Genomic DNA, 72,089 nt, shown 5'->3' with positions numbered 1-72,089 from the left:
CACTCCACAAATCTCCTAGTGAGCCTATGTTCCAGGCCCAGGACAACCAATACTACCCCCCGGAGCCCACTTTCAAAGCTTCCGAAACCCATTCATTTACTCCCCGTTTTGACCTCCCAACAGAAATTGACAAGCCAGTCAAAAATACCGAACAAGAAGAGATGTTCAAGAAGGTCAAAAGCTTAGAACAATCGTTCTGAGACATGCGAGGGTTAGGAGGGCAGGTCAGTGTGGCCTACAAGGACTTATGTTTGTTCCCAAATGTGCAATTACCAGTTGGTTTCAAGATGCCCAAATTCGACCTATGCAACGGGCACGGCGATCTAGTAGCCCACTTGCGGGGTTTCTGCAGAAAAATGCGGGGAGCTGGGGGAAGAGACGAATTATTAATGGCTTACTTCAGTCAAAGTTTGAGCGGATCAGCTTTAGAGTGGTATACCCGCCAAGACCATGGGAGATGGTACACCTGGGATGACCTGGCACAGGCATTTGCTTGTCACTTCCAATATAATCTGGAAATCATCCCAGATCGACTATCCTTGACAAAATTTGAGAAAAAGCACAGTGAAAGCTTTAGAGAGTATGGTTTCTGGTGGAGGGAACAGGCAGCAAGGGTGGATCCCCCAATGAAGGAAAGTGAGATGGTAGATTACTTCCTACAAGCCTTGGAACCTACTTACTATGCCCATTTGGTTTCAGCGATGGGAAAATCATTCAACGAAGTAGTGAAAATGGGAGGTATGGTGGAAGAAGGCCTCAAGACGAATAAAATCACGAGTTATTCGGCTATTAAAGCAACTACTCAAGCTATTCAAGGCGGAGTAGGAGGGATTGGAAAGAAGAAAAGAGAGGAAGTGGCAATGGTTGATTCATGAACTTGGTCGGGATCCAGAGATTCACCTCATTACTACAATCAACGTCGATCCCACCAACCAACTTATCACCACAATTCACCCCAACACCACTATCACCCGCCGGAACCCCATTTTTTCGTCAACCATGCGCAAGCATACAATCAGCCACCTGCCCACGCTCATTGGCGTGCTCCTGTCATACCAAATACCTACCCTTATCCGCGAACCTATCCCGGACCAAGTTTTAGGCCTAATCAAGCACTCAGGGGTGAAAGGTTACAGAAAAAGAAAACCTTTACTCCATTGGGAGAATCCTACACTAGTATGTTCCACAGGCTAAGACAGCTAGATATTCTAAGGCCGATACAATCCAAGCTACCAAATCCTCCTCCAAAGAATTTGGACTACACCGTTAGCTGTGAGTATTGTTCTGGTACACTAGGCCATGATACAGAAAAGTGCTGGCATTTAAAAAATGCAATACAAGAGCTGATTGATACTAATAAAATTGAAGTTCAAACCCCCGAAGCTCCCAATATCAACAGAAATCCAATGCCAGCCCATCAGGAGGCCAATATGATAGAAATAGTACGGGCTGATGGGGAAACAAAGAAGCCGTCACAAACCGTCATGATGATTCGGTCTCATGAAGCCAAGCCAGATGAACAGTTAGCAAAGGAGAAGTCGGTACCTAAGCAGAACAAAAAGGGTGATGAGCCATCTGTGGTAGTTGAGAAGGGATCTTCGAGCAAAGTTGCCACGAAGCAGGAAGGGTCAAAGGTGATTGTACTAGGGGTGGCCAACAAACCCATCATAGTCGTGGAAGGAGCCCGTGTAGATCGGGTTTTTATCAAGCCAGTAACCCAGTTACCAGTGATCAACAACAAGGCTATTCCATGGAACTACGAACGGGTGACAGTAATGTACAAAGGAAAAGAAGTCAAGGAAGAAGTCTGTGAAGTGCAAGGCTTGACTCGCTCGGGAAGATGTTTTACTCCTGAAGAGTTAAGAAAAACTAAAAATAATCCAACACCAATGAAGAAAGCTGTGACTGAAGAAGAAGCGGAAGAATTCTTGAGAAAGATGAAGCTGCATGACTATTCTATCGTGGAACAATTGAAAAAGACGCCCGCTCAAATTTCATTATTGTCATTGCTGATCCATTCGGACGAGCACCATCAAGCTTTAATGAAGATTTTGAATGAGGCACATGTTCCTGATAAGATCTCCGTGAATCACTTGGAAAAAATAGCCAACAAATTCTTTGAGGCAAACAGAATCACATTTTCTGATGATGAATTGCCTGTGGAAGGTACTGAGCATAACAAATCTCTTTACCTCACATTGAAATGTGAAAACTTCGTAGTGACCTGGGTATTGATTGACAACGGGTCAAGCGCAAATATCTGCCCTCTCTCCACTCTAAGCAAGTTAAAAATAAAAGAGGAGAGAATCCACAAGAATAGTATTTGCGTACGGGGATTTGACGGTGGAAGCAGAGATTCATTTGGCGACATAGTGCTGGAGCTGACAATAGGGCCAGTTGAATTCACAATGGAGTTTCAGGTGTTGGATATAGTTGTTTCCTATAATTTACTGTTGGGTCGACCATGGATCCATGCTGCTAAAGTAGTCCCATCAACACTACCCCAGGTGGTCAAGTTTGAATGGGATAAACAAGAAATAGTTGTGCATGGGGAAGACAGTTTAAATGCTCACAACAGTGCCATTGTACCGGTCGAGGGGATAAAAAATGACCAGGGACCATGGGTTTACCAGGTTTCCGACACAATGTTGGTAGAGAAAATTCCGGAGGGGAAATACATTTCGAATCCAAAGATAACCGCTACATCAGTCATGGTAGCCTATGAAATGTTGAAGAATGGTTTTGTACTCGGCAAAGGTTTGGGCTCATCTTTGCAAGGCATTATACAACCAGTATCTCTTCCCGAGAACTGGGGAACATTTGGTTTGGGATTCATACCCACTGTCACAGACGTGAGAAAGGCCAAAAAGCCAAAACAGAAGGCATGGGTCCTTCCAAAGCCAGTCCCACATCTATCAAAGTCTTTTGTCAAGTCCGGTACCAGAAATCACCCGATAACAACAATTCCTAAATCCATGATTAATCCTGAGGAGGAATTAATTGAAAGATTTGAAAAGCTGTTTGACGATGTGAACATGGTGGAAAGCGGTGAAGGTTCTAGCGACGCAGAAGTTCAATTCGTTGGGCCAGAGACAAAGCTTAATAACTGGAAAGCCACTCCTCTCCCCATTCGAAAGGAGTCTTGGTAATTTATTTTGATTTTCCTTCAGTTTGTTTGGGTTACTTCAGGGTTGTAATCCAAATTTTTATCTTACAGTTTGTTTGAAGTGTGCAAACCTTGTTATCTTTCATCATCCAATGAAATACAGTTTCCTTTTCATTATCATTCCTGATAGTTTTCTTTTATTTTTCTTCTCTTTTTGTACAGTCCTTTTTACGCTGGCTCTAGTGATATGGCATGCATAAGGAATCCTCAGCCCAGTCTTAAAAATCAATTTGATTCCGAAACAATAATTCAAGAAGTATATTGTGATTATGAATCAGAATATGATGAGGCTGAGGCTTTCAAAGAGATTAGTAAAGAGTTAATCCATTTTGAAGAAAAAACCAAACCTAACCTTAGTGATACCGAAGACATCAATTTAGGAGACACAAATAATATCCGAGAAACTAAAATAAGTGTCCACCTCGAACCAAAGATCCGGGAAGAGTTAATTAAAGCACTCATCGAATTCAAAGATGTTTTTGCATGGTCATATGATGACATGCCAGGCTTGAGCACTGATTTAGTGGTTCACAAATTGCCCACTGATCCAATGGTGCCTCCTGTCAAGCAAAAATTGAGGAAGTTCAAGACTGATATGAGTGTGAAAATTAAAGAAGAAATCACCAAACAGTTGGATGCAAAGGTCATTCGGGTCACTCGATATCCTGTTTGGTTGGCTAATGTCGTTCCTGTGCCAAAGAAAGACGGCAAGATTAGAGTATGCGTCGATTACCGCAATCTCAACAAAGCAAGTCCAAAGGATAACTTCCCATTACCCAATATCCATATTTTAATCGATAATTGTGCCAAGCATGAAATAGTATCTTTTGTGGATTGTTATGCCAGGTATCATCAAATTTTAATGGATGAAGAAGATGCAGAAAAAACGGCATTCATCACACCATAGGGAACTTATTGCTACCGGGTAATGCCATTTGGTTTGAAGAACGCCGGGGCAACTTACATGGGAGCAATGACTACGGTGTTTCATGATATGATATATAAGGAGATTGAGGTATACATGGACGATGTGATCATAAAATCAAAGCATCAGGCCGACCACGTTGGGGATTTAAGGAAATTCTTCCTGAGACTTCGCAGGTACAATCTCAAGCTTAACCCTGCCAAGTGCGCATTTGGTGTTCCATCTGGAAAACTGTTGGGATTATAGTCAGTCGGCGAGGCATCGAGTTAGACCCATCAAAAATCAAAGCCATCCAATAATTGCCACCTCCAAGGAACAAGACTGAAGTAATGAGTTTGTTAGGGAGGTTGAATTACATCAGCAGGTTTATTGCTCAGCTCACGACAACTTGTGATCCTATTTTCAAATTGTTGAAGAAGGATGCTGCGGTCAAATGGACTGATGAGTGTCAAGAAGCGTTCGATAAGATAAAAGGATACTTGTCAAACCCACCCATGCTGGTTCCACCAGAACCAGGAAGACCTTTGATTCTTTACTTAACAGTCTTGGAAAATTCATTTGGTTGTGTACTGGGGCAATATGACATCACCGGCAGAAAGGAGCAGGCCATCTATTACCTTAGCAAAAAGTTCACAGCTTATGAGGTTAAGTACACTTATCTGGAAAGGACATGTTGCGCCCTAACTTGAGTAGCTCAAAAATTGAAACACTATTTGTCATCCTACACTACTTACCTCATTTCGCGTCTGGATCTGTTGAAATATATTTTTCAAAAACCTATGCCAACAGGGAGACTTGCAAAGTGGCAGATATTGCTAACAGAATTTGACATCATCTATGTGACTCGGACTGCAATAAAAGCCCAAGCATTGGCCGATCATTTAGCCGAAAACCCAGTCGACGAAAAGTACGAGCCATTGAGAACTTATTTTCCCGATGAAGAAGTAATGCATATCGGTGAGATGGAGCAAATTGAAAAACCTGGCTGGAAACTTTTCTTTGATGGGCTGCTAACATGAAAGGAGTCGGGATAGGAGTTGTAATTATTTCTGAAACCGGGCATCACTATCCTATTACGGCTCAACTTCGGTTTTATTGCACAAATAATATGGCTGAGTATGAAGCTTGTATTTTGGGGTTAAGGCTAGCTGCAGACATGGATATCCAGGAAATCTTGGTCTTAGGATATTCGGATCTTCTGGTACATCAAATTCAAGGAGAATGGGAAACACGAGACCTGAAGCTCATACCATACCGATAATGTTTACATGATCTTTGTCAGCGGTTTCAGTTAGTGGAGTTCAAGCGTATTCCAATGATCCATAATGAAGTTGCCGATGCATTGGCTACCCTGGCATCAATGTTGCACCATCCGAACAAAGCTTATATGGATCCACTGCATATTCAAGTCCACGATCAGCACGCTTACTGCAACATGGTTGAAGAAGAATTTGATGGTGAACCATGGTTCCACGACATCAAGGAGTACATCAGAATGGGGATATATCCAGCACAAGCCACATGGGATCAAAAGAGAACCATTAGACGGTTGGCAAGTGGATTCTTCTTAAGTGGAGGAGTTTTGTATAAAAGAACACCAGACCTTGGATTATTAAGATGCATAGATGCTAGACAAGCTACGACTGTCATGTCTGAAGTATATTCAGGAGTTTGCGGACCCCACATGAGCGGATATGTTTTGGCAAAGAAAATTCTCCGAGCTGGTTACTATTGGCTTACCATGGAGCGAGATTGCATCAGTTTTGTGCGCAAATATCATCAATGCCAAATACATGGAGATTTGATTCATTCTCCACCATCCGAGTTGCACACAATGTCGGCACCATGGCGCTTCGTCGCTTGGGGCATGGATATTATTGGACTAATTGAGTCGGCCAATGGGCACATGTTCATTCTGGTAGCCATTGATTATTTCACCAAATGGGTTGAGGCCAAAACATTCAAATCGGTGACCAAGAAAGCTGTGGTCGATTTTGTTCACTCCAATATCATATGTCGATTCGGAATCCCAAAGGTGATCATCACAGATAACGGTGCTAATCTTAACAGTAACTTAATGAGAGAAGTATGTCAACAGTTTAAGATTATACATCGCAATTCTACCCCATATCGGCCCAAGGCGAATGGAGCAGTCGAGGCAGCCAACAAAAACATAAAGAAGATACTTCGAAAAATGGTAGAAGGTTCAAGACAATGGCACGAAAAATTACCATTTGCGTTGTTGGGATATCGTACTACTGTTCGCACTTCAGTAGGAGCAACTCCTTATTTGTTGGTATATGTCACTGAGGCAGTAATTCCTGCAGAAGTTGAAATTCCTTCCCTTCGGATCATCGCTAAAGCTAAGATTGATGATGATGAATGGGTCAAAACCCGTTTGGAGCAGTTGAACTTGATTGATGAAAAATGATTGGCAGCAGTATGTCATGGCCAATTGTATCAAAGAAGAATAGCAAGAGCATACAACAAAAAGGTGTGTCCCCGAAAGTTTGAAGTGGGTCAACAGGTGCTGAAACGTATTCTTCCACATCAGGTTGAAGCAAAGGGCAAGTTTGCCCCGAATTGGCAATGACCATTCATTGTGACCAGAGTATTGTCCAATGGTGCATTATGTTTAACAGATATTGAAGGAAAATGCATGGACATGGCTATCAACTCTAATGCAGTAAAGAGGTATTATGCGTGATTTTTCTTTGGTATAGTTATTGAATGTTTGTATTTGGCATTATTTCGAAGATTGGAATGACGAAGGCAATTTATTCTGCTATCCAAATACTGTACCCTTTGTTCCCCCTTTGAGCCATATTTGTTTCTTTCCTATCCTCTTTTGGAATCAATAATAATAAATAAATAAATAAAAAAAAAAAATTATAGGAGTGAACTACGTTTGACCTGATTCCTCAAAGAGGATACGTAGGCGCCTCACGGCTCGGTCATAGGGTGCATAATATGCATAATGTGCCTAAAATAAAACATAAAAGACCCCAAGCAAAAAAACTGGGGCAGGAATTGTGCTAGCAATAAGAAAAATGATTCCAAGAGTTGTAATTTTAAACCCATATCAAATTGTTTTGGCTTTTGATACCTTTTCATTCCAGCCACATCCCAAAAGACCTTTCGATCAATCTTAGAAAAATGCCTAGTCGAGCAAATGGAGGTGATTCATAACACTCTGGTCCAAACAGGAAAAAGCGATGAAAATGAGAGAGTCTTATAGGTGAAAACCCTCACGGGCACCATGAGACGACGGAAGCTGAGAGAAAGTAAAATGAGAGAGTCTTATTGGTGAAAATCTTCGCAGGCACCATAAGGCGAGAAGGAATTAAGAAATAAACAAATGAGGGAGGTTTGTCGGTGAAAACTCTTTAGGACACTGCAAGTTGAATAAGGTACGTAAATTGGCAAAAAGTAAAATTGGGTTGTGGAAATTTTGGAAAGCAAAGTGAAACAATTGAAAAAAGATTGGTTAATAGACTGAGCTGATTAATCCAAAATGCATACCCTGATCATTGGTGCCAGTGACTCCAATCAGATAATTTCCTTATTCCTATCTCCAACAGTCATCCAAATTTGGATTTTTCTTTTCATTCTTAATTGTCAAAATCGTCATGTTTCGTCACTAATAATCTTACTCTTCTAAAAGCTTTTGAGGTAAGTTTTGTTCCAAGCAAATAAAAAGGAATGTCAAGGTATACTACCAAGATTCAAAATTGCACAATGCAAAATACGGCCATGATAGACGGGAGGTAATAGAATGAAAATGAGATATGGGTATGAGAAAAGTTGAATCAGAGAAGTGGTTCAGTAATATCATGAGAGACATATGGTTACGATTGAAAGGGTTTGAAGTGAAAACAATAGTTGGGGATCCTACAGTTAAGGATCAATTATGAGGACAAAACAGTCTTTTCAACCGCTTCAAGGCAGTAAAACAGGACAAAGAGAAACCCACCCCCAACAAGAATGCCACAACTAACCACCATGCCTTAAACTAACAAGATTTTCCTTGATTTGAAACAGGGGCAAAAACAATATTTGTTTCAGGAAACACCCGGTGAGGGAAGCAAGCAGGCGTCCACCTGGAGAACAAGGAAGAACAGTTGAAGTAGCAAGCAGGCGTCCACCTGGAGAACAAGGAAGAACAGTTGAAGTAGCAAGCAGGCGTCCACCTGGAGAACAAGGAAGAACAGTTGAAGTAGCAAGCAGGCGTCCACCTGGGGAGCAAGGAAGAACAATTGAAGTAGCAAGCAGGCATCCACCTGGAGAACAAGGAAGAACAGTTGAAATATCAGCAAGCAGGCGTCCACCTGGAGAACAAGGAAGAACAGTTGAAGTATCAGCAAGCAGGCGTCCACCTGGAGAACAAGGAAGAACAGTGAAAATATCAGCAAGCAGGCATCCACCTGGAGAACAAGGAAGATCAATGGAAGTATCAGCAAGCAAGCGTCCACCTGGAGAACAAGGAAGAACAATGAAGTATCGGCGAGCAGGCGTCCACCTGGAGAACAAGGAAGAACAGTTGAAATGTCAGCAAGCAGGCGTCCACCTGGAGAACAAGGAAGAGCAATGAAGTATCGGCAAGCAGGCATCCACCTGGAGAACAAGGAAGAACAGTTGAAATATCAGCAAGCAGGCGTCCACCTGGAGAACAAGGAAGAGCAATGAAGTATCGGAAAGAAGGCGTCCACCTGGAGAACAAGGAAGAACAGTTGAAATTTCAGCAAGCAGGCGTCCACCTGGAGAACAAGGAAGAACAGTTGAAGTATCAGCAATCAGGCGTCCACTTAGAGAACAAGGGAATATAATTCAAATTTCAAGAAGTCAGGAGCACCCCCGAAGAAAGGAATTATTTTCAAGTTGTGGTTGAGGTCAGGAGCTCGCCTGAAGAGAGGAATGACAATTTATTTTCAAAAGATGTTTTCGAGGTCAGGAGCCCCCCTGAAGAACAGAATGACGATTTATTTTTTTGGTTGAAGTCAGAAGCCCACCCATATAATGGAGAAATACACTTAGAATCAATAAGGCAGAGGAAGCCGATCGGAATCCCTAGCGGGAAACAACAAAGAATCCCAAGTAGAGGAAGGAAGTACAAGACTCGATGAAAAACAATACAAAAAGGAAACAAGCAGTTCAAGATCGGTAGTCCGAAGAGAATACAAGACAAATCGGAAGCAAAAGATACCAAAGGAGTCACCAAGACATCAAAGCAACAAGAGACACAAGAGCGTGATCTAGATAATATTTTGTAATTCATATACCATGGTCTAGTCTAGCTTTTTGTTTTTCTTTAAGAAGGATGTAATAAGGAGGTTAGCAAGCCGTAAAAGCAGTATGCAACAGCAGTAACATTGCAGTCCCATGGTAGTCCCAGCTACCGAAACTTCCCAAACTACATTGACCTGATTCCCTTTTAGCTAGGGATATGTAGGAAACCTTTGAAGCAAGGTTCGGTCAAAAATCTTTCAAAAATGCTTCCCACGGAGTATTCAAACAGGCAAAAATCGCTCGTATCCGCTCACTTTATCTTTGCACGAAAACTCTTCGTGTTTCCGGACAAAGAGGGGCAGCTGTGAGCACGTGATTTTTGCCTCATATGAATTACTCCAAAATAACTCCCGAAATTAGGTCTTTTCTTTAATTATGTGGAAATATTGTACGGTTTTCCAGTTTGTTTGCATGGGCATATGTGCATGTGTAATTTTATTAATGCATTTAAAAATACAAAAAAATAATATAATGTAATATGTGTTACATGTGCATTTAGGATTTAGTTTTTCAATTTAGGAATTAACAGGTTTGTTTTACAAAAAAGGAAAATCACAAAAAATATGTAATTGTTGTAATTTTGTCATTTAAATGTGTCATGGTGTGATTAATGTTTTGTCTTGTGTGTTAATGGTTGTTAAGGGGTACTTAATATTTTTGTAAGGATAATTTTGATTTTTATAAAATTAGGAATTTAGTAATTAGGAATTAAAGGAAAATGAAAAAAAGGGAAGTAAATAAGAAGAAAAACTGAACTGGGCCATTTTTAATTGACAAAAATCAGGCTCAATGTGTGTAATAACCCAGTTCAGGACCAAGTCTCTCAACCGTCTCCCAAACGACGTCGTTTGAATGCTTTCAATCTGGACCATTGATCAGTCAGATCTAACGGTCCAGTTCAATTCTTTCATTAATCCAAACGACGCCGTATGATTACAATCAATCAGGGTCGTCTTTTCCCTTTAATCCAACGGTCCTGATCAGTCCTCTATACCCGACCCACCTGCATCTGAGACCGACCCAATCCCCATTAAAACCAAACGGCACCGTTTGGTTAAATGAATTGATCCCGACCGTAGATCTTACCTGATCCAACAGACGATATCAGACTACCCCTCCCCTATATAAGTTAAATTCGTACCCCAGCCCCCTAACCAAACACCCCCTCCCTCTCCTGTTCATCATCGTCCCTAAGACGATGCCCCCAAACCCTAGCCGCCCTAGCTCCCCCTCGCCTGAAACCCGGCGGCAACTACGCTGCCGGTCACCAAACCAACACCCTAAGACCACCTGACCATCCTCTATCCAAATCTGGTAACCACTGAGCTCGAATCTTCCTGGAGTTTCTCGAATCTTCATTTGAAGATTCGAGCCAAACTCAGATCCAAACCAACCAGTCCCTAATTAACAACATAGCGCCCCTAACCGCCCTCGTTACAGATCTGTTAGTTGTTCACCTCGAATCACCCTATATCGTCTCGAATATTCAATCGAAGATTCGAGCATAACCTAAACCTACCCCAATGTACCCCAAACCCACACCAGTCACTCTCCTAACCTCACTCGTAACCAAACCAAACTTGGTTTGGTTCGAATCTGACCAGAAGCGGTTGAGCCCTAAATCAGACCCTCAAGAACCCTAAAATCCCAAATCTCAGAATCTGCCCAAATTAAGTAAAAGGTTGAGATTAATCGAAGTATTTTCTATTGAGAATACTTCGACTAAGGTCTTTTCGATTTCAAAGTGTCTGAATCAGAGTTTTGAAGACTGGGACCGTATAATTCTGTTATTATGAGGTATTTTATTTATTTCCTTCGTGTTTGTTTTCATTATTTACATATCTGTTTATTTACCATGTTGATTTTGGTTGTTATTAAGTCACATTGACTTTATTCATTTTCAAATGACCTTTTATTCGGTCCGATTTTGTCTGTTATTTATAGTCGCCTTAACTGTATGCGTTATAAATTGTGAAATCGAGTACTCAATTGCATCGCTTAATTAATTCCCTGTTAGTCTATAAGTTCATCAATAACACTGTTTGATAGCTGCTTTGTCACTGATTTATTTAAAGTGTCAATTGTAATATGTAATCGATTAATTGAATAGGTCGTTCAAATAATTTGAGTCACTTGGCATCCTGTTGATATTAGTGTCCGAGTGGTCTCATGTGTGTTGTGTTTGATCCTTTTTCTCTTAATTAGTCATCATCTTGCTGCATATATTTCTGTTTAATGTGTTTACAATGTTCTGTATTTATGAATTGGGTTAGTTTACTCCCTGTATATATATGCCATTTGTTATTCTAGTTAATTCAATATGATTATTTCCTGATTCATTGATCCCTATCCTGATACTACTTGATCTGATTTGGTTATAGCTGTTCAATCAGAAACTAGTGTTGATAACAGATTGTAAAATCTGTTTTGTATTGGATTCTTATTTTGTATTAGGGTTAGTATTTTTGAGATTTTTCAGGAGTAGTTTAGGGTTAATTTGGGGAAAATAAACTACATGAATACTTGTTTAAGGGCTGCTGAATATTTAAACATGTTAGTGGATTGATTTGAGACATTCCTAAGTGAGTTTGTGTAAAGATAATAGACAACTAATGGTAGGGTTCAATATGGTATTTGTTTAAAGGATACTGGGGAACAAAAGAAGATGGGGGGGGGGTGAAATTAAGGGAAAAGGTGTCCTTAGTGGCTGATTAAATAAAAATTTAGACTTAGTGCTATTGGAGTGGAAAAAACTGATTTGAAAAGAAAAAGGGGGGTCCGGGCAGTAGGCTGGAAGATGGGGAAACAAGTTATATAAAAGGGTGTGTTGGTATTGATTTGAGAACACACACAGAGAAGGAGATATACTGAAAAAAAACAGAAGAGAGAAGACAGAGAGATACAAAAGACAGAACACAGAAAAATAGAAAAGAAAGAGAGAAAAGTCAAAAAAAAAAACTTATAACCTTACATTATAAGTTAGAGTGTTAAGGTTGATTTTGAAATTGAGAGTTTTTAGGTTATATCTTCCTGAGTTTTAAAAATCAGACATATTGTTTCTTCGTATCTGTCCGGGTTTGTTTGGTGATATTGTTTGGATTGAATCTGGAGTTTCTTGAGGTTACTGCTTTGTTTGGGTTTTTTTCTTTAACGGATTTTTGGGGCTGTTCAATCTGCTGAATTGTTGTATGCATGCTGCTGTAAATTTTGCTGACTTTCATATTTCTCTACTGCTGGTTTTTTGCTGCCGCTACTGCTGAGCTTTACCTCTTTTACCCTCATTTCCAGGTATATATATCTAGACTCATGTTATTGCAAAGTTGCTACGTTGCAAAGAAATGAAATCTGGAATTCTAAATATGTCCCCTATCCATTTAAATTCATTAGTTGAGTTTCAATTTTTAGTCAACTAATATAGCTTATGCTCGGTATGGGAGCTATTAGTCCATCAGACCTCTTTTGCTGTTAGTATAAGCTTTGCAATAATTCTACTTATTTCAGAATCTCATTAAGTATAGTTATATTTGAAATGTCGAGACAGGGGACTTGGTATAAAGTTGGCTATTCTTTAAACTTTGTATTTAGACCATGATTAACTAAGCGCTTGGTAACATGAAAATATCGAGGAACCACGCTAGTAAACTCCCTCAAGCCTGATACTGTTTAATTCTAGTTGACATAAGTATTCTCGTTTATACAAAATGGGGCCTAATAATGGGGGATAACTATAAGTGAGAGGTGAATCGATATAATTCGTTACAATTAAGATATTGGAATATTTCGGATGGTTCAAATGTGTATTTGCGGTATATGTAATGTCATTTTATCAAATTAATTTGTAGATTAGTTCGCTTTCTTAACAACAAATGGCCCATTTGTTTTAGGAATGCGATTAACTCATTTCTTATAAAAATAGTATATAAAAATAATGTCAATAATTTTACAAAGTACAGATTTAGTATTTGTAAATAGCTTGTATAAGCCGAGGTAAAAATTGGTTTGATTTTATCTATCCCAAACTCAATCATCGTAAGCAAATTAACCTAATAATTAGAACTTTGGACTAAAAACAAGTTGTGTAGAAGAAGGTCGGATTTATAAATACTAATTGCAACATTTTAAGTCAAAGATATACAAAGTAGAGTTCGCTCCGAATAGAATAATGGAAATTCTTCGAAAACTATTAGTTTGCTTATCAATTAAACTTTTCTAGTTTTACACGTAATTCGCTTTTGGTAAGTTTTCAAACATATACGCTTAGTCTTAAGCCTAGGAAAATAATAAATAACTTGTGCATATAATTATCAAGTACTAAAAATGCATAAACAAAATACGGATACTGTATTCACGATAAAAATGGTAGTTTTAGTTGCACGTTATTTATTTTTCATCTCATTAATTCTTTTAACTTGAATAGTTTTGAGGTATATAATTCACACGTTTAAAATATAACCTGTGGTCAATACCTAATAAATTTTGATTTTTTTTCAAGAAATCTTGAGGCATCCCATTCGGTGATTTCCCATGGCTTTCATATTTAAAAATAGATGGACATAATAAACATTTGTAGAAAATTTATATTTCCATCAAGAATATTTTGTGTAATTGAGGACACGTTCGCGTGACATGATTACATTTCTAAAGACAATTGGAGTATGCGTTCGCGCAACTTCGAGCAAACTTTCTTAATAAAAGGGGTTTTTCGGAGGTTATTAAATTAATTTATTTCATATAACCCGAGATGTGTAGTTCACTATTTAATCATACAAGAGTGACGAATGTGCGTAATTTTATTTTAAGCACGCGCAATTTCGGCCATAAATTCATTTTTTATAATAAAAAAATATAAAAAATACTATCAATCTTATTGTGTACACGTATGCGTGACACGATTCTTTACATTTATAAAAAAATAATAATACGAATATACGTATGCGTGATTCGTTTCAAGGTAGGTCTATAATTGTAAATAATCTAACCAAAAGCGGTAACAAAATCATGCAACAAGAAAAAATGTATTTAGTAAATCAAGATAATTAGGCCAAGTATAAAAAATAGTTAAGCGACCGTGCTAGAACCACGGAATTCGGGAATGCCTAACACCTTCTCCCGGATTAACAGAATTCCTTACACGGATTTCTGGTTCGTAGAATGACAAACAGAGTCATATTTTCCTCGATTCGGGATTAAAACCGGTGACTTGGGACGCCATAAAATTCCCAGGTGGCGACTCTGAAATTAATAAAGAATCCCGTTTCGATTGTCCTTTAATCGGAAAAACTCCCTTTACACAACGCCCTCCTCCGGAATGTTGTGTAAAGAAAGAGGTGTGACAATCTTCTATCGTAATTGAGTCCTTAAAGATCTCAAACTCGAACACTATCTTTATCCTGGATTGTGTTCTCTTCATATAAGGAGACTTTCTCCTCTTATCCAATATGCAAACTTTTCGATCATATCAGGAGATATTGTTGCTTGATCAGTATGACTTATCTCATTCACATGCACCTCACATGTATAGGTTGATCATGACTGTGCTTCACAAGATGGACCTGGTCCATGACTGAGTTCATTTGTCATTCTTCAAAACTTCACTTGTTCTTGGGCCAACACATATGCTCAGCATCTTCGCCCCTCAACTTATCCGCAGTATGATGATTCACATACGTCCTCGAGGGTCGAGGAGTCTGGTGGTGAGGATGGACGACAGGACCCACCATCATTTCTACGAGAATTATTTTTACGTACGGACTGAGCACATTGTGGCGAACCCAACGGGATTCCCTGAGAAGTGGAACTTTGCGCATAAATTTTTGTATCTTCAGTCGGTGAGATACCCGACCATTTCCTTTTATGGTGCTAAACTTTATCATGTCTTTGTAGTTGATAAATTGCCCCCTCCGCTTGTCGAAGGTATTCACGACTGGGTGGGTGTCCTCCTTCCCCATACATTGGGGATTCACACATGGTCGGCCTTTCATGATAGGTTTGGATGCAGGCTTCTTACAGGTGAGATGACGTTTCTGTTTGCTATTCTTCCTCTCTTTTTGCTCGGCTTCTTATGTGTTGTTTATCTATGTCAGGGAGAGTACGGAGAGCAAGGGCCCCTCCGTTAGCTCACTACTAGAAAATGAGCCTATGGAAACAGCTGGAAAACCGTTGTAACAGACAGGTGAACCGTTGCCATAGAGTTATTGGAACGGTTTGGAAAACGTTACATACGTTGCTGTGCCAATAGATCTAGAGTAACGGTTCTTGCAACGGTTATCTAAACTGTTGCTGGAGGGCAATCTATCGCAACGGTTTTTCCTCCACCTGAAGCAACGAGTATTTCTTTCGAGTTGCAACGGTTAGAAACCGTTACCATAGCATTTACAACAACGGTTGGAAGCCGTTACCATACAATTTATTGCAACAGTTATGTAAGTTATTGCAACGTTTATTTACTGATATCCTAACGGTTTCATTACGCTACTGTAACGGTTTTATTTCTTTTGCAACAATTTTAACTACCTATTGTATCAGCTTTTTGCACATTTTGGAACGATTTGTAAGACCTATTGGAACGGTTTGCAAGACCTATTGGAACGGTTCTAACTACCTATTGTATCAGTTTGTCGTACATTTTGGAACGATTTGTAAGACCTATTGGAACGGTTTGCAAGACCTATTGGAACGGTTCTAACTACCTATTGTATCAGTTTGTCGATGAATATTATATATATATATATATATATATATATATATATATATATATATATATATATATATATATATATATAATAATTTGTAATAACCTGGAATTTATATAAATAAAAAAATAAAATACTTCATAATCTATATTATCTCCATAAAACCAAAATGTTTTAACCCAAATCACATAAGTCTTACATTTCAACATCAAGAGTTAGAGTAAGTTTCAAATGTTGATAACAAAAGATTCCTAGAACATGGACAATAATTTAAAATTCTTAAGTAAGGTCTAGATATTGGCAATCTCCATCTTCCCTTTCTTTAATTGATCCACCTACAAAAGAGGATAAATACATTCATTATCCTCCAAGGTTTGGTTTATCATTATAAGAATGAGTCTGGTCCATAAATAATGCATAAAGCACAAAGTTGAACAACTAAAGCAAGGAAATCAAGCGAAGAAAGATATATTGGGAACTTTGTACAACAAATTAATCATTCTACTATTGTTTCACATATATGATAGGAATATTTTCTTACGGAACCAATCAAGTGGACTTATTTATCAAAGTTCAGTAACAAATTACACAAAATAACAGTAAGAATCTCAAAGACAAGGAAAAAAAAGAAGACAAAATGCATAAAAGTCCTAGTCTAAATTGCAAAACACATAGTACGCACAGAACTAAGATCAACACGATATTTCACAAACCACTGATAGTAATCACTTTCCAATTCAAGAACCTTAAAACTCATTAAACTAAACCCCTGTACCTCAATAAGATGCAAATGTCCACTTGACTGCCGAAAATACCTTATATTCCTTTTTAACATGCCATTTGGAATCACAGTGCTAGGCATAGTTTTAAAGCATAGTGAATCCAAATTGAATCTTAAAAAGGATCCATTTTCACTAACCCAATGCATACACCCATTCAAGAAAACACCCTGAGCTAAAAAACATTCCTGCTTTATATTCAATATCTCCTTAGAATCTCTCCAAATTATAGTTTCTGATGAGTATACAGAAAATTCATAAACCCCATTTGATTTAATGACACATACAAGTCTATAACTATCATACAACATTGGGTCAAAATCCAAATTTATTACAATAACTTGACGAAGCTCTGTACCAGCTGGAAGTTATGTTACATTGGTGGGTACATATGAGTTCCATTTCTTAGGGCAATAGCAGATCTACATATGATAGGACATTAGTCAAAACTAACCAAATAACAAGTAAATTGGACTACCATATAGTTGTAGACAAATTGAGATTTATAAACAAGCAATAAAAATAAGAAAACAAACCAACATGTCTTGTGTATACGCACGCAGTAAATAAAAACCAAAAGCAAAGAGAAGAATTGAGAAAGGAGCAGAAGTAATCCGAATACATAAGCCTTGACAATGTAAGTTGTAATAACTTACTGCCAGAAAATACATAAGCCTTGACAATGTAAGCCTTGCAGCTATAATAACCTCATACTCAGGATTCTTGAATAACTACTCTCCCTTAACATTGAAACCCAAACACAAGACCAAGCAACCCACCATATCCTATTTTAAGGGGCCAACATACTAGACCAATCAATGACAAGAACAAACATACTAGATCAAACATACTGGACCAAACAACCCATCGTGTTGAACTAACTAAATTATCATTTTCTCCATGTCTCATCACAATCCAAAAGTAAGGTTGCAGAGCCAAGATAGACGTACTGACCTTGATTATTACTCCCAGTAGATAGACGATTGATTAGTTGCACAACAGCTTGTTGTGCAGAGGAAACTTCTCCAGGTGAACGAGCATTGAAAGCTAGCATGCTGGGATCAACCCGTAAATCTGGATTCAGATGCTTAAGTTGTGAAATGATGTTAACTGCAACTTGTAGTTCGATGGCATCTTTTTGTGCATTGAACTTTTCCTACAATCTTTCCTTTCTTCCATTTCCTCCAATTTTTGCTCCATCACCTTATCAGTAGAACTTAAAGAGGTTCCAAAATCTCCCACTTTTCTTTTTAAGGAAGCCTTGGTAACCCTACGTCCATACAATCTTAGGCGACCTGGATGCTCAGGTCCCTTGACATAGCTAGCAAAAGAATAGATCCTCTTTTTTGTATATGGAGAAAAGGTAGGCATGAGATCACTATTGGGATATAATATTACAAAGTGTAGGTAGGAAGCATGCTTCACCACTCATATCTCCTAGGCTTAGAAATATTAACAGACCTACATTATGCAGAGGGAGTTTAAGCACATGTTCTGTTGGTTTCACTATAGGTCTAATGCTCACAGTTCTCTTAGGCAAGTTTATATTGAAAGAGTAGGTCTCTAATACTTCTATGACACCAATAGAGCTAAGAGCAGGCAGACATCTCACTGAGACATGATCACCTTAATAGTTAAACTAACAACTCACAGTACATTAACACACAAATATGCAAATAGGTCCACTTAGTATATGAGTTAGTATATGGTCCATTATAACACATTGGCTTAGTTTAATAGATAAAATTATTTGAACAAGGACAGATCATTAGGGTAAGTTCTTTACAAGATCACTTACACTAACCATTTCCTTTATCACATAAGATTAGGAACTACTAGAAGTGAACAAAGGGATGTAAAGATAAAATTTTTCAAGCTACTGTCATGAAATTCCCTATGGGTATATAAATTATTAAAATTATATAAAAAGAGTAATTATAAAATATTAATAAAAAATATTATTACTCACTCTAAATAGAATATATTTAAAAGAATATAAGAAGTTTCTTCTTTAATCATCTGATTTCATCCCGTCCCAATCAGTATCATCAAACTCATTCTCCTCTTCCGAGGTTTCTATAATTGTATCATGTGAATGTTGTGCATTAGATGGAATATCAACGACGTCAACGGGTACATCGTTTCTTGAGCATCCAAACTCAACATCAACTAATCCACTTAAGGAACCAACGTCATCATTAGGCTCTCTCCAAAATGCATCTTCAATATTGGGGCAATTTTCTTCCTCTAAATCATATAAATCAACAGGGACTTTATTCCTTGCATAATGAACATCTTTATCAATAGGATCCTCCACATAAAAAACTTGATAAATTTGTGATGCTAATAAAAAAGGGTCATTTGTACTACATAATTTCTTAAAGTACACACGGGTTAACCCATATTCATCTATTTCATTACGAAACCAGTCGCATCTAAATAGTAAAACACTAAAACAAGCCCAATAATTAATCTCAATGATATCCTAAATAGCTCCATAATAGATAACCTCACCATCGATGAGATTTTGGTCCCTAGATCTAGCAAAGCTATTGGTTGTTGCCGATAAAGTCACTTCATTATTTTGAGTCTTGCATCGGGAATCCCGTTCTATGGTATGAAATCAGTATCCATTAATGAAATATGCAGTATATTTTTTGGCGATCGCATTAGGCCCTTTAGCTAGCCATCTTACATAATTGGGCACTTCAATATTTTTAACTTTCTCAGCAAACCAATTGTTGAATTCCCGACTATGATTTCTTGCCCTTTCCCATGCATTTGATCTACTGCGATTACCAATTAAATTCTTATGTTCCCTGCAATCATGAATATTGTACTAATCTTAAGTCTCAATCTAAGGCAGATATAGGGAACAAGTTAAGACTGTTAGTTGGATAATTAGAATCTCTTTTTATGTTTAAAGTATCATGTAGACTCTTCTCTTTTTGGTTCTCTTCTCTTTTTATCTTCCGATACTTGTTCACCTTAGGCATTGAAAATGAATCTGTGGAGATATCATCACATTCGAGAAACAGAATTTTTCTCACCGTGAGTCATACATAATCACTCGTGATGGTTGCATCTTAACTAATTTTACTCTTTAATTTCTATGCTGAGTTGCTAAAATTCTAAGCTCTTAAAAACAATAGAAGCAACATACTGGATTAATCTTTTGCTCTGTTTCAAATGTTTTCTATTCCTACGTTCTTATGTTTCTCTATTAGAAACTCACCGGATTCAATGCTTTTTGGTACTCACGTCACTTATTTGTAATAGTCTATGTCCTATTCCGTTGTTTATTCATGAATTGTTTATTCATGGATACTTCCTCTATCTCTTCAAGAAATGGTAGAGAATATCCTTTAAACCAGCACTAAGGCATCTATTCTGTTTTACTAATTACTTTTTAATTCTAAACTAACTAGAGATATCTAAATTTTATATATTCATCTATTCTGTTTCACTATTAGTTCAAGAATGTTAAATTCTTGCATTAATATTAGGTGTAGTTGATAGAGTTTTTTCATTAGCTATCCAAAGTGAAAGACACTACTATGAATCCTTATTCATGGGTTACAGTTGAAGTCTTTTTTCTGTAATTTCTCCTATTTAATGAAATCCATGAAGTGATATTACGTCCAACTATAAGTTGTCCCTATATCATTTACACTATAACTATTTCTTTCCTATAAGTAGTCCCTTTCCATGAAGTGATATTATGAAATCCATTGTACAAAATGAAGACGAAACCAATCAATAAAAATAGTTGTCTATTGGTTACTCATTCCTCCACAACTCCATGTGATATACCTAATGCCTGCTATTTCATTACATCTATCTTGAAAAGCAATAATTAAATTACAAGAACATGATCAAACAAAATCTCAATAATCAAGTATGACAAAGAAAACTAAAGAAACATGTTTTGGTGGTAAGAATACCAAGATTGTCACAATACAAATCAAATTCTATAACAGAAAACATTATTTAAAAGGACTTTATCTGCTCTACAAGCAAGAATTTCGGGCAGCAAACAAGTGGTCCAAGGTCATAGTTCACCAATATGAAAGCAGCTGTAGCACTAGATATATCCCTATCATCCACTGGGTTAAAAAGCTAATAATACAAGTGAAAAAAACTACCTGACATAGCAAAAAGAGGAGGACAAACTGTCATGTTACAGAAGCTGGATTCAGTCTTTACAAGCAACTGTCACATGTTATAACATCATGTCTCAACTTTTGAGGCAACCCCTTTTTTTGCATACTGGCAGAGAAAGGCAAACAAACACTAACTGAAAGTGTTTTTTGTTTCAAAAAAGGTTGAAAAGCTTTTGCACTAAAAAGTTTTTCAAATTTTCCTAAAAGTGAATCACTTCTTTCTAATAGAGTTGGCCTTTTCCTACTTTGGTGACTCGAATCCACAATCTTATGGTTGAAGGTGGAGGATCTTTATAATTCAGTTGTCCCTCCCCTGTTGAGAATGCAAATCTAAACAGTCATTGTTAGGCAAGTAAACAAGAAAAGGAAGAAAGCACAGAGATAAGAACAGTGGTCTGACAAATCTTTAGCTTTAATATAGCCCAAGAATTGACACACTAAAACTACATTAGTTCGAGGTGAGTGCTTAAGCATAATATGAGTTATATAAGTTCCCATATAGCAGTAGATACTCTTGGATATTTTAAGAATGAGACGGTTGAACTATCAGTTTGATAAAAACATAAAGAGAAGCCAACATCGACATCAAATGCTTAAGCACTTTAGATCAGAACTGCTTTTATGCGCTGGAAAATAGCTGACTTTTTCAGAGTCATTGGCCATAAATTTAGACAGAGCCAATAAGTTTAAAAAGTACACAAGGAAACTAAACACAGTTCGCCTCAAAATTGACTGTTATTTTGTACAAGTTCAACACTGGAAAGATTCATTGAAGCATGAAGCAGAAGCCAAAAACAGCTTCAAGGAAAACATGGGATGCTAAAGAATTTCAACGAGTAGAAAAGAATACCCAGGTGAAGAAAAAGAATGAGATTAACATACCTCTCAGAATAATCAGAAGACATGCAACAAAAATCTCTCTTTTTTAAGAACCTCTACAATCAAGAATCGCGCTTGTTTCATGAAAACCTAGCTTCATTTGGACAGCTTCTTCGACTCGCCCATAAAATTGATTTTCGAATTTGGGGATTTTGGTCTATCCTTGAGATGAATCTATAAGGAGATGAATCTACAGGGAAAGGGAGGATTTTGAGATGAATCTATTTCTGAATTTGAATTTTAGGAGTTAAAGAGAGGATTTTGAGGAATGAATTTTGAGAGGAAAAAACGGTGGAGATGGGTCTCGTTCTGAAAATCGAGTGCAGGTGAGTTTGCTGGGAAAAGGGGAAATAAAGATTAGTTTTAAGTTTTATATTATTAAAATTAATCATAAATAAAAAAATAAAAAAATGGGGTTCATTTGGCGGGTTTACCAAATTATTGGGTGGGTTTTGGGTGGGGGAGGAGGAAAGTTAAGCACGGTGTAACAAGGAGATCGGTAAGCAGTAGTAATAGCATGCAACAACAGTAACATTGCAGTCCAACGGTAGTCCCAGCTACCAAAATTTCTCGAACTACATTAACCTGATTCCTGTTTAGCCCAGGATATGTAGGAAACCTTTGAAGCAAAGGTTCGGTCAAATCTTTTTCAAAAAAATGCTTCAACGGAGTACTCGGATGGGCAAAAATCGCTCGCTTTATCTTTGCACGAAAACCCTTCGTGTCTCCGGGCAAAGAGGGGCAGCTGTAAGCACGTGATTTTTGCCCTATATGAGAATTACTCCCAAAAAATTCAAAAATAAAATGATTTTTCTTTGGTGTGCAATTTTGTGATATTTTGTGATATTTTGAATAATTGTTTGTATTTGCCTGTGCATGTTTATTTGCTAAATTAATAAAAAATACAAAAAATATGTCGCATTTTGCATGTAGGATTTAATTCTACAATTGTTAGTAATTAAATTTGTTTACAAAAATAATAAATTACAAAAATAGACATCTTTTGCATTTTTAGCATTTAATATCCAAATATACAATTTTATGCTTAATTATTACTTAATTATGCGTTAATTGTTATTGGGAGTTAATTTGCGCTTTTATAACTTAATTTAGTTCTTAATAATAAGTTAAGTATTTTTATAATTTAGTTTTAGAGAAATAAAAGAAGAAAAGAGAGCGAAAATATAAAGAAAGCCGGAATTGGGCCTCTTCTTCAATTTCAAGCCACAGGCCCAAAAATGGCCCAATCTTCCCTACGACCCAGTCCATAACTCAAAAGACCCAAACCCCCTTTTTCTTTCATTTTTTACAAAACAAAAACAAAACAAAACAAAAATAAGAGAAGAAAACCCTAAAAATCTAAACCATCCCCCCCCCCCCCCTCTTCTATCTTCTTCTTCTTCCTCAAGCTCACATCCCTTCCAACCATGGCTGCCCCTCTCCCATTCCCTTCATCCCCACATCACACTCACACACACACTCACCAAACACCTCCAAGCTGACCTCCCATGAACGACCTCAAAAACTATGAACAACCCAACGCGAAGCTCGCTTCAGCTCCGTCGTGCTGCTGCGTCGCTGCGTCTTCAGCTTCACCATTGCTGCTGCTGGTCACGTTTCTGCTTCAGCTGCTTGTCTCCGTGTCTGCCTTCGTCCTCTTCGTCGAGCTCAAGCTCGAGCTCGACATCCATGGTCGCCACTGCTTCATTCCGCTTCATCTTCCTCGTCATGATGCTCATCGCCTTCACTGTTTCCACTATGGTTGCTGTCCGCTCACGCAGCTGCTACTGCTGCTAAGCAGCTGCTATTGCTTCAATTTTCTTTGTCGCGTCCAGCTACTACGAGCAGCCATGGCTGCTCCAAAAAACGTTGATGCATCTCCATTCGCAGGTTGTTTCAGCTGCGTCCAGCTGCTGATTTTGGTTCATTGTCCGTCGACCTCCCCTACTGCTTCATGCTGCTTCTTCTTCCTCACTCGATGGACTGTTGCTGCTGCTCGTCGCAGCAGTTGCTTCGTGTTTCTGCTTCACGTTGCTTCATCTTCTTCGGCTCGTCAAAGTTCGAAGGTTTATTTTTTTTATTTGAGTCGAAACCAGGACAGATTTGTTTACGATCAAGTTCGTCGTTGATTCATCTCCGGTTAGTTGTTTTGGAGTTTTATTTTTGTCCATATTTAGTTTTTATATTTCTCAAAGTTAAAATCGTTAAATATTTGATTCTTGTTTTGTTCGTTGTTCATCGTTGAATTAATTTTTAGTTTGTTCATGTGTTTTGATTGAATTAATTTTCAGATTTCAAATGGAAAGTTAATTAGTGGTTTTTCATGTTTATTTCGTATTTGTTTTATTGTTTAGGTAAAAGTTGTTAGTTTAATGTTGGTGAGATACAAATTGAAGTTTAATTAATTGTTTCTTCAATTTGTTTCATGTGTTTTATGTATTTTTAGAAATTATTAATATTGTTAAGTTCAAGTTTAAATTCATAATTGTTTCTTCGTCGATCTTGTTATTTGTCTAAAAGAATTTAGTTGTGTTAGAGAAATATGTTGGTTTAATCGTTTGAATCCGTCATGTTTATTGTTTAAAATAGATTTAATTCATGTTCATACTTTGTTTGATTATTCTTGAATCCGAAATTTGTATAGCTTGATTTCTTGTTTACCATTTATGATTATTTCTTGAATTTGTCTCATAATCTTGTTTAAAGTTTAATATAGGAATTGTTTGTTGTAATGTTGTTAGAGTTAATATTGAAGTTAGAAATCTAAATATACTTGTTTGATTGTTGTTGTTGTTGAATCCGAAAATAGGCTTGTTGTTGCTAAAAGTATTGTTCAATCAAATTTTAGTTGTTCTTTTGTTGTTAAAATCGTGTTCATGTGATATTGTTGTTATGATGTTCATCCGTGTTCATATTGTTGTTTGAACATTGTTAGAAATTAATCATATTGTCTATATTTTGGTTAAGTTTGATTAATTGATGTGTTATAGCTGATGGGTAGTTTGGTAATTTGTAGTACGTTCAGGGGTAGTTTGGTAATTTTTAGTAAGGTCGGAGGGGTAGTTTAGGAATTGTACATTTTGTAATTGTTTATATGAAGCATGGGGGACAAAATGAAATGGGGTGGGTTGTGATATAGTTATTTAATATAAAGGGGGGACAAGACAAAATTTAGTGGGGGAATCTTGTATTATTTTAAGTGAAGCATGGGGGACAAAATATAATGGGGTGGTGTGATATGTTTATTTAATGTAATGGGGATGAGTGAGAAGATAATTGGTTGGGTAGAGAAAAAGTATTGATTTTAATTAATTGAACGGTTTATAGGATGAGTTATATATATGAAGTCTTGAAATCAGATTTAGGGGAGAGAAGAAAAAATACACATACAGATAGAGAGAAAAAACGGACAGAGAATAGAAGAGAGAAAAAAGGGTTGAAATTAGTATTAATGGACAGAGAATAAAAAATCTTCTGCTTTCTTTCTTTGTTTGAAATTAGTATTAATGGTTGTTGTTTCATTCAAAGCTTAAAGCTTTTGTTTTTGGGATTACTACTCCAACGGTCTGTTACTGGGTTGTTACTGTTGCTGGGCAGTTGTTGCTGTTGTACTGTTATTACTGCTGCTGATTCTCATCTTCATTTTCTTTTACTTCCAATATCAGGTACATATCTGTAAATTCATGTCATGAAAAGCTTCAACATGGCAAGTAAATGAAGTTTTGAATTATAAGGATGTCTTCTACTCATTTAAATTTTATTAGTTTAAGTTTCGGTTTTGTTTTAGTTGGTTAATATAGTATTATACTTGACATGATAAACTGTTAACTAATTAACCTTCTGGAGTAGTAAATTCCACGATAATCTTATATGTTTTGAGGACTAGTGATGACATTTACTGTTTGAATTGTTGAGATAGGGAACATTGCAGGAAATTGGCCATTAATTAAATCTTGTGATATTGTTAGCTAAGTAAAGAATAGTACGGAAATACCCAGAAATTACATTACTAGCTTATTTTGTCAAATATCCAATTTTGTTTAAGGCTAGATGATGTCAGTCGTACTTTGTTCGTATATGGCGTAATAACGGTTATGTGTATAACCTATAGTGGAAAGGTGAATTAATATAATCCATTACTATTACAATGTTGGAATATTGCGAACAGGTCATGATGTATGTTTACGTTATATGTGATGTCGTCTTATTAAATCAATTGGTAGATTAGTTCTCTTTCTTAATAACAAATGGCATAGTTATTTTAGGAACGCGATCAACTCATTTCTTTTAATGTATGAAATAATGTCGATGATTTTTTACAAAATATAGAGTTAGTGTTTGCAAATATTCGCATAGGCAGAGAATAAGAATTGGTGTATTTATCTCAAACTCAATCTTCGTAATCAAAAATCAACTAAATAATTATAACCTGGGACTAAAAACAAGTGGTGTAAAAGAAGGATGAGATTTATAAATTGTAACATTTTAAGTCAAAAATGTGTAAATAGCGTTTGCTACAAATAGAATAATGAAAATTCTTCGAAAACATCACTTCCTTTTGTAAATCATTTTTTAGTTTTATACGCCATTCACTTTTTGGGTATACACATATTGTATTTATGAGAAAAATGGTAATATTAATCACACGTTGTTTATTTTTACTCTTTAAATTTGAATGGCTTGGAGGAATATAATTCATATGCGTAAAATAAGACTTGCGGTGAACACATAATAACTTTTGAATGCTTTTCAAGAAAATATAGAGACGTCTAAATCAATGTTTCTCTATGACTTTCATATAAAAAATAAGTGGATGCAATAAACAATTTGTAGAGAATTTTATCAAGAATATTTTGTGAAATTAGGGATACGTTCGCGTGGCCTAAATTACATTTTTAAAGGCAGTTCGGATTATGCGTTCGCGCAACTTTGAGCCAAAATTTTAATTCGTCGGGGGATATTAAATTAATTTTATAAAACCCGAGATGTGTGGTTCACTATTTAAGAAAGGCGAATGTTCTTAATTTTATTTTTAAACACAATTTCGAAAAAATAATTATTTTTATAATAAATATATTATCAATATCATTGTGTACACGTACGCGTGACACGATTTTTCACGTTAAAAAAAAATATAATATATAAAACGAATACACGTACGCGTGATTCGATTCGAAGAAGGGTCTTTAATTATAAACAATCTAAACAAAAGCGGTAACAAAATCATGCAATAAAAATGTAAAATCGAGATAATTAAGCCAAGAATAAAAACAGTTAAGCGATCATGCTAGAACCACGGAATTCGGAAATGCCTAACACCTTCTTCCGGATTAACAGAATTCCTTACTCAGGATTTCTGGTTCGCAGAATAATAAACAAAGTCATATTCTCCTCGATTCAGGGATTAAAATTGGTGACTTGGGACACCCTAAATCTCCCAAGTGGCGACTCTAAAAATAAATAAACAAATCCCGTTTCGATTGTCCTTTAATTGGAAAAACTCCCTACGCCCCTGCGGGGGCGGAAAAAGGAGGTGCGACAGCTCTGGCGACTCTGCTGGGGATATAAGCCCAGAACCACTAGTTCAGGGTTCAAGAATTCGAGCTTAAAATAACTGTTATATTTGGCTTTATTTATTATCTGATTTTTACATGATATATGCTTAATGTGCTAAATGATGCTTTTACTGCTTTAATATTATCTGAATTGTGTATATAAAACTGCTACAAAACCCTTCTTCTTTCTGAGTCTTCTAAATTTATGGTGTACACGTGCGCGTGGCCCACCTTTCTGTTAGAAGTCATACCAAATAAGACGAAGTTGGGACAAGTAACTAGGCCAGGCAAACTTTCGTGCTCCCGGTACATTGCCCCCACTTCGGCTCAAGCTGTCCACTTGGGTGAGCCAGGGCTAGAACAATATGCCTCAGGTTCTTTTCACTTAGAATAACTCAGTTTCATGCCGGATCCCTAGTAGGAACGTTTGTTTGCATCACGTGCATTTGACTTTGGAGGCACAACACAGGGGTTGGGTCTGTCTAGGACAGGTGTACCCAAAAATGAAAATGACCATCCTGATGCATCTTACTTGCTGCTACGTGCGTATTTATTTGATACGGATTTGTATGTTGACTGACTTTTGAATATCAGGAATAATATTTTGATTTTGAAAAAAAAATAGCGGTTAGGAAATTGATTTTTTATTTTTGAAAAAAAAAACCAATGCCCAAATACTGTTAAAACTCTGCCGAAATTTTGAAAAAAAAATGTCTTATTAGTTTGTTTTATTAAAAGCAAAGAAAAAATAGAAAGAAAAAAAATCGTTGTTCTGTCTTATTTTTCAAAAAAAAAATAAAATATATATATATATATATATATATATATATATATATATATATATATATATATATATATATATATATATATATATATATAAAGGAAAATAGTTTGTCTTCCCCTGAAAATGACAATGAAAAAGAGTCTTACTTTTAAAATAGTTTTTTTTATTCGTTTCTGAAAAATTCAAAATGAAAATGAAAAGAGTCGTGCTTTGAAAGTGGTTTTGTTATTTGTTGCTGAAAAAGAAAAAAAATTCTGTTTTAAAATAGTTCGGTTAATTGGCCCGAATTACGCGGGTTTGATTCTCACCGGATGTGAGATACGTAGGCAACCCTCATCGGGTCCAACCCCCTTTTTGCTAAAATAGCCAAAAACCAATAAATAAACAAAAAAAATATGTCAAATTTTAATTTTGTCATAAAGATGTCGGGTGATGCTGTTTTGACAAGACATAGCTGAATGTTCCCGAAAGGGACGCCGGAAGCCTGACTTTGCAAAAACAGCCACTTTTTGGGTCATGTTTAGGATTTTTGGTCTAGTTGACCCACACAGCCTTAAAAATCTTCGTCCCCGAGGCGCTGAAGGGCCGTGTTTGCAACACCACGATTTCATTGTAATTTGAAAAAAAAACAAAGAGTCAGCGGTCAGGTGAATATCGTTTGGATTTTTGGTCAAAATAAGCCGAGCCAGCTTCGACCGCGTCTTAAACCGTTCTTGCCGAAATAGCCTTAGAGTATCTTTCAGTTGTCGAAAGGCTATTTTCGTAAAAGAATGAACAAGTTTGTAAAGTATCATAAAATAATCCTCTCCGGCCTCAAAATTTGGAAGGGGCCACATTTGCAAAAATAGCCGTTTGGTTGCATTTGTCAAACGGGGAAAGGAAGCTGGCCTTTTTATTTCGAGGTTATAAATCTTTAATTAGAATATGTGGGTTGTTTGATTTTCGAGTTTGTAGGTCATCTTCAAACCTTTGAAACCCAGTTTGTTTTAAATTGAAAAAAAAATGTTTAGTATTGTTTATATTTTATTGGTCCGAACTACGCAGGGTCTGATTCATGCGGGGTCATGATACGTAGGCAATCTCCATAAGATTCGACTAGAACAAAAAATGAGAAAAAAAATGAATAAAAAAAATCGAAAAAAAGAAAAGAAAAAATGAAGAAAAAAAAATCGAAAAAAAAATGAAAAAAGAAAATGAATAAAAAAGAGAGGAAAAGATGTTATTAATAATGGGGACCGACGGAGTCCATTCTAACCTGTTTCGCTTTGAATCACAAAGAAAGTTAAGGTGGTTGGTTTGTGGTAAGCTGGAAATACAAGACCCAGAAGCACACTTTGCGGGGATCAGGCCTGATAACAGAAGCACTCGAATCCTATTGGGACTTGTTGACTAAAGTTGATGATATCGAAGTTGGCAATGGTCTGGACAATATTAATGCAAAGCTCAGTGGCTAAGATGCCAGTCTTGATAAAATGAGAGGACGCTCCGTTCCTTGGTTAGCAGGAGAGAAGTTTTTGGTGGCTTATTTTGTTGTCATTTATGTTGTCCGGATTATTCTTAGGGTTGTAATCCGAATATTGTCTTGTGTCAAACCTTCTTACCTTTCCAGTTTGTCAGATCAGTTTGTTTAAGTTTTGTCGAGGTTGTGTTAGGATTTTATTCTGGTTATTTTGTTTGTTTTATTATTCAAACCATTTCGCCGGTAGTCTAATACAAAATCCGGTCTTTTATTATTTTCAGTCATCTTTTGTTTAGTCCTTTTGTCATTTTATTCAGCGCCGATTCCAGTGACATGACATGCGCACACAATTTGGGCCTAGTCTTTAAAGCTAATCATAAAAACCTGGAGAGGTTATCAAAGCATTTAAGGGAAATAAGAATAGTTTGAGATTATTTGAAGCCCGAGTCATATGGAACTGGGGCAAGTAAAGCTTAAAGAAAACCGTTAAATGCAAGATTCGCCAAATTGGCATGAGGGTCGTTCATGAGAGTGAGAGTGTCGCCCAGCAGTGCTTTAGAAATGACAAATGAAAAGCAAGTGTTTAACATAATTGTCAAGCCCAGCACCATCGGAAGAGACTAGAAGTCTATGTTCAATTATGTTGTTTGCACTTGGCATGTTTTGAAGACTGGAATGACGAAGGCATTTTATTCTGCTACCTAAACACTTTATCCTTCGTTAGCCCTTTTGAGCCTTATGTATTTTCTTTCATACCCCTCATTCGGAATCAATAGCAACGACTAGGAAATACGAGCCTGGAAGGTAAAGAAAAAAAATCAAAAAAAAAAACGAAAAAAGGAAAAGAAAAGAAAAATGAAAAAGAACAAACAAAGGAAAGTCAAATGAAAAAAAAAGAGGAATTGGGAACTACGTTTGACCTGATTCCTCAAAGAGGATACGTAGGCGCTTCACGGCTCGGTCATAGGGTACATAGTGCGCATAATGTGCGTAATATGCATAGTGTAACAAAAAAAAAATTTAAAAAATATATATAATAAATAAATAATCCCCAAGCAAGAAACTGGGGCAAGGGTTGCGCTTGTTGTAAACAAATATGATTTCGAAGGTTGTAATTTTGAACCCCAAATTTGATTTGTTTTTGAGCCTTTAATACCCTTTCTTTCTAAGCCTATCCAAAAAAACCACATTACGGTCCAAAGAAAGACCTTCTGACCAGTTTGCAAAAGATGTCAAGTCAGACAAATGAGAGTCTTACCGGTGAACATAACACTCTGTTCCACAACAGAAAGGACTCTAATCTCCAGCAGAGAGAGTCATACCAACAACACTCCAAATCCCCAGCTGGAAAGTGATATAAATGAGAGAGTCTTATCGGTGAAAACCTTCACAGGCACCATAAGGCGATGAAAGCTGAGACAAAAACCAAAATGAGAGAGACTTGATAGTGAAAACCTTTTAGGCACTACAAGTCGAATAAGATTGAGAATCAAATGGGGAATTGCCAATTGAAGGTCTTGAAAAATGATTGATGGCAGAGGATAGGCCACATGTGCATGTCATGACCATTAGAGTCGGTATTTGCGTTTGATAGGTTTTTATTTATAGTTTCTTTTATTAAAGAGTCATCTTTTTCCGTTGTCTTTTATTCTGTTTCCTTTTATCTTTTCCTTTCATAGAAATTTCCCCAGTAGAGTCTGTTTGGTCAGAACCAGTGGGAAATGACTTCAAAATAGGCCATCAGCTTTCCAAGATAAGATCTGGCTAGTACATCCAAGTGGTATAGTCAGCAAGGAACAAGCACAAGGCCAGTGTCAAGAAAGATATCCCCAGCAAAAGGGAATTGACAAAAGGATTGACGAGTGTCAAGAGGGATATCCTTGCCGAAATCAAAGGTTATTAAACCTCAAGGCCAAAGCCCGTGGACAAATCAAGGAGAGCAATGAGCATGATTTGGGAAATTCATATGAGACTAAAAGGTCAGGGAAATGCCAGTTACCGAGCTGTGCCACAAAAGAAGAGGGATATCCCCAGCAAAAGGGATCATTCCCAGCAAATAATATCATCCCCAACAAGTTGTGGAACGCAGAGCAAGGAAGGATAAAGGGAAAGTCATCCCCAGTAGGAGTATCACAACCAACCACCGTGTTTTAAACTAACAAATTTTGTTTAATTTGAAACAGATAAAGGAAATGGCATTGATTACAGAAATGCATGCCATAAGGGAGACTGTCAAACTGGGGCAGAAAATTTTCCTTTCATTTGGAAAATTTTCTGGAAGTCAGATACCCATTCGGGGTAGAATGAATATAGCACCAGTCTCAAGGGAAGTGGTCTTTGAACCAGTTTTACCCCCAATATAATAAGTTTCAATGGAGAAGTTGTTCCCCAGTAGACATAACAAAGGGATGACACTTGTGCTCAGAAAAACAAAAGCCATTATCATCCCCAGCAGCTTCCAGAAGAATGAAGCATCGATTTGAAGGGATAAAATTCCCCAGCAGCGTTATCCTCAACAACGTTATCCCAAGAAGATAACACTTTTATCCCCAGCAGTGTTGAGAGAAAATAAATTCTGAAAAAAAAAATTGAATTTGAAGGAGGGGAAGAAAGGAGACTCCCACAGTAGTATTATCCCCAGCAAGCAAGAACAAAGCAGAGCGAAGGAAAGAGAAAAGAAAAGAAGAAATTACGAAGGTAAGTTTCTCAAATCATTGATCTTTATATTTTCCTCCTAGGATAAAAGTCCTAATCTGATGAATTTCTTTCCCGAAACAATCTTGGTCCGATGAAATTTTTCTCCCAAGATAAGAATAAAATCTTAGTCGGATGAATCTTTCTCCTAAGATCATAACAAAATGGACCTAGTCTGACGATTTATCTCCTAGAGTCAAAATCTTGGTCTGATGAAATTTTTCTCCCAAGATAATATAATAAAATCTTAGTCGGATAAATCTTTCTCCTAAGATCACAACAAAATGGACCTAGTCTGACGATTTATCTCCTAGAGTCAAAATCTTGATCTGATGAAATTTTTCTCCCAAGATAATATAATAAAATCTTAGTCGGATGAATCTTTCTCCTAAGATAACAACAAAATGGACCTAGTCTGACGATTTATCTCCTAGAGTCAAAATCTTGGTCTGATGAAATTTTTCTCCCAAGATAATATAATAAAATCTTAGTCGGATGAATCTTTCTCCTAAGATCACAACAAAATGGACCTAGTCTGACGATTTATCTCCTAGAGTCAAAATCTTGGTCTGATGAAATTTTTCTCCCAAGATAATATAATAAAATCTTAGTCGGATGAATCTTTCTCCTAAGATCACAACAAAATGGACCTAGTCTGACGATTTATCTCCTAGAGTCAAAATCTTGGTCTGATGAAATTTTTCTCCCAAGATAAGATACCAAATCTTAGTCCGATGAATCTTTCTCCTAAGATCACAACAAAATGGACCTAGTCTGACGATTTATCTCCTAGAGTCACAATCTTGGTCCGATGAAATTTTTCTCCCAAGATAAGATATCAAATCTTAGTCCGATGAATCTTTCTCCTAAGATAAGATATCAAATCCTAGTCTGATGAATTTTCTCCTAGGATAATTTGAAAAGAAGAAGAAGTTTGAATTGAAAAAAAATGGTTGAAGTCTGGAGCCCCCCTGAAGAATAGAATGGCGATTTATTGGTTGAAGTCAGGAGCTCCCCTGAAGAATAGAATGACGATTTATCGGTTGAAGTCAGGAGCCCGCCTGAAGAGAGGAAAGGCGTTTTTAAAAGTTGTTGAAATTTTGCCAACCTAAAGAAAGGAATGGCGATGTATTGGTTGAAGTCAGGAGCCCGCCTGAAGAGAGGAATGGCGATTATTTTCAAAGTTGTTGTTGAAGTCAGGAGCCCGCCTGAAGAGAGGAAAGGCGTTTTTAAAAGTTGTTGAAATCTTGCCAACCTAAAGAAAGGAATGACGATGTATTGGTTGAAGTCAGGAGCCCGCCTGAAGAGAGGAATGACGATTATTTTCAAAGTTGTTGTTGAAGTCAGGAGCCCGCCTGAAGAGAGGAAAGGCGTTTTTAAAAGTTGTTGAAATCTTGCCAACCTAAAGAAAGGAATGGCGATGTATTGGTTGAAGTCAGGAGCCCGCCTGAAGAGAGGAATGACGATTATTTTCAAAGTTGTTGTTGAAGTCAGGAGCCCGCCTGAAGAGAGGAAAGGCGTTTTTAAAAGTTGTTGAAATCTTGCCAACCTAAAGAAAGGAATGGCGATGTATTGGTTGAAGTCAGGAGCCCGCCTGAAGAGAGGAATGACGATTATTTTCAAAGTTGTTGTTGAAGTCAGGAGCCCGCCTGAAGAGAGGAAAGACGTTTTTAAAAGTTGTTGAAATCTTGCCAACCTAAAGAAAGGAATGGCGATGTATTGGTTGAAGTCAGGAGCCCGCCTGAAGAGAGGAATGGCAATTTATTTTCAAAGTTGTTGTTGAAGTCAGGAGCCCGCCTGAAGAGAGGAAAGGCGTTTATTTTAAAAGTTGTGTATTTGAAGTCAGGAGCCCGCCTGAAGAGAGGAATGACCCTTATTTTTAAAAGTTGTTGTTGATATTGGGAGCCCGCCTAGATAACAGAGGCATACATTTCAGTCTTTACATTTCAGTTGTTGAAGTTGGGAGCCCGCTCATAGAACAGAGGCATACATTCAGTCTTTACATTTCAAGCATTGAACTTGGGAGCCCGCCCAGATAACAGAGGCATACATTTCAAGTCTTTAATTTTCAAGTATTGAAGTTGGGAGCCCGCCCAGATAACAGAGGCATACATTTCAAGATCAAGTCAGAGGACAATAAAACAGAGGGTTACAATAGGAATCCCCAGCAGAAAACAATAAAATTCCCCGGCATCGGGAAATAGAAGGTTGCAACAAGAGGTCACAGTACAAACTCAAGTACATGTGTCAAAAGAAGAAAAGCACCGGAAGAAATGCAAGCAGACAAGGAAGCAAGGCAACAAAAACAAATTGTACTCTAGCCTAGCTTCTTGTTTTCTTTTAAGCATGGTGTAACAAGGAGATCGGTAAGCAGTGGTAATAGCATGCAACAACAGTAACAATGCAGTCCCACGGTAGTCCCAGCTACCAAAATTTTCCGAACTACATTGACCTGATTCCTGTTTAGCCCAGGATATGTAGGAAACCTTTGAAGCAAAAGTTCGGTCAAATCTTTTTCAAAAAAAAATGCTTCACACGGAGTACTCGGATGGGCAAAAATCGCTCGTTTTATCTTTGCACGAAAACCCTTCGTGTCTTCGGGCAAAGAGGGGCAGCTGTAAGCACGTGATTTTTTCCCTATATGAGAATTACTCCCAAAAAATTCAAAAATAAAATGATTTTTCTTTGGTGTGCAATTTTGTGATATTTTGAATAATTGTTTGTATTTGCCTGTGCATGTTTATTTGCTAAATTAATAAAAAATACAAAAAATATGTCGCATTTTGCATGTAGGATTTAATTCTACAATTGTTAGTAATTAAATTTGTTTACAAAAATTAAAAATTACAAAAATAGACATCTTTTGCATTTTTAGCATTTAATATCCAAATATACAATTTTATGCTTAATTATTACTTAATTGTGCATTAATTATTATTGAGAGTTAATTTGCGCTTTTATAACTTAATTTAGTTCTTAATAATAAGTTAAGTATTTTTATAATTTAGTTTTAGAGAAATAAAAGAAGAAAAGAGAGCGAAAATATAAAGAAAGTCGGAATTGGGCCTCTTCTTCAATTTCAAGCCACAGGCCCAAAAATGGCCCAATCTTCCCTACGACCCAGTCCATAACTCAAAAGACCCAAACCCCCTTTTTCTTTCATTTTTTACAAAACAAAAACAAAACAAAACAAAAATAAGAGAAGAAAACCCTAAAAATCTAAACCATCCGCCCCCCCCCCCTCTTCTATCTTCTTCTTCTTCCTCAAGCTCTCATCCCTTCCAACCATGGCTGCCCCTCTCCCATTCCCTTCATCCCCACATCACACTCACACACACACTCACCAAACACCTCCAAGCTGACCTCCCATGAACGACCTCAAAAACTATGAACAACCCAACGCGAAGCTCGCTTCAGCTCCGTCGTGCTGCTGCGTCGCTGCGTCTTCAGCTTCACCATTGCTGCTGCTGGTCACGTTTCTGCTTCAGCTGCTTGTCGTCGTGTCTGCCTTCGTCCTCTTCGTCGAGCTCAAGCTCGAGCTCGACATCCATGGTCGCCACTGCTTCATTCCGCTTCATCTTCCTCGTCATGATGCTCATCGCCTTCACTGTTTCCACCATAGTTGCTGTCCGCTCACGCAGCTACTACTGCTGCTAAGCAGCTGCTATTGAATTAATTTTTAGTTTGTTCATGTGTTATGATTGAATTAATTTTTAGATTTCAAATGGAAAGTTAATTAGTGGTTTTTCATGTTTATTTCGTATTTGTTTTATTGTTTAGGTAAAAGTTGTTAGTTTAATGTTGGTGAGATACAAATTGAAGTTTAATTAATTGTTTCTTCAATTTGTTTCATGTGTTTTATGTATTTTTAGAAATTATTAATATTGTTAAGTTCAAGTTTAAATTCATAATTGTTTATTCGTCGATCTTGTTATTTGTCTAAAAGAATTTAGTTGTGTTAGAGAAATATGTTGGTTTAATCGTTTGAATCCGTCATGTTTATTGTTTAAAATAGATTTAATTCATGTTCATACTTTGTTTGATTATTCTTGAATCCGAAATTTGTATAGCTTGATTTCTTGTTTACCATTTATGATTATTTCTTGAATTTGTCTCATAATCTTGTTTAAAGTTTAATATAGGAATTGTTTGTTGTAATGTTGTTAGAGTTAATATTGAAGTTAGAAATCTAAATATACTTGTTTGATTGTTGTTGTTGTTGAATCCGAAAATAGGCTTGTTGTTGCTAAAAGTATTGTTCAATCAAATTTTAGCTGTTCTTTGTTGTTCAATTTGTGTTCATGTGATATTGTTGTTATGATGTTCATCCGTGTTCATATTGTTGTTTGAACATTATTAGAAATTAATCATATTGTCTATATTTTGGTTAAGTTTGATTATTTGATGTGTTATAGCTGATGGGTAGTTTGGTAATTTGTAGTACGTTCAGGGGTAGTTTGGTAATTTTCAGTAAGGTCGGAGGGGTAGTTTAGGAATTGTATATTTTGTAATTGTTTATATGAAGCATGGGGGACAAAATGAAATGGGGTGGGTTGTGATATAGTTATTTAATATAAAGGGGGGACAAGACAAAATTTAGTGGGGGAAATCTTGTATTATTTTAAGTGAAGCATGGGGGACAAAATATAATGGGGTGGTGTGATATATTTATTTAATGTAATGGGGATGAGTGAGAAGATAATGGGTTGGGTAGAGAAAAAGTACTGATTTTAATTAATTGAAAGGTTTATGGAATGAGTTATATATATGAAGTCTTGAAATCAGATTTAGGGGAGAGAAGAAAAAATACACATACAGATAGAGAGAAAAAACAGATAGAGAATAGAAGAGAGAAAAAAGGGGCTGAACATTTAAGAGAAAGAATAATTCCGAAAAATATTTAAGCTTTCAAAATAAAAATAAAAACTAAAAAATCTTCTGCTTTCTTTCTTTGTTTGAAATTAGTATTAATGGTTGTTGTTTCATTCAAAGCTTAAAGCTTTTGTTTTTGGGATTACTACTCCACCGGTCTGTTACTGGGCAGTTGTTGCTGTTGTACTATTATTACTGCTGCTGATTCTCATCTTCATTTTCTTTTGCTTCCAATATCAGGTACATATCTGTAAATTAATGTCATGAAAAGCTTCAACATGGCAAGTAAATGAAGTTTTGAATTATAAGGATGTCTTCTACTCATTTAAATTTTATTAGTTTTAGTTTCGGTTTTGTTTTAGTTGGTTAATATAGTATTATACTTGACATGATAAACTGTTAACTAATTAACCTTCTGGAGTAGTAAATTCCACGATAATCTTATATGTTTTGAGGACTAGTGATGACATTTACTGTTTGAATTGTTGAGATAGGGAACATTGCAGGAAATTGGCCATTAATTAAATCTTGTGATATTGTTAGCTAAGTAAAGAATAGTACGGAAATACCCAGAAATTACATTACTAGCTTATTTTGTCAAATATCCAATTTTGTTTAAGGCTAGATGATGTCAGTCGTACTTTGTTCGTATATGGCGTAATAACGGTTATGTGTATAACCTATAGTGGAAAGGTGAATTAATATAATCCATTACTATTACAATGTTGGAATATTGCGAACAGGTCATGATGTATGTTTACGTTATATGTGATGTCGTCTTATTAAATCAATTGGTAGATTAGTTCTCTTTCTTAATAACAAATGGCATAGTTATTTTAGGAACGCGATCAACTCATTTCTTTTAATGTATGAAATAATGTCGATGATTTTTTACAAAATATAGAGTTAGTGTTTGCAAATATTCGCATAGGCAGAGAATAAGAATTGGTTTATTTATCTCAAACTCAATCTTCGTAATAAAAAATTAACTAAATAATTATAACCTGGGACTAAAAACAAGTGGTGTAAAAGAAGGATGAGATTTATAAATTGTAACATTTTAAGTCAAAAATGTGTAAATAGCGTTTCCTACAAATAGAATAATGAAAATTCTTCGAAAACATCACTTCCTTTTGTAAATCATTTTTTAGTTTTATACGCCATTCACTTTTTGGGTATACACATATTGTATTTATGAGAAAAATGGTAATATTAATCACACGTTGTTTATTTTTACTCTTTAAATTTGAATGGCTTGGAGGAATATAATTCATATGCGTAAAATAAGACTTGCGGTGAACACATAATAACTTTTGAATGCTTTTCAAGAAAATATAGAGACGTCTAAATCAATGTTTCTCTATGACTTTCATATAAAAAATAAGTGGATGCAATAAACAATTTGTAGAGAATTTTATCAAGAATATTTTGTGAAATTAGGGATACGTTCGCGTGGCCTAAATTACATTTTTAAAGGCAGTTCGGATTATGCGTTCGCGCAACTTTGAGCCAAAATTTTAATTCGTCGGGGGATATTAAATTAATTTTATAAAACCCGAGATGTGCGGTTCACTATTTAAGAAAGGCGAATGTTCTTAATTTTATTTTTAAACACAATTTCGAAAAAATAATTATTTTTATAATAAATATATTATCAATATCATTGTGTACACGTACGCGTGACACGATTTCTCACGTTAAAAAATATATAATATATAAAACGAATACACGTACGCGTGATTCGATTCGAAGAAGGGTCTTTAATTATAAACAATCTAAACAGAAGCGGTAACAAAATCATGCAATAAAAATGTAAAATCGAGATAATTAAGCCAAGAATAAAAACAGTTAAGCGGCCGTGCTAGAACCACGGAATTCAGAAATGCCTAACACCTTCTTCCGGATTAACAGAATTCCTTACTCAGGATTTCTGGTTCGCAGAATAATAAACAGAGTCATATTCTCCTCGATTCAGGGATTAAAATTGGTGACTTGGGACACCCTAAATCTCCCAAGTGGCGACTCTAAAAATAAATAAACAAATCCCGTTTCGATTGTCCTTTAATTGGAAAAACTCCCCACGCCCCTGCGGGGGCGGAAAAAGGAGGTGCGACAGTACCCATCGCCCGACCTTTATCGAGGGCTACTTTAGTTGAGTTTGCAGCGTTGGTTACTCCTGCGAGGGCCACCTCTCAAGAAGAGGTCTCGACCTGTGTTGTTCGCCCGACGGGTGAATCACTGTCTACTGGGGAAGAGGAGGGGTCATCGAAGAGACGAAGAGTGGAGTTTGAAACTGCGGCCCCAACAGTGATTCATCTGGACGACTCTCCCACGATGGGCTTTGGAGGAGATGTTGTCATGGCTCCCCCCGTAGGGACGGAACCAGCCGTTGCCTTAGCTCAATCGGAATCTCCTGCCGTTGTCAGTGATCAACAACTATCGTGGTGGAGAATCAGATTTCCGAGGCTGTCGTCATGATTTCGGACGCACCCTTATCTTCTGCAGTTGGTCGTGTTCCCTCTTCGGCTGCCGAAAGAGGGAAAGGCGTGGCGATCGATGATTACGAATCCGAGTCGGACCTCTATCTTGATGACATCAGGATGTTTGAAGAGAGCTTTACCCACTCAGTGGTTCATGCGTGGGGCTCGGCCCGTATTCTTCAGATCCTTTTCGGTGTCAGCCTCTTAGGGGACAGAGAGGATCTGGTGCCGCAGTTCAGCCTGCTATGCTCCGAAGTCGAAAATGCGGCCCTTCGGTCCGTTCCCGATACTGATTTGATGGATAAGGTGGCCACCATGGCCTTAAGGTTACGTTGCGTTTTACTTTTGCTTTTCTTTACCATTCTTGAAAATATTGGTCTAATCCTATCTTTGCGTTTTCCAGACATATATGGTGGAAGCGGAAAGCATCCGCAGGGCTAACACTCGGGCCAGGATTTTCTTGAAGATGTTGGAGAAGTATCATCGCTACCGCAGCAGGTGTCGCGAGATGCATGAGCGGTTGAAGACAAATACCGGTAATCGGGTTCTTGGCGAGGAGTTGGAGAAACAGGACCAGGAGTTGATGCAAGCCATCCGCAGCAAGAGTGTGCTCGAGGAGCAACTTCGAATTAAGGATGAGGAGCTCGAGTTGGGCAGAGGAGTCGCCGCAGAATGTGAGCATCTGCAGGAGAGATTGAGGTCGATGCAGTCAGAGATGGATCAGAACTTGATCAAGGTAGAGACGATGAGCGTGGAATAGATGGGGAAATTGACCGCGCTGGAGAGCAAGGTTGCTGGGTTGGAAAACATCGAGAGTGCTTGGTCTGAGGCTTCGGCGAGGGCGGCAGCCTTAGAGAACACCATCCGCGTTCTTCAATCCGAGCAAGAGTCGGAGATAGCGACAACTACCCTCTTGGAGGCAAGGCTCGAGGAACGCATCAATGAGATTGACCAAGAGGCATCAGTTCTGGGAGATCGGGTCGCAGCACTAGAGGCAGAAAATGGGCGACTGTTGGCTCAGGTTGAGTCTTCCTCCAACGCCGTTCCCCACCATATGCACAAGTTTTGGGTTTATGCCGAAGCCTAGCGGGATATATATAAGAGTTTGTGGGAGGGGGTACCGTAACTGAGGCTGCCTATGAGGACGCACAAGTGAAAGCGCGGGAGGCTCGCACCAATTGTGGGTATGATGCGGCGACGCCTGAAGCTAATGAGGGTGTGTATGATAGTGATGGAGGGCTTCTTGGAGGCGGTGATGACGCCGAATGAAGAATGTTGCCTTTGTCTGTTCTTATTTTCATTTGCTTATTGTTGTTTTGTTTTTTTTATATTTGCTCGTCGTCTGTCGTTTCTTCCCCCCTTTCTTTTCATTCTTCTTCCTTCTCCCCACCTTTTTTTATTGTTGGCTTGGGACATGTATCAGCGGCGATAGTCTGCACAATGACTTTTTATAAAGGAGTCGTTTCTTCATTATTTGCCTTGTACTTCACCTTTATTTCAACTGTTTTTGTCTTTTTAGTGCGAGATAGACGCCTGTATGGCGAGTCCCGATTTTTCTTTCTGATGACTTCTGGCCTTAGAAGTGTTACGACCTAATCGAGAGAGTGTCTCGTCATTATTCGATCGAGGTCTAAATATTTTCTTTTTAGCGAAGGCCCCTGACTTTAAAGGGTGTTATTTCGAACTTATCGGAATAGTAACCCGTCGTCGTTCGATCGATGTCAAAATATTCTTTTTGGCGAAGGCCCTTGGCCTTAAAGGGTATTGTTTCGAACTTATTGAAATAGTAACCCGTCTTCGTTCGATCGAGGTTGAACTCTTCTTTTTGGCGAATGCCCTTGGCCTTAAAGGGTGTTATTTTGAACTTATCGAAATAGTAACCCTTCGTCATTCGATCGAGGTCAAATTCTTCTTTTTGGTGAAGGCCCTGGCCTTTAAGGGTGTTATTTCGAACTTATCGAAATAGTAACCCGTCGTCGTTCGATCGAGGTCGAACTCTTCTTTTTGGCGAAGGCCCCTGGCCTTAAAGGATGTTATTTCGAACTTATCGAAATAGTAACCCATCGTTATTCGATCGAGGTCGAACTCTTATGTTTGGCGAAGGCCCCTGGCCTTAAAGGGCATTATTTCGAACTTATCGAAATAGTAACCCATCGTCGTTCGATCGAGGTTGAATTCTCCGATTTGGCGAAGGCCCCTAGCCTTAAATTTTGTTATTTTGAAATTATCGAAATAGTAACCAATCGTCATTCTATCGAGGTCGAATTCTTCTGTTTGGCGAAGGCCCCTGGCCATAAAGGGTGTTATTCGAACTTATCAAAGTAGTAACCCGTCGTCGTTCGATCAAGGTCGAATTCTTCTTTTTGGCGAAGGCCCTTGGCCTTAAAGGGTGTTATTTCGAACTTATCGAAATAGTAACCCATCGTCATTCGATCGAGGTCGAATTCTTCTTTTTGGCGAAGGCCCCTGGCTTTAAAGGGTGTTATTTCGAACTTATCAAAATAGTAACCCGTCGTCATTCGATCGAGGTCAAATTCTTCTGTTTGGCGAAGGCCCCTAGCCTTCAAGGGTGCTATTTTGAACTTATCAAAATAGTAACCCGTCGTCGTTCGATCGAGGTCGAACTCTTCTGTTTGGCGAAGGCCCCTGGCTTTAAAGGGTGTTATTTCGAACTTATCGAAATAGTAACCCGTCGTCGTTCGATCGAGGTTGAACTCTTCTTTTTGGCGAAGGCTCCTGGCCTTAAAGGGTGTTATTTCGTACTTATCGAAATAGTAACCCGTCGTCGTTCGATCGAGGTCGAATTCTTCTGTTTGGCGAAGGCCATTGGCCTTGAAGAGTGTTATTTCGAACTTATCAAAATAGTAACAAGTCGTCGTTCGATCGAGGTCGAATTCTTCTGTTTGGCAAAGGCCCCTGGCCTTAAAGGGTATTATTTCGAACTTATCAAAATAGTAACCCATCGTGAGTCCCAGTTTTTGGAGAGCCAGATATCTTGCGGGAGAGTACCAGTCCGTTTGGCAGTGCTCGCAACGGAGGGTGCAACGTTGGAGAATGTGGAACGTTGCTGTTTCGCTTATGTTCGCTCTGCACATGGATTGTAGTTCCCTTGTCTGGCTCCTGTCTTCCAGTTCGGAGGTATCGCTGGTGGGAGGTATCACAGTTGTTTTACAGTGGTTTTTCGTTCTGTAATTGAGGTGTTTCTTTATTTGTTCGCCTGTGCGGCCGTTGTGTTCTTACTTGAGCAGAGATTAGGAGACGAGTTAGAATGAAACTTTTCTTGCCCCCGTCCGGTGGTCCCATGGGAGAGAACTGATTGGTAACATCGTTCGCCTTGTTTGGCGTATCAATGGTAGATGGGGCGAAGGTTTCTCAGCTTGATAATTTCGCTCGGCTCTCCTTCCCCTGTTTCGTTGCTCCTTTGTCTTGTGTGGGTTGCATTTTTCCTTCGCGCTCCTTTTGGTGAGCGATTGTATTTCTTGTCTTTGATCTGGGAGAAACTAGGAAATTTCACTAAGAAATCCCCACAGACGACGCCAAATTATTTGATTCAAAAGATGTTAAAACCTTTTTGAACAAATCAATCAAAGATGAAGGGGTAAATCTTAGTCAGATATAATAAATTCCAGATCAAAGAACTAGCAGTGTGGATCATACTTAGGATGAAGGAAACATAAATGATCTTATTGATGTTTGACATTGTATCTCCCATCAATCGATGAGGAGACCGTTTTACATGTTTTCCTAGAGGTTCACTCTCTTCAATCAAGAAAACTCGAAGAGAGCTTTTCAGCTTTTTAAGGAGATAGGAGAAGTGGCCTCCTTGTTGAAAGCTTTCCCTAACTATATATAGTCATGACACCCTTGCCTTTTGCTCGGCTCGTCGTCCTCTTGCCCCCAATGTGTCTTAGTCGTGCTTTTAGACACCGCTCTTACCAACTCGTCGGATGTCAGGGAGGAGATATAGAGTGGGCTATATTAACTTTCGCTGCCCAGTTACTTAGGCGGGACATCATCAACTTGATCGCGACGGTCAGATTTTGACCAATACAAAAATATTTCAAACATATCGTATATTCGCCTTTTCTTCTCTCTACACAACGTTTTTTTTTTACATATTTCTAACGAAACCAATGAACCTCCGGATTAAATTTAATTTGAAACATGGAGTATATAGTAGAATGATAATGGTCAAATTAAAATATTCATCTAATTAAAGAGCTGAAATAGTCTTCTTCTTCACCATTGGAGCCACACCTTCCTGATCTCCCTTCTCCAACATGATTCCTCCGTATCATTTCCTACTACGAAGCACGACTAGCCACTGATTTTTATCTTATTGCTCTTATTTTCTTTTTTGAAAACAGAAAATTTCTCTCGACACCTACAAATCACCATGACCATGGCCATTGACCCCCCTCTCTTCAATAACATAACTTCATCAAATTAAAACAACTACAAACAGAATACTGTACACAAATTTCACAGAGAACTTTAAAAATACACCCAGCAATAAAGAAAGAAAAATGCAAAGAAGAATTTTCATCTCATCACACTTTTAAATTTTTATTTTACTTTCGTAATTGTTGAAGAATTCTCGTTGTTCTCTTTGGGCTGGTGGTGATGTAAGATTTGTTGGTTTATTTCCAAAATACTAACTGGTACTTCCATTATAAGTAGACCCAGAAGCGTTTTTTGCAATTAATTGTTTGATTTTCCATTACAGATTCAATATTCTTCACCGAGTTAGAAAATAAAAACTTTGACCAATATCTATGGAACTTGGCCATAATTCGGCGGATGACACGTGACGATCTCGACGAGAATAATCTCCGATATGGTCTAAGAAGTCTTTAAAAAAAGGAAAATCATTCTGGGAAAGAAGACCAATGGAGAAAAAAAATCATGAACTAACAAAATAAACTACAAATTAATTGAGATTTGAAAACAACTACGTAATTTTCTAGGAAGAAGAAGATGAACAGGGGAGTAGAGTGGGAAAAACCAGAGTTGCGTTCTCTTTTTTAATATTATTTTTTTTCTAAAAAAGAAATTGCCTTAAAGTCTTTTGGGGAAAGAGCCACATGTCTATTTTCCTTGGTTTTGCCACATCACCAGAGGGTGAATTACATGCATTTTATTTTCTGGATTGCTTCAGCTTCTAGTGTCTAATAGGCATAATTTGAATAGAGATTGAGTGCTCAATTGGTCATGAGGTTAGTTTAAGTGTGTAGATGGAAAAAAAGTCCAAGTTTAGGGGGCCTGCTTATGTATTCTGCCTTTCCTTTTTATATTGGCAAAATCCTCTTTCATCCTATTCTTTTCTGGTGTCCTCCTTTCTTATTTTCTTTTCGTATTGGAAAAATTCTTTTTTTCTTTTTCCTTTTTAGGATTCAAGTTTGGCTATTGCACATATTATTTTAACATGTTACAGATTTGGTTGGTGATACTTATATATTTTTAAAGTATAGTATATGTGACAAACCATATACCATATATTAATGGTATATATCGAATACATCACATCTATATAAAGTTTTAACTTTATGTATGATATCTTTTCTTTACATGCTCTCTCTATATATATATGCAATTTATATATTTGGTATAGTATATGTATAGATAGTAAATATGATATAATATTTACAATCTATAAAACTGATACAGTATAGAATATTGGTAATGTTAAAGGTACATATAGCACTTTTGGTCTAGCAATATAGAATAAAATTGACACAGTACAATTTTCTTTTCTTTTTTAAAGAGAAGGGTCTGGTGGGTCGGGTCGGTAAATTATTTTAGAGGGCGTTTTTACTCTTTTAAATGGTTGGGCTGAAAAGAAAAATACAAATATCCCCTAAAAGCATAAAGTGACTCTTTAGTTACAAAAGGCAAAATTGGGTGACGCTTCAGTAACAAAACAAAATAAAGTGACTTTACTAACCAATTTCCGTTAGTTCAATGTCCTTTGACAAATAAGTCGCATATGTAAACCAGACAACACAACCTTTAAGAGGATTCATAACTTTAAGCTTTAAGACATAGACTATATCTTAGAGTATGCTCTGACAAATGTTGAGTAGGATTCAGACCGAAAGTAAGATGTAATACATAGACAAAATGTTGAGCATGATCGACAAATGTATTTCTTCCAGATTCATGAAATAATATGGGGTGAATATTTGTTTATAGGTCGGTGACATGTTCATTTTGGTATGAATATCCTTAAAATTTCTGAAACAAAAAATATCTAACATTGATCGACCGTTAATGATGAAAGATTTAAATGAAGTAGATACAATTTAGGTAAGTATCTTATCTTCAGTCATTTGGGGATAAAGGAGTTAAATACATTATGTGTTGCTTAACTTGGCTAATTGAGTTGCTGGGAATGATACATTTTGTGTTATTCGTGTTAGCACGTTTGTGTATACATTTGGTGGACTTTGGGACTGATTCAGACGTGGTTGGGGTTGAAATAGGAGTAATTACATGGGAAAGGAAAACCCCAGCGATTGAATAAAGAAGAGTGTTGTGATGAACCTTTCGAATACTAATGATTAATAATAGTGTCTAAGAGTTAGCGGAAAGTGGAAACAAATAGTATTAAGTTAAACTCTAGATAATTCTAAGAAAAAATTTCGGCAATAGATTAACCATGGTATAAATTTATAATTAGAAGCAGTAAACAACAAAAAAGAAGTATTTCAATATGCAAAGGTACGCATTACAAGTGGAATCCGCAGGTCTAATTGAAATGGAATTTCTTCACAACAAAAGGCAAAAAAGTTGCAAGTTATCTGATAAAACTCAGTTAAGCAGCACAAGGATATCATAGTACAAACATTCCTGTACAGTTCTGTGTCAGCTTAAATATGGGTCGAGTTCTTATGTATGGACAGCATTCACTTCACTTAATAATCCTCAAGAAAGTTTGGAAGAGTAAATATACTCATCCATCAAAAATAGAGGACCAAGATGCAGAATAGACCATCAAAACATTATCTCCACCAGCCAAACAGTCGATACAAATATATTCTCCTCAGTCTTCTATTGTATGCCATGAAGGCCCTGGCTTTGACGGGGTCCTCATTCAAAGACTCGAAAGCATACATTTGCTTTGCTTCTTCCAGACCCTCGATTTCCATCACAGCTTGCAAAAGAGCAGGGGTGTCAATGGTGTACTTGCTTTGCTCAATTGTGTCAGCCAAGTGGCGGATGCTTGAGGCTATTGCTAACATTGCATCTTGAAGAGTCTCTGAGCTACGAGTCCGTTCTGCAGCTTGCCTCTCAGTTTGAGCCTCGGGCTCATCTTCATCTTCATTATTAGCAGCCATTTCGGTATATACTGGTTCTTTGGCAGATGACTGTGTCTCGGTTCCATCTGAATCGTTCATATGCTCTGAACTTGCTGAAAGATATGAACCAGATTCTTGTTCGTACTTGCACTCTATCACTGGATTTCCATTCACATTGGCTGACATTCTACTCCAGCGAGTAGGAGCTTGATAATTTCCACATACAATTTTCATTTCTTCATACATGGCTATCTGCTTTCCTCGGAAAGCCCTAGCATCAGGGTGTGCCTAATAACATATTAGATATTGTACAATGGCATCAGGCAAGCAGAAGAATACAAAGTATCTTATGGAACTAAGAGAGATGATAACGAGAAGGGAAACACAACCCCAAAAAAAAAAAAAAGTATTAACCAAAGTTTGGAACAAAAAGCGAGCATGACAAGCTAAAACTTACAGCAACATATTTCTTCCAAAGATCATCATCCTCACAGTCGATTGTATCTGTATTTGGATTCCAAGAGAATCCCTCTTGACTGAGGATATTACTGATTATATTATACCTCTTTTTGATTGTCTTAAGACGATTAATAACCTTTTGGTTATTTAACGACAAGCTGAAATGAGTATTAACAGCAACACAGGCAGCATTATATGCATTTTCATTGAAGCATTTGTCAACTTTATTTCCATTTCTTGCTTGGATAGCAAGTGCTTCAATCAGACACTTGTCCATTGCAGGGGACCATACAACATTTTTTCCCCTGTGCTTCATCTTCTTTCTCCCACTATCTACGTCGTCATTTCCTATAATAAACAGAAAAATAATGTTAAGAACGCAGAATGCTAGGAGATGTGCGGATGTATTTACATGTCATGTTTCGTGGTTTGATGCAGGTATTTCAATCATCCTATTAACATGAGCAAGATGACAACACAAATGTAACAGTCCCTGAGAACGGACCCAAACGTTTGATATCAAAAAGAATAAAAGCAAGAGGGCCCGTGTTTATTCCAAGAAAGGAATCTCTGGTGGTTGATGAACCCACGTTGCTGAAATTCATAGAGGCAGAGCCTCTGGGAATAAATTACCAAAAATGAATCTGTCAGGAAAAGGAGTCAAAAACTGCCACTACAAACAAGACTGAACTACGAAAATTGAGACAGAAGTTCAATTTAGCTTGACCTCAAGCACTCTCCGGCTCCCCCGGGAAAGAGAAAACAAAAACCATATTTTAAAAAGCATATAACTACAGGTAATGCAGAAGTCCAATAATGCATCATTATGTGTATAAGCATGCATATGTAGAAGCATACAAGACTAGAAGGAAAAGAATAATTAACAAAATTTACTTAGAACTAAAAGTTGAAGAAGCATATAAAAAGGCTGACAAAGGGATGGAAATTGGTCAACTAGATACACATCAAATCTCAGAACTATTACTGCTAAAACAATTGTACTAATGAGCTTGTTATGATTTATGCTTGTTGATTTTGGTGAGATGGAATTTGGATCTAAGTTCCATTTGTTTCCTTTGTTTAAAAATACATCCACAACCATAATACAAACCCTTGCCAAGATTATTTCAAGACCTGAAATTCCGCCCCAGCTACACTACGGATCAACACCATAGAGCAGGGATGGCACCAAGGCAGTACGAAGGTTTTTCATACCCTCTTGTGATGCATTGGCCAGTGTCGGCAGGTACAAGACATTGAATAATTTTCAGTTCTCTTTTTTTTCCCTGATCGGTAAAGAGATACTCCCTCCGTTTCATATTAGATGAGGTACTTTCCTTTTTAGTTTGTTCCAAAACAAATGACACATTTCTAAATTTGGAAATAACTCAACTTTAAACTCTTTCATTTTACCCATTTACCCTTAATGAGATGCTTTTATAGCCACACAAATGTCATGGTCCCACAAACCTATTCAAAGCATACAAACATCTCCGATTCCAATCTGAAGCTAACATAGCCATCGGGAAACTACTCTAAATGACATCATTCTTTTGCAACACCTACAAAAGTTTGTTACAACTGCTAATAAAAGCTAAAAGGTAATGAAATATGTGATTCTTTTTCCTATATTCATCTCTTGTCAAAACAAGTTGGGGCATTAAGAAAAGAAGATTTGTAGTCAGGTTTTTCTAACCCATAAAACTGGAAACATACAAGAGTGCACACAATGTGGAAGTTGAAGTCCATCAGTTCATAGGACATGATTTCCAGCACAAACACTTGTTTCAGCTGTTTCGTCAATTATATACGCTTACACTTCTGAAAATCATCACTATTGGCTACATCATGAACATATAATCTTATACTGTACAAGTTTATCTATTTCTATTATTTGGTTGATAATAAATTTAAGCCTAGTAGTTTCATAAATAAATAAATAAATAAGTTGACGGAAATTGTGTTGCTGGTCAAGTGTACCTACGCAAGAGAACAAGTGTACTTATTTTGCCCCCTGATGCTTCGGTCTAACAGTAAGAGCACATCGTGTGAAGTACCGATTAGGTGCACGTCAAGAGTTCAAACCTTGATGTAGACAAAAGTCTGGTATTTAAGTTAAGAAGCATAGAGGGGCAAACCCATTATCCACAGGATAGAGGAATGTCATGAAGCCAAATTCGCAAATGTAACCTTCAAACTTTTAACCTTAAATACTTTTTAGTTATTAACTTTTGGTGTTAAAAAATTCAAAGCATACAAACATCTCCGATTCCAATCTGAAGCTAACATAGCCATCGGGAAACTACTCTAAATGACATCATTCTTTTGCAACACCTACAAAAGTTTGTTACAACTGCTAATAAAAGCTAAAAGGTAATGAAATATGTGATTCTTTTTCCTATATTCATCTCTTGTCAAAACAAGTTGGGGCATTAAGAAAAGAAGATTTGTAGTCAGGTTTTTCTAACCCATAAAACTAGAAACATACAAGAGTGCACATAATGTGGAAGTTGAAGTCCATCAGTTCATAGGACATGATTTCCAGCACAAACACTTGTTTCAGCTGTTTCGTCAATTATATACGCTTACACTTCTGAAAATCATCACTATTGGCTACATCATGAACATATAATCTTATACTGTACAAGTTTATCTATTTCTATTATTTGGTTGATAATAAATTTAAGCCTAGTAGTTTCATAAATAAATAAATAAATAAGTTGACGGAAATTGTGTTGCTGGTCAAGTGTACCTACGCAAGAGAACAAGTGTACTTATTTTGCCCCCTGATGCTTCGGTCTAACAGTAAGAGCACATCGTGTGAAGTACCGATTAGGTGCACGTCAAGAGTTCAAACCTTGATGTAGACAAAAGTCTGGTATTTAAGTTAAGAAGCATAGAGGGGCAAACCCATTATCCACAGGATAGAGGAATGTCATGAAGCCAAATTCGCAAATGTAACCTTCAAACTTTTAACCTTAAATACTTTTTAGTTATTCAAAAATTCTATGTTTTAAGTATGTTTTGCATCTAAAGATATGATTTACAACACAATGTGAGATTCAAATAACGGCCAGTTTAATACGTGATACTTATCATGATATGACAGTTATGTCAAAGACTTAACAGGACTTATTGAAGAAGTAAAAGAGTTCTCCACATTCATCTCTTCTGATACCATTTCCTCTTCGGGCAATGAATTTTTTTCCTCTCCTAATAAATAGTCTTTCATCAGATGTTCTAACCCCTTCCCTAGTCAAATCACAGCAGCACCTACAACACAGTATATGTTGCTGGTCAAGTTGACAGAAATTGTGTAGCTGGTCAAGTGTACCTACGCAAGAGAACAAGTGTACTTATTTTGCCCCCTGATGCTTTGGTCTAACAGTAAGAGCACATCGTGTGAAGTACCGATTAGGTGCACGTCAAGAGTTCAAAGCTTGATGTAGACAAAAGTCTGGTATTTAAGTTAAGAAGCATAAAGGGGCAGACCCATTATCCACAGGATAGAGGAATGTCAAGATAAAATGAAGCCAAATTCGCAAATGTAACCTTCAAACTTTTAACCTTAATACTTTTTAATTATTCACAAATTCTATGTTTTAAGTATGTTTTGCATTTAAAGATATGATTTACAACACAATGTGAGATTCAAATAACGGCCAGTTTAATACGTGATACTTATCATGATATGACAGTTATGTCAAAGACTTAACAAGACTTATTGAAGAAGTAAAAGAGTTCTCCACATTCATCTCTTCTGATACCATTTCCTCTTTGGGCAATGAATTTTTTCCTCTCCTAATTAATAGTCTTTCATCAGATGTTCTAACCCCTTCCCTAGTCAAATCACAGCAGCACCTACAACACAGTATATGTTGCTGGTCAAGTTGACAGAAATTGTGTTGCTGGTCAAGTGTACCTACGCAAGAGAACAAGTGTACTTATTTTTCCCCCTGATGCTTCGGTCTAACAGTAAGAGCACATCGTGTGAAGTACCGATTAGGTGCACGTCAAGAGTTCAAACCTTGATGTAGACAAAAGTCTGATATTTAAGTTAAGAAGCATAGAGGGGCAGACCCATTATCCACAGGATAGAGGAATGTCAAGACAAAATGAAGCCAAATTCGCAAATGTAACCTTCAAACTTTTAACCTTAAATACTTTTTAGTTATTCACAAATTCTATGTTTTAAGTATGTTTTGCATCTAAAGATATGATTTACAACACAATGTGAGATTCAAATAACGGCCAGTTTAATACGTGATACTTATCATGATATGACAGTTATGTCAAAGACTTATCAGGACTTATTGAAGAAGTAAAAGAGTTCTCCACATTCATCTCTTCTGATACCATTTCCTCTTTGGGCAATGAATTTTTTTCCTCTTCTAATTAATAGTCTTTCATCAGATGTTCTAACCCCTTCCCTAGTCAAATCACAGCAGCACCTACAACACAGTATATGTTGCTGGTCAAGTTGACAGAAATTGTGTTGCTGGTCAAGTGTACCTACGCAAGAGAACAAGTGTACTTATTTTTCCCCCTGATGCTTCGGTCTAACAGTAAGAGCACATCGTGTGAAGTACCGATTAGGTGCACGTCAAGAGTTCAAACCTTGATGTAGACAAAAGTCTGGTATTTAAGTTAAGAAGCATAGAGGGGCAGACCCATTATCCACAGGATAGAGGAATGTCATGAAGCCAAATTCGCAAATGTAACCTTCAAACTTTTAACCTTAAATACTTTTTAGTTATTCACAAATTCTATGTTTTAAGTATGTTTTGCATCTAAAGATATGATTTACAACACAATGTGAGATTCAAATAACGGCCAGTTTAATACGTGATACTTATCATGATATGACAGTTATGTCAAAGACTTATCAGGACTTATTGAAGAAGTAAAAGAGTTCTCCACATTCATCTCTTCTGATACCATTTCCTCTTTGGGCAATGAATTTTTTTCCTCTTCTAATTAATAGTCTTTCATCAGATGTTCTAACCCCTTCCCTAGTCAAATCACAGCAGCACCTACAACACAGTATATGTTGCTGGTCAAGTTGACAGAAATTGTGTTGCTGGTCAAGTGTACCTACGCAAGAGAACAAGTGTACTTATTTTTCCCCCTGATGCTTCGGTCTAACAGTAAGAGCACATCGTGTGAAGTACCGATTAGGTGCACGTCAAGAGTTCAAACCTTGATGTAGACAAAAGTCTGGAATTTAAGTTAAGAAGCATAGAGGGGCAGACCCATTATCCACAGGATAGAGGAATGTCAAGACAAAATGAAGCCAAATTCGCAAATGTAGCCTTCAAACTTTTAACCTTAAATACTTTTTAGTTATTCACAAATTCTATGTTTTAAGTATGTTTTGCATCTAAAGATATGATTTACAACACAATGTGAGATTCAAATAACGGCCAGTTTAATACGTGATACTTATCATGATATGACAGTTATGTCAAAGACTTATCAGGACTTATTGAAGAAGTAAAAGAGTTCTCCACATTCATCTCTTCTGATACCATTTCCTCTTTGGGCAATGAATTTTTTTCCTCTTCTAATTAATAGTCTTTCATCAGATGTTCTAACCCCTTCCCTAGTCAAATCACAGCAGCACCTACAACACAGTATATGTTGCTGGTCAAGTTGACAGAAATTGTGTTGCTGGTCAAGTGTACCTACGCAAGAGAACAAGTGTACTTATTTTTCCCCCTGATGCTTCGGTCTAACAGTAAGAGCACATCGTGTGAAGTACCGATTAGGTGCACGTCAAGAGTTCAAACCTTGATGTAGACAAAAGTCTGGAATTTAAGTTAAGAAGCATAGAGGGGCAGACCCATTATCCACAGGATAGAGGAATGTCAAGACAAAATGAAGCCAAATTCGCAAATGTAACCTTCAAACTTTTAACCTTAAATACTTTTTAGTTATTCACAAATTCTATGTTTTAAGTATGTTTTGCATCTAAAGATATGATTTACAACACAATGTGAGATTCAAATAACAGCCAGTTTAATACGTGATACTTATCATGATATGACAGTTATGTCAAAGACTTAACAGGACTTATTGAAGAAGTAAAAAAGTTCTCCACATTCATCTCTTCTGATACCATTTCCTCTTTGGGCAATGAATTTTTTTCCTCTTCTAATTAATAGTCTTTCATCAGATGTTCTAACCCCTTCCCTAGTCAAATCACAGCAGCACCTACAACACACTATATGTTGCTGGTCAAGTTGACAGAAATTGTGTTGCTGGTCAAGTGTACCTACGCAAGAGAACAAGTGTACTTATTTTGCCCCCTGATGCTTCGGTCTAACAGTAAGAGCACATCGTGTGATGTACTAGTTAGGTGCACGTCAAGAGTTTGAACCTTGCTGTAGACAAAAGACTGGTACTTAAGTGAAGAAGCATAGAGGGGCAGACCCATTACCCACTGGATAGAGGGATGTCAAGACCAAATGAAGCCAAATTCGCAAATGTAACCTTCAAACTTTTAACCATAAATACTGGTTAGTTATTCACAAATTCTATGTTTTAAGTATGTTTTGCATCTAAGGATATGATTTACAACACAATGTGAGATTCAAATAACGGCCAGTTTAATATGTGATACTTATCATGATATGACAACTATGTCAAAGACTAGCAGGTTTTATTGAAGAAGTAAAAAGAGTTCTACATGAATCTGATATCACTTCCTCTGTGGGCAATCAATTTTTTTCTCTCCTAATTAATCGCCTTTCATCACATATTCTAATCCCTTCCTAGGCAAATCACGCCCGCACCTATAACACAGTATATGCCCATTTTCACTACATTTCATTAATACCAAAAAATGGCATGAATTTTCATCATTAAACCTTTACTTGTTGTTGTACCCATTAATGCAGAAGAAAGAACAATCAACGAGACACGTGACCTCGAGAATTTAGGTTAGTAAATAGAGGAACGTGCAAGAAGGGACGTGCAGGGGAAAGCTAAAAATGCAAAATTACTAGCATAACATAAACCTTGAGACTCAATAACTAAAACCCAGCATAGCAATCAAGTAGAAAACATTTTCTTCCAAATATGTAAAATCTTCCACCTTTCCCAGCACAAACTCTATCAAGCAAAACCCAGATAGATAAATTGAAAAAAGGGTTGAAAAAGAGTACCAGTAGAATGATAGAGGGGAGTATTGTCAGGGGCATAATGAATAGTAGGTGATCTCCTGCGAGTCAGTGGTGGTCTGGATCTCATTGTTCGCCGGAGCTAGGAGGTGGCGGAGCAGCTGCTGACGGTGGCAGTCGGTTGTTGAATTCACAACTTCATTTGTAGCAATTGGCTGGGGTAAGGCGTCGTCAGGGGCTATGGTTTACTGTTTCTTGAGAAAATACTTTCCACTTTCCCGTTTTACCAAAATGAGCATTTTTGGTGGATCAGTGCGGTCCTAAGATCTGGATCATTAGATCTGTGTACGACATATAATATAAAATTCAATAAATTTATAAGCATAATCACATGGCATGGTACAAGCAAAAATAATTTTGGATTAAAAATTTAATATTATTTTATTTCTTGTTTGTTTAAAAATAGTATCGCGATAGAATAGTAATCTCATGATAAGTTATTCCAGATAAACAATAAAATTGACAATTCCAAAATTAATACAGCATATACCAAACAGTCAATAAAAAATAATATCATAATAACTAATCACATCGTAACGAATTTCAATATAACTAATCCCAATATAATTAATCTCAGTCACATCATAACTTGTTTTAGTTATGAAATGCTTCCTATAAGCTCATTTGGCTTGTGTTGAGAAAAAAGATTTTGGCAAAAAAATCTTTAAGTGATGCGGGTTTAACTGTTTAACATATAACTCTTGTATTACTAGTGCAAACTGTATATAATTAATAAAAAACTTATTTTTGCTGAAAAAAATTACGTATAATTGGTACTCCACGTATTTGGTTTCCAAAATGAAGCTTCAAAATATCAATATTAGTGTAACTCATGCGAATTCAATATATTAATTTATGCCGATGGAATGCAAAAACTAATATTTGTATCACTAACACCTGGATAAAATCACCTAAAAATGTCTAAAAATCCTTAAGACTGATTCTTCTTGGATATTGCAATCCCTGCATGACAATTTTCAAATTGTGACTTAGCTTGTTGCATTGACAATCTTTGCATTATTATTTGCTGCAAAAAAAAAAAAAATTCTATTATCGTTCATCATAAAACAATTGTATTATATTATTATACCAGCTAAGTAGTGTGTGAACCAAAAAACCCTTAAATTTAGTGATCATAGATAGAAAACTAGTTGGAATTGGTTACATAAATATATACTATTACTATTATCTGTGGTGCAGGATCTCTAAGTGAAACTTGAGAGGAAGTCAATTTAGGCCGGACAACAATGGTGCAGTATGGAGGTTGCGATTTAATTTGCAAAACTAACACTAAAGATTTTTCAGATAATAAGATAAAAGTATGAATTTTTGTGCAGAAAGTATGCGCAGGATATGAGAAATTATAGCTCAAGAATATGTAAGGTTACGTTCCTTGGGTATTTTTCCCAAGTATTTCCCCTGTAACGTAAAAATATTATTACTCTACAACAACAACAGCCCCACAGGTGGGGTCTGGGAAGAATATTATTACTCTCTAAAGCATATATTATCAACAACAAGACTGCAGTAAATAATATATGGACTGAACTACTAAGTAAACTCATGAATTTGTTACTTATCACTGCTTCACTTCTCATGCGCACCAACAAACAGGAAATTAAAATTGGGAACATAAAATAGCTCTGTACAACTACATGTATATTATTCTATAAATATCAATCTAGTGATCTGCTTCAAATTAAAACCACAAGTAAAAACTCCTTTGTACTCATAAATTTCTATAGATGATATTTTGTTTTACAGAAGCAAAAAAAGAAACTCAAATGTTGATTAACATATCTTGAAAGAAATTAGGAATCAAGAAGCAATTCTATAGAAAACATGCGAACTCTTTACCAACAACTTGTAGCACCCATAATCATCAGAAGTTCTTTTTCGGCTTGCATACTATCATCAAAATGAACCGTCCTTTTGATGTTTTCAATAGCGATCCGAGTCGCTTCTCTATCTCTTTGCCGTTGTGACTTAGCTTTCGCTTCTCGTAATTGTTTTTCCCACAGCTTTGTTTTCTTCTTCATCTCTGTTCCATCAAACGCTTTGCCTAGAATTTGTTGTTGGGATTTAAAGATTACATCAGCGTAGCGTATTTTCAGCATGGCAGCCCGAATGAATTTGTTATCCTTCTCCAACTCCTTAACATCAACGATATGATCATGGGTGGTGGTATCAATCGAGATCTTCCTCTTCCTACGGCAAGCCATAATATTCTCTCTAACTTGGCAGCCAACTAATTTTGGCTGAGAATTATAAAGCAGCGCCATAGTTAAACCCTGGAGATTAGAAGGCAACGATACACAAGAAGTAGTAACCCTAATCTTTATTGTGTATGAAAGAAAGGTAGTGAGTGCATAAACTAAGTTGGCGCATATATTCATAGGCACGTTGTCCTTTTCCCATCTTATATGGGAAAAGCAAAAAGTTTCCTAAACTTGCATAATTAGTTACTTGCAAAAAGTTTCCTAAACTTGCATAATTAGTTACTTTTTGAGGAAGTATGGAAACTTACAAATTGTAATATGTTCCCTCATGGCTGAAAATCATTTTATCATATTTTATTTTATCACCTAGTGTAGTTAAGTTATAAGTATCTTTTTCTAAGTTGTAAATTAAGTAAATTCAAAGTATAAATAAAGTAATGTAGTCCTCTTATAATTGTTATCACAATGTTATATTTATGATTGTTATCTTAATATTACGTACATTAAATATATAGTTAAATTTTAGTATTTCTTATTCTCTATTAATTTTGCACGTAGACTTTTTAGTTTGATTTCTATTAACAAAATATTTTCTATATTATAATTTAAAATTTATTTAAAACATAAATAGAGAATCATTTAGGAATTTATTATCAAATTTATGTCTTTTTAAGTTTTTCTTAGTTATGCGCATTACTTGAATATATATTTTTAAAACTATAACTCTTTGAGTATAAAAGAGAGGAGACAAAAACACTTGCTTTACACCTCGAGGCTTTCTTTTTGAATCTAATTCTAACCTTCCGGTTAAGTACAGCGATGAATGTCTTCTTAGTTCTTACTACAACATGAACCACTAGCAGGTTTCCCGCTTCCCAGCCTTATACAAGCATAATCCATGCATAAATTTATACAGTATTATATACGATCAAAATTGGGTTTCCCTAATTGTGTATGGCTAACCGAAACCGGGGTGGCTAACCAAGGCTCGACCTCACATTGTATCGAACCATGGTACGGAGATGGATTGCTAAGCTCCTGAATCAAGGACCGATCAAGATCGAGACCAGCCGTGATCGAGACCGAAGCGGGAAAGAGATCGAGCGAGATTGAAGGTAGCCTGCTAAGTCGAATAACAGAAAGTCGAGATATCCATGATCGGGCAAGGATCGTGGCAGAAATCTCAGCACGTATCAAGTCAGGACCGGTTATTTAGCCAATCATGAGATTTCCTTCCATACTTAGAATTATACCATAAGTAGAATTTCTCTACTATATAAAGGTGGTTCTAATCATTTTGTAATCATCATATTCACGCATAACAAAGTAATACATTACATTTTCTCTTAAGCTCTGCTGTTCAGTTCATATAACTCAATAGCATACTCAGGTCGTTCGAGAGTGATCTAGCTCGAGGGCCATAATCGCTCGTTATATTGGTTTGCTTTATTTTATAGTTAATTTCTACCATTAGTTCTCATATTTCTCAGTTTGTGCCAAGTGAAATCACATATCCTTAAAATCACTTATAAGTTTAATTGTTATCCAATTTTAAGAGTAAACAGTTTGGCGCCCACTGTGGGGCTAAGGATAATAGTGATTGCCTGGTACAATTTTCATAACGCACACTATTTTACGCTTGTTCTTTGAAGTGTTTTTGGTTGCAGGATCAACATGTCAAACTCTCAAGTAGCATCCACACACACAGACAATGGCCTTGGTCTCCATGACGAGAACGACAACATAGCGCCCAAGCAAATAGAGTACCTCCAGTCAGCATCGATGGAGCGCCGGTCGCGGACCCAATCGACGCCAGTTCCCATATTGCCATTAATGGGAATTTGGTCGTCGATCCTGAAAGTAGCGTCCTCAAAGACGTTCGTCTAGCCGATCAAAACGCACAGGGTGGTGAAGAAGGCGGGATCAGCCTTTGAATGATATTCAAAAGGTTGCAGACTCACAAGCTACAATAGCATAACTCCAAAATCGGAACCGTGCACCAAGTAGGATCGAGCTTGAGTCATCACAAGAAATTGTTCATAGGGCCGAATCGGTGCCAAAAAGATCGAGTGGAGGAGAATCAGAGACCAATCCTACTATCATAAAGATGCTCAAAAAATTAATTAAGCGAATCGAGACAGGGGAAAGGAAGATTGAGAAAGTCGATAAGAAGGTGGAAACTTATAACTCCAGGGTTGACCAAATCCTGAGGCACTACCGATATTGAAAGGACTAGATTGTAAAAAGTTTATCCAAAAACCTTTCCCCCCAAGTGCAGCTCCGAAGCCAATCCTAAGAAGTTCCGTATGCCCGAGATTCTGAAGTATAACGGTACGATAGATCCAAATGAACACGTCACCTCGTACATGTGCGACATCAAGGGAAATGACTTGGAAGATGATGAGATTGAATCCATATTGCTGAAGAAATATAGAAGGGTTCTATGATATAGTATCATAATTTACCACCTAATTCTGTTGACTCATTTGCTATACTCACAAATTCTTTTATAAAGTCACACGCCGAAGCTCTTAAGGTTGCTACAAGAAAGTCAGACCTTTTCAAGGTAAGGCAGAAAGACAACGAGATGCTCAGGGAATTCGTATCTCAATTCCAAATGGAACGAATGGATTTGTCACGGGTCATCGACGATTAGGCTATTCAAGTTTTTACTCAAGGTCTCAACACTCGGAGTTCCGTAGCTTCACAGTAGTTGAAGCAGAATTTGAACGAATATCTAGCTGTCACTTGGGCTGATGTGCAAAATTGATATCAGTCGAAGATCAGGGTCGAGGATGATCAATTGTGGACTCCAACTAGGCTGGTTTATCCTAACAGGCCCATGGATAGAGTTAAAAGGGATATCGACTAGGAACCACGGTCGAACAGAGATCGATATCAGCCATACGGTGGAGATCGGTGAAACAATGGGCCTTGACGCAACCCCATTCAGAATGATAGAAGGAATGATCGATGCCGCGCCCCCTTTTTCCCTCCGTAGAGAGGAATCTGAGTTTCGACATTCATGGGGTGTGATGACTCATTTCCTTCTAGGAATTGGGTATTGCTTTTTTGGAGAGTCGCCACCTAACGATTTTTAAGGTGTGTTAGGTCACCTACAAGGTTTATCTACAACTACGTTTAATAACTAGAGATAGGGTAAGAGCTTGAAATTATCCTAAGGAGAAGGTGTTAGACACCCCTCAGGATCCACTAGTGTGGTTCCCGGCCAGACAGTTTTTATGAATTTGTGCAATTAGCAAATAAACAAGTAAGGCTCAAGTAATAGGGGATTTAAGTTTAAATACACAAGTGTTTGAAAACAATTATTGAAGGGCGAAATTTTGAAAAGAGTTATAATCTAAGGCATGCTTATGAATATAAAGGAGGGGGTGTCCTAGGTTTGTTTGTAATATGGATCACATCAATGCAATACCCGGTATGACGCTCCTCAGAAGAGGGGATACACGTGGTATTAGCGCACTGGTCATCATATCCATATCTACCCTTTCCCGCCCCGTGAAGGTAATTAAAGCGAGGATTGGTATCGATCCCTATTGCATGCTATTACTCGTCCCATTCCTATCAGTCCTGGAGGAATTTAGGACTCCTATTCCTATAAGAAGGAGGTTCTAGGCAGACCCTCAAGTTTAAAGGCAAAAATACTAAAGCGAAATACAAAAACATATAAGACTGCACTTAGATGGGGAAACATATAAGCAAGTAATAGGCTCATGCATACCTCCACAAATAATGAACATAGATAGCATGACTAATGCACAACTAAGGTCTGAATTTAAAATCCTAAAGGAGTGTGTTTAAGTTGTTGCAGCAGAACCAGAGTTATTACATGACTCAAATAAGAAGTCCGAATCAAGTCTGCCTGCTGGTTGTAACAGTTGATAATTAAACAAAGACAGTTCCAATTTTATTTAAGTTATTACCTAAGGCTTGCCTAGGTGCAAAGAGAGATACAACAATTGTTCAGAATTGTTAAGACAGTTTGGAGATTATTATTACCTAAAACATGTTGTTCTAGTTGTAGAGATTATTACCAGTTATTCAAAAACTTCACAATGTGAAAATTGTTACTCTACTACCTTTTTCCATGAATCAATAATTAACTAGGCGTTTAAAACAAAATGCAAGCAGGACCCTAGAACATGGTATCTACAAGAAAATTGCAAGGTTTGTTGAAAACAGAATCCCTAAGGCATGATTTATAAATGTACACAAGAGTTGTAAATTTTTTGAAATCACAGCTTTTTATACCAGTGTTGTTATTGCCCTAGCAGCAGGATTTCTAAGTGATAGACGTAAAGTATGGACTAATGAATGAAATACTGAAGCAAGAAAACATAAGTCCTAAGAACATGGTTTTATAATGCATGTATGAACCCTAAACATGGTTTCTATTGCACAGTCAGGAATATATAAACATAATAAACATGCTTTCTACCCTTTAACAACTATATCATGTATATTTCCCATCCCTTTTCACTAGCCATGTCACGACCCAAACTGAAGGGCCATGACTAGCACCCGACCACACTTGCCGAGCACCAACGTACATTTCATCTAACCTTCATTATTATCTTTTAAGGCTGACGAGATCAATATAAATGGTAGACCTAGATCATGGACAACCAGCAATAAAATATGACGGCATGAACATACATAGCAGGGGATGACCAGACAATCAAGAAACTACATATAAGGTATGAGCTACCACGCTACTATGAAAGACTATACAACAAAAACTAGCCGACAAGGCATACCAAACTATACATGAGCCGACACCTGTCTATGAGCCTCTAAAAGAACATAAGTGTTGCAACATAGCCGAAACAGGGCCCCGACATACCCATAATGTCTATAACAAAAATTGCATACCAAGACCAAGGCAAGTCCGGAGAAGGGATCTCGCCAATCACCGCTGAACTGGACAGTCTACTATGGTGGGGGAGCTGCACCTACCTGTCTATCAGGACCTGCAGCACGACATGCAGCGTCCACAAATAAAAGGACATCAGTACAAATAAAGTACTGAGTATGTAAGGCAAGGAACCATAAATACGATCAGTAATGTAAGCAAGGATAGAGAATATACAACCTGTAACATCTTAGTACCTCTGAGGGCTACTTACATGAAATGCATGATACATATGTATAAATACATAAACCTTTAAAGCATTCGCCTCTATGGGCATCATCATCATCATATCGTACCCGGCCATAATAGGCTCGGTAGAATCGTACCCGGCCACGTGGAGCTCGGTAAAACCCAACTGATCAGTGGTTGCACAATAGGTGCCGTACCCGGCCAACTATAGCGTGGCTCGGTAGAGTGTGGCTCGATAGAGTAAAATAGATACATATATATAATGCATGCTCGACTCATGGAATCACATTCTAAACCTTTCGGAGTGACGTAAGGTTGGTATCCTCTGTACACGTTATTAGGACTAACTCTTCACTATGAACCTTATAAGAATCAGGAAGTACCAACAACATTGATAACATAAGACTAAGAGAAGAAACATTAACATCAATCGTTCCATAAGAGGGAAAACAATGTAAGTACTGCTAGCTTCTAAGAGTAGAGTATCTTGGAAGATCGTTCATTACATTATGTACAATCAGAGTCGTGCAAAAGAAGGAAAGGGATAGCCTAACATACCTTGTATATACTGCCCCAATCTCAAGCTATGCAATTGTCAAAACTCCTTAGTCTACAATAAGAGAAACGATACTATCGTTATCATATAAGCGTCATAACTATTATGTATCGACCACAACCTATTTTACGATGAAACGGACAGCACCTCCCCTATATATATGACCTCACATCATTCAAAACAATCACCAAACAGCCCAAACAACATAAATAATAAACATATTGAGCCTCCCAAAATAGTCCACACACAGCCTAATCACTCCATACATACGACGACCACCGTAGTCGTGTCAAACAACCTGGAAATGTTACGAATAACTATCAGCCCATAATCCTACATATATATGGTGTTTCTCCATACCCTTCCTCCTCCAAAACTCCACAAGATAGTAGTAAAATACGCAGCCCAACAACAACGTAAAACAGTCCACAAAACAATAACATTACTTCCAAGCCTTTTGATATATATTTCACAAGTTCTAGCTTCAATGGCTTAGCTGCAACTTGGATAATCTTAAATACATATATAGTAAGAGGTTCCTTACCTTTATATAGAAATAACAACTCCAATTTGACCTTAAATTTCCATGAAATATCCCTCCAACCTATTTTACGACCACAACCTATTTTACGATGAAACGGACAGCACCTCCCCTATATATATGACCTCACACCATTCAAAACAATCACCAAACAGCCCAAAAAACATAAATAATAAACATATTGAGCCTCCCAAAATAGTCCACACACAGCCTAATCACTCCATACATACGACGACCACCGTAGTCGTGTCAAACAACCTGGAAATGTTACGAATAACTATCAGCCCATAGCCCTACATATATATGGTGTTTCTCCACACCCTTCCTCCTCCAAAAATCCACAAGATAGTAGTAAAATACGCAGCCCAACAACAACGTAAAACAGTCCACAAAACAATAACATTACTTCCAAGCCTTTCGATATATATTTCACAAGTTCTAGCTTCAATGGCTTAGCTGCAACTTGGATAATCTTAAATACATATAGAGTAAGAGGTTCCTTACCTTTATATAGAAATAACAACTCCAATTTGACCTTAAATTTCCATGAAATATCCCTCCAATGCTGCCACAACAACAAAAAAGCGAAACTAGCGATCAATTAGTGTTTTTCGGCACTAGAATCACTTTAGAAGGCTTGAAATCACCTAGGATTGATATTAAGAACATGAGGGAGTATTTACAGAACATAAACCCTTTAAAAAAACCTCCCACATGAGCTGTAACGACACAAAAATGAGCAACAACAAGAAGAACAAGAGACTTACTAGCGCCACGGAATTCCCGACACTTGATTTGTGTTGTTTGCCCTTTTTTTGGGTCTTGAATCTTGAGAGAACCTTGAGAGGATGTTCCTAGGGTTCTAAGGTCTGAAAATAGTGAAAATAAATGACTTAAAACGGGTTGGAGTCATCCTATATAGGTCCAAATATCTTAAACCGACTTAGTGGGCCCCATAGAGAGGTGCTTGGCGCAGTCTCGCGAAAACGCGAATATCTCTCTACTCCGAGATCGTATCGATGAACGGTTTAATGAGTTGGAAACTAGACTCCTAGATATTTAATTTTGTTGGTAGATCACCCCGTAATTGCTTGTAAATTATGAGAAAAGATTAGAAACATTTGACCCAATGTTTAAGTAAAATTATGAACCTAAGTGGCGACAACTTTTGTCGACTTTTGTTTCATAACTCGTTTGACTTCAAGACTTATGATACGGATATTATATGATTAGAATACCTTAATAAATGACCTCTTGAGTGTATTAAGCACCGCTAGATTACCTGAAAATACGAGTTACAACATCCTTGATTCGTTTAACTTCTAATACTGGTTAATCACCCCTATACACTCTTGTATCACTTAAGACCAATAGGATTGACTTCTTATCATATAAAAGATAATTCCTTCTTGGATTTATGTTAACTAATATATGGCATGAACTAACACATGTGGATATGGGTTGTAACACCTTCCCCCCTTAGGAACATTCGTCCTCGAATGTAAGGGTTTATGGGGAGTTTAAATCATCGTGGATTCCAATGGAAATTTCTGATCAATTTTCCCCTATAAAATGGTCACTAGCAAAACTTGCATGTAATTAAGCCCAACATATGGCTTCACAAGGCTACACAAAGCATTATGCGTATTTACATTATCTACATATCATCATTTTGTATTAAGGAGGAGTATTCTCAAATTATTGCTTACCTCATAGAGCCGTTTCACCTTCCAATGTATCCTGTCTTCCACCAGCATCCTTGTTATCTTCATTCTGGAATAAGTAAGGGTATTTAGACTTTATCTCCTCTTCTGCTTCCCATGTCATTTCTTCCATATTTTTGTTCCTCCATAATACTTTGACGGAAGCTACATCTTTTGTTCTCAGCTTGCGGACTTGCCGATCTAATATCGCCACTGGCACTTCTTCATATGATAGGTCCTCTGTAACTTGTACATCTTTGATAGGGACGACTCGAGAAGGGTCTCCAATACATTTTCTCAACATAGATACATGGAATACCGGGTGGACAAATTCCAATTCGGATGGCAATTCTAACTCATAAGCAACCTGTCCAATCCGTCGAAGAATTTTATACGGCCCGATATACCTTGGACTCAGCTTACCTTTCTTCCCAAAACGCATAATACCCTTCATTGGTGAGATCCTCAGGAAAACCCAATCACCAACCTCAAACTCTAGATCACGACGTCGGACATCAGAATAAGATTTTTGCCTGCTTTGTGCCGTCCTCAATCGCTCCTGTATCACTTTCACCTTCTCAATAGCTTGGTGAATCAAATCTGGCCCATATAATTCTGTTTCACCGACTTCGAACCATCCAACTGGTGATCTACATCTCCTCCCGTATAGTGCCTCGTATGGGGCCATTTTAATACTGGAATGGTAGCTATTGTTATAGGCGAATTCTATGAGTGGAAGATGATCATCCCAATTCCCTTTAAAATCTAGAACACATGCTCGTAGTATATCTTCCAGTGTCTGAATGGTACGTTCAGCCTGTCCGTTAGTCTGCGGATGAAATGCAGTGCTGAGATTTACCTGTGTGCCTAAACCCTTCTGGAAATACCTCCAAAAGTTAGCCGTAAATTGAGCTCCTCGGTCTGATATAATAGATATGGGAACACCATGAAGCCTAACAATCTCCTTGATATACAATTTTGCATAATCTTCAGCCGTGTAAGTTGTCTTTACTGGCAGAAAATGGGCACATTTTGTAAGTCGATCAATTATCACCCAGATGGAGTCAAACTTATGATAAGAGCGAGGTAATCCAATAATGAAGTCCATGTTAATCACCTCCCACTTCCAGGTCGGAATCTCTATATTTTGAAGCAATCCACCGGGTTTCTGATGTTCTATCTTTACTTGTTGACAATTGGGACACTGGGCTACAAATTCTGCAATAGACTTCTTCATATTATCCCACCAATACTGCTCCTTGACATCATGATACATCTTTGTCGAGCCGGGATGGATGGAATATCGGGATTGATGAATCTCATTCATAATCTTCTCTCGCAACCCTGCCACATTAGGCACACACAATCGGCTCTGGTATCTCAGTGCCCCGTCTTTTCCGATCCCAAAAGCCATACTTTTACACTGTTGAATGCTTTCTCTTAATCGTACTAAGATATGATCTTCATATTGTCGTGCTTTTACCTCGGCTACCAAAGATGATTCTGATGTATTTTGTACAGTAACACCTCCATCATCAGAGTCTAACAATCTGATTCTCATATTGGCTAGCTGATGAAGCTCTTTAATCAACCCCCATCTACCTGCCTCAATATGTACTAAGCTTCCCATTGATTTACGGCTGAGAGCGTCTACCACAACATTGGCTTTACCTGGATGATACAATATCTCGACGTCGTAGTCTTTCAATAATTCAAGCCACCTACGCTGCCTCAAATTCAACTTTTTCTGCTTGAAGATGTATTGTAAACTCTTGTGATCTGTGTAGATGTCAACATGGACGCCGTATAAGTAGTGTCGCCATATCTTCAAAGCATATATTACTGCAGCCAATTCCAAATTATGGGTTGGATAATTCTTTTCATGCTTCTTCAATTGTCTTGATGCATAAGCAATCACATTCCCACGCTACATCAATACGCACCCCAAACCTATACCTGAGGCATCACAATATACCACATAACCTTCTGTTCCTTCAGGAAGAGTGAGCACTGGTGCAAATGTCAATCGATTCTTCAGCTCCTGAAAACTACGTTCACAAGTGTCAGACCACTGGAATTTGGTAGCTTTTTGTGTTAACTTAGTCAATGGTGATGATATAGAGGAAAATCCTTCTACAAACCGCCTATAATATCCTGCTAGCCCTAGGAAGCTGCGGACTTCTGCTGGTGTTGTAGGTCTCGGCCAATTCTTTACTGCATCGATCTTCTGAGTGTCGACACTAATACCCTCATCAGATATCACATGGCCAAGGAATGCTACTGAGTTCAGCCAGAATTCACATTTGGAGAGCTTAGCATATAACTTACGATCCTGAAGCGTTTGTAATACTATCCGCAAGTGGCTCGCATGTTCCGCCTCTGAACGAGAATACACTAGAATGTCATCAATGAATACAATCACGAACACATCAAGATAGGGCCTGAATATAGTATTCATGAGATCCATAAAAGCTGCTGGGGCATTTGTTAGCCCGAACGACATCACCAAGAACTCAAAGTTCCCATATCTTGTCCGGAAGGCCGTCTTTGGAATATCTTTCTCCCTAACCCTCACCTGATGATACCCTGAACGTAAATCAATCTTAGAGAAATACTTGGCACCCTGGAGTTGGTCAAACAGGTCATCAATTCTTGGAAGTGGATACTTGTTCTTTATAGTAGACTTATTCAACTGTCGATAGTCGATACACATCCGTAACGACCCGTCTTTCTTCCGCACGAATAGGACTGGTGCACACCAAGGTGAAGTGCTAGGCCTAATAAAGCCCTTATCCAGCAAGTCCTTCAATTGCACCTTCAACTCTCGCAACTCTGCCGGGGCCATTCTGTATGGAGGAATAGAGATCGGTTGAGTGTCAGGCAACACATCAATGCTAAACTCAATCTCCCTTTCAAGAGGAAGGCCTGGGAGTTCATCTGGGAAAACATCTGGGAATTCGTTGACCACAGGGATTGATTGTAAAGTAGGCGGTTTCACCTCCGCATCCCTAACGCGAACGAGATGATAAATGTAACCTTTTGAGATCATTTTCCTTGCCTTAAGATAGGAAATAAACCTACCTTTCGGTGTAGCAATGTTCCCTTTCCATTCAATGATAAGTTCACCCGGAAATTGGAACCTAACCATCTTCGTACGACAGTCAACATTTGCATAGCATGAGGCCAACCAGTCCATTCCCATTATCACATCAAAATCAACCATTTCTAACTCAAATAAATTTGCCGAGGTTTGACGACTACAAATCATCACAGTGCAACCTCTATATACCCTTCTAGCAATCACAGAATCTCCTATCAGAGTAGATACCGCGAGGGGTTTACTTATCAATTCAGGTTCAATGCCAAACTTATTAGCCACAAAGGGTGTAACATATGATAATGTAGATCCCGGATCAATCAGCGCATATACATCATAAGAAAACACAGATATAATACCTGTAACAACATCTGGAGACGACTCGAGATCCTGTCGACCTACTAGAGCATAGGTTCGATTTTGAGCACCACTCGAACTCGGCACTGCACCTCTACCCCTACCACGACCTGTCGACTGCTGAAAACCCCGTGCTGGAGGTCGAACTGATGAGGAAGAACCAGACACAGATCCAGTCGGCTGAGCCATACCATCACCTCCTCTATTAGGACAATCCCGCATCATATGGCCAGGCTACCCGCACGAATAGCATGCATCAGAACCTCGACGACACAGTCCAAAGTGGGCCTTGCCGCACTGATCACAATGTGGTGTTGGGGGTCTCATCTGACTAGTATCCCTGTGATGTTGCGAGCCAGATGCCCGCGAACTCTGACCTGGACCAGAATAGGATCGATCATATCGAGGCCTCTGAAACTATGGAGGAGCACTAGCTACAGGTGGCGCCGAACTCCTCGAAAACTGTGGCCTGATGCGGCCTCTGAAGTCATCAGAATACCCTGCAAATCTCGCCCTCTTATGCTGGCCTCTATCCTGCTCCCTAACTGCCCTCTGCTGGCGCTTACGATCCTCTAGGGTCTGGGCATAAGCTTGAATACGGGAAATATCCATGCCCTCCACCAAGGAGGCTGTCGTACACTCATTTATCATATGTGGTCCCAACCCATTCACGAACATATGCACCCTATCACTCATCTCGGCCACCATATGGGGAGCATACCTTGCCAAAGAATCAAACTGCATACTGTACTCTCGCACACTCATATTACCTTGTCCAAGGTTCAAGAACTTATCAGCTCTAGCTCGTCGTATCTCAACTGGCAAGTAGTGACGAAGAAAAGCCTCAGAAAATTCCTTCCACACAGCTGGAGGAGGGTTCGGACCCCTGGATCTCTCCCAACTATCATACCAGAGAACCGCTAAATCCCGTAGCCGATAAAAAGCCAACTCTACTACCTCTGTATCACTAACATGCATAACCCGAAGTGTACGATGAACCTGGTCAATAAAAGTCTGTGGGTCCTCCTTGGGGTCTGATCCGGTAAACACTGGAGGGTCTAAATTAATAAAATCACGAACTCTTGTACTAACTGGTTTCTTAGCAGCACCTGTATTCTGCCTCTGAGCCTGAGCAGCTACCAAGCTAGTCAATAACTGCAAAGCACTCTGCATATCCTGGTCTGGAGTGCCAGACGGAGGAATTGGAGGCGCTGGGTGCCTTCTAATATCCTCTGGAGGAGATGGAGTAGATGAGGTATGAGAGGGCATCTCACTTTGAGCCTCACTTTGTCCTGCTCTGACTTGGGGCACCTGACTGGTACCCTCTCCCGCTGTTGTATCAAGCCGTCTACTAATCGTTTGCTTCCTAGTCGAAGGCATCACTGAAAAAAAACAAGGTGAATATTAGAGACAAACACTTACGACTCAACTCTACGCACGATCTAGATTCAGGAAGAAGGTAACAACCCTAGATGTCATGTAGCCTCCTGATTATAAATGTGGCGCGCTACACATCCATAATCAAGACTCTACTAGACACGGCTCATAGACAACCCCTAGGACAGACTTGCTCTGATACCAAGTTTGTCACGACCCAAACTGAAGGGCCATGACTAGCACCCGACCACACTTGCCGAGCACCAACGTACATTTCATCTAACCTTCATTATTATCTTTTAAGGCTGACGAGATCGATATAAATGGTAGACCTAGATCATGGACCACCAGCAATAAAATATGACAGCATGAACATACATAGCAGGGGATGACCAGACAATCAAGAAACTACATATAAGGTATGAGCTACCACGCTACTATGAAAGACTATACAACAAAAACTAGCTGACAAGGCATACCAAACTATACATGAGCCGACACCTGTCTATGAGCCTCTAAAAGAACATAAGTGTTGCAACATAGCCGGAACAGGGCCCCGACATACCCATAATGTCTATAACAAAAATTGCATACCAAGACCAAGGCAAGTCCGGAGAAGGGATCTCGCCAATCACCGCTGAACTGGACAGTCTACTGTGGTGGGGGAGCTGCACCTACCTATCTATCAGGACCTGCAGCACGACATGCATCGTCCACAAATAAAAGGACATCAGTACGAATAAAGTACTGAGTATGTAAGTCAAGGAACCATAAATACGATCAGTAATGTAAGCAAGGATAGAGAATATACAACCTGTAACATCTTAGTACCTCTGAGGGCTACTTACATGAAATGCATGATACATATGTATAAATACATAAACCTTTAAAGCATTCGCCTCTATGGGCATCATCATCATCATATCGTACCCGGCCATAATAGGCTCGGTAGAATCGTACCCGGCCACGTGGAGCTCGGTAAAACCCAACTGATCAGTGGTTGCACAATAGGTGCCGTACCCGGCCAACTATAGCGTGGCTCAGTAGAGTAAAATAGATACATATATATAATGCATGCTCGACTCATGGAATCACATTCTAAACCTTTCGGAGTGACGTAAGGTCGGTATCCTCTGTACACGTTATTAGGACTAACTCTTCACTATGAACCTTATAAGAATCAGGAAGTACCAACAACATTGATAACATAAGACTAAGAGAAGCAACATTAACATCAATTGTTCCATAAGAGGGAAAACAATGTAAGTACTGCTAGCTTCTAAGAGTAGAGTATCTTGGAAGATCGTTCATTACATTATGTACAATCAGAGTCGTGCAAAAGAAGGAAAGGGATAGCCTAACATACCTTGTATATACTGCCCCAATCTCAAGCTATGCAATTGTCAAAACCCCTTAGTCTACAATAAGAGAAACGATACTATCGTTATCATTTAAGCGTCATAACTATTATGTATCGACCACAACCTATTTTACGATGAAACGGACAGCACCTCCCCTATATATATGACCTCACACCATTCAAAACAATCACCAAACAGCCCAAACAACATCAATAATAAACATATTGAGCCTCCCAAAATAGTCCACACACAGCCTAATCACTCCATACATACGACGACCACCGTAGTCGTGTCAAACAACCTGGAAATGTTACGAATAACTATCAGCCCATAACCCTACATATATATGGTATTTCTCCACACCCTTCCTCCTCCAAAACTCCACAAGATAGTAGTAAAATACGCAGCCCAACAACAACGCAAAACAGTCCACAAAACAATAACATTACTTCTAAGCCTTTCGATATATATTTCACAAGTTCTAGCTTCAATGGCTTAGCCGCAACTTGGATAATCTTAAATACATATAGAGTAAGATGTTACTTACCTTTATACAGAAAGAAAAACTCAAATTTGACTTTAAATTTCCATGAAATATCCCTCCAATGCTGCCACAACAACAAAAAAGCGAAACTAGCGATCAATTAGTGTTTTTCGGCACTAGAATCACTTTAGAAGGCTTGAAATCACCTAGGATTGATATTAAGAACATGAGAGAGTATTTACAGAACATAAACCCTTTAAAACAACCTCCCACATGAGCTGGAACGACACAAAAATGAGCAACAACAAGAAGAACAAGAGACTTACTAGCGCCACGGAATTCCCGACACTTGATTTGTGTTGTTTGCCCTTTTTTTGGGTCTTGAATCTTGAGAGAACCTTAAGAGGATGTTCCTAGGGTTCTAAGGTCTGAAAATAGTGAAAATAAATGACTTAAAACGGGTTGGAGTCATCCTATATAGGTCCAAATATCTTAAACCGACTTAGTGGGCCCCATAGAGAGGTGTTTGGCGCAGTCGCGCAAAAACGCGAATATCTCTCTACTCCGAGATCGTATCGATGAACGGTTTAATGAGTTGGA

General features: G+C 37.8%; 1 protein-coding gene and 1 long non-coding RNA gene across 2 annotated transcripts; both read right to left on the bottom strand.

Moving 5' to 3' along the window:
- Positions 1–16,241: 16,241 nt before the first annotated feature.
- On the bottom strand, positions 16,242–22,326 carry LOC107775664 (uncharacterized). Its single transcript, XR_001645806.2, has 2 exons — positions 17,803–22,326; positions 16,242–16,404 (listed from the first exon to the last, which is right to left on the bottom strand). It is a non-coding gene; the product is annotated as an uncharacterized LOC107775664 (long non-coding RNA).
- A 24,095-nt stretch (positions 22,327–46,421) lies between these two features.
- Positions 46,422–54,961, bottom strand: LOC107824901 (uncharacterized). The gene is made up of 3 exons (XM_075217723.1): positions 54,658–54,961; positions 47,490–47,839; positions 46,422–47,320 (listed from the first exon to the last, which is right to left on the bottom strand). The coding sequence occupies exons 1-3, from the start codon at positions 54,740–54,742 to the stop codon at positions 46,736–46,738; spliced, it is 1,020 nt and encodes a 339-aa protein (XP_075073824.1). The 5' UTR covers positions 54,743–54,961; the 3' UTR covers positions 46,422–46,735.
- Between the last annotated feature and the right edge of the window lie 17,128 nt (positions 54,962–72,089).

This window comes from Nicotiana tabacum, chromosome 7, assembly GCF_000715075.1.
Source record: "Nicotiana tabacum cultivar K326 chromosome 7, ASM71507v2, whole genome shotgun sequence".
Classification (NCBI taxonomy): domain Eukaryota; kingdom Viridiplantae; phylum Streptophyta; class Magnoliopsida; order Solanales; family Solanaceae; genus Nicotiana; species Nicotiana tabacum.
Note: the sequence above shows the minus strand (reverse complement) of the source record. Positions and strands in the feature narration are given on the sequence as shown.

What these genes read in the sequence shown, in the direction of transcription:
- LOC107824901 (XM_075217723.1), bottom strand. Translation starts at nt 54,742, where the DNA reads ATGAGATCCAGACCACCACTGACTCGCAGGAGATCACCTACTATTCAT. An exon ending in TCCCCTCTATCATTCTACTG is followed by an intron (nt 47,840 to 54,657) that starts GTACTCTTTTTC and finishes TGTTTATTATAG; the next exon opens with GAAATGACGACGTAGATAGT. An exon ending in TTTGGAAGAAATATGTTGCT is followed by an intron (nt 47,321 to 47,489) that starts GTAAGTTTTAGC and finishes ATATGTTATTAG; the next exon opens with GCACACCCTGATGCTAGGGC.